Here is a 72,089-nt window from a genome sequence, read left to right as displayed (position 1 = left end):
ATCAAGAGGGCCCGAACCTGGGTAAAACATCATGTTCCCTGCCTCCTGTTACCATCCGGCCTAGACGCACAGTTCGGGACCCACTACCCGAGATCCGCCGGTTTTGACACTGACATTGGTGCTTTCATTGAGAGTTCCTCTGTGTCGTTGCCTTTAGGCCCGATGGCTCCTTTGATCATCAACAACGATACAGTCCAGGGTGAGACTTTGCTCCCCGGACAGATCTTCGTCTTCGGCGGCTTTGCTGTGCGGGCCAATTCGCTCGGCCACCTGGAGCAGATCGAAAGCTATGCCCCTGGCCATCAAGTCAGGTTTGGAAGCTTAAACTACACAGCTGACATCCGCGGAGACTTGATCTTCAACAGACTCGAGCCACGGCCAAGCGCGCCGCACTATCTCGAGAGGCATGATCTAGCTCTGCCCCCGGACAGTGTCCTGGAGTCCGCACACACATCGGTTCCGACCCCTAACTCGGAGCCTATTGCGCCAATCGAGGATGAGCAGTTGGACGTCACCTCGGGGGCTGCGATCCCAAAAGCGATCGAGCCGAACGCTAGCCCCGCACTCTGCACGACCCGTGACTCCGAGGATCCAGACTCCTCCCCGGACTCCGAACCCCCCGCGCCCCTGCCAATCGAATCTGATTGGGCGCCGATAATGGAGTTCACCGCCGCAGACATCTTTCAGCACTCGCCTTTTGGCGACATCCTGAATTCTCTTAAGTCTCTCTCTTTATCAGGAGAGCCCTGGCCGGACTACGGTCGGCGAAGGTGGGATACGGACAATGAGGAAATTCAAAGCCCACCCACCACCCACTTTGTAGCCACTGTCGACGATCTAACCGACATGCTTGACTTCAGCTCCGAAGATATCGACGGCATGGACGACGATGTAGGAGACGAACAGGAACCAGCACCTGTAGGGCGCTGCAAGGCCACCTCGTCATATGACATATATATGGTGGATACTCCAAAAGATGGAGATGGCGATGGAACTGTGGGGGATGACGCCCCCAAGAAACAGCCAAAGAGCTGGCGTCAGCGGCTCCGCTCTAAATCCCGCCAAAGCAAAAATGGTGATTCCGGCACGGGAGATAATACTACCCCGGATAGCACCGAAGAACACCCACCTCAGCAAGATTTGGCACAGGAAGATGGAGAAGCCAGCCCTCATGAGAGAGCGGCAGACCAAGAGGTCGAGGATGATAACTATACGCCTCCCTCCGAAGACGAGGCAAGCCTCGATGACGACGAATTCGTCATACCATCAGACCCCGCCGAACAAGAGCGTTTTAAACGCAGGCTTTTAACCACGGCAAGCAGCCTCAAGAAAAAGCAGCAACAACTTAGAGCTGCCCAAGATTTGCTAGCTGACAGATGGACTGAAGTCCTTGCGGCCGAAGAGTATGAACTTGAACGCCCCTCCAAGAGTTACCCGAAGCGCAGGCCGCTACCCCGATCAGAGGAGGAAGTACCTACATCACCAACGCATGACATGGCAGACCGGCCACCTCGCGGCCGTGACAGAGAGGCCTCTCGGCCCTCCACCCAAGCCATGCCCCGACGCCGCTCAACTAAGGCACGGGAAAATGCGCCCGACCTGCGAGACATGCTGGAGGATAAGGCAAGACAAACAAGATCGATCTACGGATCGCGTAGGCGCCCTACGGCATGTGACAATGATCTTCACTCCGGATACAACAAATCTGGCCGGGCCGAACACAACAGACATAGCTCTTCCGAGCTGCGTCGTGATATAGCCCAGTACAGAGGCGCCGCACACCTGCTATGCTTCACGAATGAAGTGATGGATCATAAAATCCTAGAGGGTTTCAAACCCGTAAACATCGTATCATACGATGGCACAACAGATCCGGCGTTATGGATCGAGGATTATCTCCTTCACATCCACATGGCACGCGGCGATGATCTACACGCCATCAAATACCTCCCGCTCAAACTTAAAGAACCGGCCCGGCATTGGCTTAACAGCTTGCCAGCAGACTCAATCGGTTCTTGGGAGGACCTGGAAGCCGCATTCCTCGACAACTTCCAGGGCACTTACGTGCGACCGCCAGATGCCGACGACTTAAGCCACATAATTCAGCAGCCAGAGGAATCGGCCAGACAATTCTGGACACGGTTCCTAACAAAGAAAAACCAGATAGTCGACTGTCCGGACGCAGAGGCCCTAGCAGCCTTCAAGCATAACATCCGCGACGAGTGGCTTGCCCGGCACCTAGGACAGGAAAAGCCGAAATCCATGGCAGCCCTCACGACACTCATGACCCGCTTTTGCGCGGGAGAAGACAGCTGGCTAGCTCGTAGTAACAACTTATCAAAGAACCCTGGTAATTCGGATACCAAGGACAAAGGTGGCAGGACATGTCGGAATAAGCAAAAACGCCGCGTTAACAGCGACAGCAATGAAGACACGGCAGTCAATGCCGGATTCAAAGGCTATAAATCCGGTCAGCGGAAAAAGCCATTCAAAAAGAATACTCAGGGCCCGTCCAGTTTGGACCGAATACTCGATCGCTTGTGCCAGATACATGGCACCCCCGAAAGGCTAGCCAATAACACTAACAGGGATTGTTGGGTGTTCAAGCAGTTAGGCAAGTTAAGGGCCGAAAACAGAGACAAGGGGCTGCACAGCGACGACGAGGAGCCCAAGCCGCCGAACAACAATAGATAGAAGGGCTTTCCCCCACAAGTGCGGACAGTGAACATGATATACGCAACCCACATTCCCAAGCGGGAGCGGAAGCGTGCACTACGGGACGTATACGCGATGGAGCCAGTCGCCCCAAAGTTCAACCCATGGTCCTCCTGCCCGATCACTTTTGATCGAAGGGACCATCCCACTAGCATCCGTCATGGCGGCTTCGCCGCATTGGTTCTCGACCCAATCATCGACGGATTTCATCTCACAAGAGTCCTCATGGACGGCGGCAGTAGCCTGAACCTGCTTTATCAGGATACAATGCGGAAAATGGGCATAGATCCCTCAAGGATTAAGCCCACAAGAACGACCTTTAAAGGCGCTATACCAGGTGTAGAAGCCAACTCGGACGAACCGAATTCACAAAGTTCAATGTGGTGCCGCACTACGCATATCTCAAGCTCAAGATGCCAGGCCCTCGAGGAGTAATTACGGTCAACGGAAACACCGAACACTCCCTCCGTACGGAGGAACATACGGCGGCTCTCGCAGCGGAGGTACAAAGTAGCCTTCTCAGACAATTCTCCAGTCTGGCCATTCAAAAGCCAGACACTGCCAAGCGCGCCCGGAGTAACCCCCAGCAGAACCGCCTGGCAAACTCTGAGCATGCGTAGCAATGCGGCCCCAACCCCAGCTTTCGCGACATAGTGAAACCAGTACCTCGCGTAAATAACAACGCCCTTGAAATACCATGGGCACAGGGGAAGGGGCACAATAACGGCATGCCCGAAATACGGCTTAAAACGTACTAGGGGCTGCAGGATTCTTTTTTAATTTTTTCTTACTTTCAGGACTCCATACTTCGGACGACTTGTTCGGCAATTCGACTGCCGCACAAACGATGCAAGATCCAGGGAGGCAGACAAGCCATGCTGCATTATGGAACTCCTAGGTGGTCTCTATTACGAGCGGTATACCTGTTTTAAATACAATTCCGCGGCCTGCCCCTGGTCAGGACATACTGAATAGTCCAATACCTTTTGCTTACCGCACTATTTGTATCGTTCGGCTTTGATAAATAGCCTCTCTATAAACAATGCTTAGCTTTTTGTCTATTTTTTGCATTATCCTCTTTTCACATATATGTTTATTAAATGACATGATTGCACCCGTACACCATGGTACGGCAAACACGCCAGGGGCTTCAGTACCCCTCATAATGGTGTGAGAAGTCCGTACACTTTCACAAGTGCGGCACCCCGAACTTATAGCACTATATGCATCGGCTCTGAATCATGATTTGGGTCAATAGTTGGGTTTGCTCGGCTGTTTTGGTGCCTTACGTTCCGCTCTATCGGCTAAGGTAGCACTAGGAGAACTGTAGGATCTAGAAGTAGATGTGTCTAGAGGGGGGTGATTAGACACTTAGTGTTAAAGTTGCAATTTTTAAGCTTTTTCGGTTTGAGTGGAGTTTTAGACACAATTTCAACACACACAATACATATCAAGCAAGCATGCAAAGAGTATATGAGCAGCGGAATGTAAAGCATGCAACTTGCAAGAATGTAAGGGGAAGGGTTTGGAGAATTCAAACGCAATTGGAGACACAGATGTTTTTCCCGTGGTTCGGATAGGTGGTGCTATCCTACATCCACGTTGATGGAGACTTCAACCCACAAAGGGTAACGGTTGCGCGAGTCCACGGAGGGCTCCACCCACACAGGGTAACGGTTGCGCGAGTCCACAAAGGGCTCCACCCACGAAGGGTCCACGAAGAAGCAACCACCCACAAAGGGTCCACGAAGAAGCAACCTTGTCTATCCCATCATGGCCATCGCCCACACAGGACTTGCCTCACTAGCGGTAGATCTTCACGAAGTAGGTGATCTCCTTTCCCTTACAAACTCGTTGGTTCAACTCCACAATCTTGTCGGAGGCTCCCAAGTGACACCTAGCCAATCTAGGAGACACCACTCTCCAAGAAGTAACAAATGGTGTGTAGGTAATGAACTCCTTGCTCTTGTGCTTCAAATGATAGTCTCCCCAACACTCAACTCTCTCTCATAGGATTTGGATTTGATGGAAAGAGGGTTTGAGTGGAAAGCAACTTGGGGAAGGCTAGAGATCAAGATTCATATGGTAGGAATGGAATATCTTGGCCTCAACACATGAGTAGGTAGTTCTCTCTCAGAAATAGGATGCTGGAAGTGTAGGCTTAGTCTGATGGCTCTCTCTCCGAATGAAGAGGTGGTGGAGGGGTATATATAGCCTCCACACAAAATCCAACCGTTACACATAGTTTTCCAATCTCGGTGGGACCGAATCAACAAACTCGGTCGGACCAAAATGTAAACCTAGTGACCGTTAGAGATTTTCGGTGGGACCGACTGGATCAACTTGGTGGGACCGATGTGCTAGGTTAGGGTAAATCCAAAACTCGGTTTGACCGATTACTCAAACTCGGTGTGACCGATTTGGGTAATAAGTGAAACTGAGATTTGGTCAAGCAAACTCGGTGGGACCGATTGCATATCTTGGTGGGACCGAGAATATTGCAATGGGTAACAGAGAGTTTGCAAGCCCATCTCGGTGAGACCGAGATCCCATCGGTGAGACCGAACTGATTAGGGTTTGGCAGTGGCTTATTACAAGTGAAACTCGGTGGCGCCGGATAGGAAGAATCGGTAGGACCGAGTTTGGCTTAGGGTTTAGGCCATATGTGGAAGTGGGAAAGTAGCTGAGGATTTTGGAGCATATCATTAAGCACATGAAGCAAGAGGCTCATTAAGCAACACCTCATCCCTCCTTGATAGTATTGGCTTTTCCTATGGACTCAATGTGATCTTGGATCACTAAAATGTAAAATGAGGAGTCTTGAGCTTTAAGCTTTAGCCAATCCTTTGTCCTTAGCATCTTGAAGGAGTTCCCACAACCTTTAGTACATGCCACTCCATTGTTGAACTTATCTGAAACATGCTAGATAGAAATGTTAGTCCAACAAGGGATATGTTGTCATCAATTATCAAAACCACCTAGGGAGCACTTGTGCTTTCAATCTCCCCCTTTTTGGTAATTGATGGCAACATACATCAAAGCTTTAGATAAAGATATAAAGAACAGCAAGTAAAGCTTTGGAAGGACATGTAACAAGCATAGACTCCCCCTACATGTATGCACTCATGTAAATATGAAATATAGAGGCATGTGAGAGCATAACCATGACAGAGTAGGCAATGTGTTACATGTATCTTGGCCATATGCATCAGAGCAAAAGATTATCAAGGAAAATACCTTCATGCTCATGAGTCCTTCTTGCAAACAGTATGTACATAAGCAAGAACTCCTCATACTCATGATTTTGATGCATATACTTACCTTGTGGTCTTGAGTTGGCTTAGGATGGAATGAACCTGCACAAACAAAGTTAGATAACACAGGTACATCCACTAGCCAGAGCAAACAAAAGAAACCACAAGAATACCAAGACGAGGATGACATGTAGAGAGTGAGTACAAGGTACCACATTGGATTCAACATGTCCCCAAGAATAAAGATATGCAATGAATTTGACTGATTTGTTTCCCTTAGATGTCTTGCTCCCCCTGAATCTTACATGGTATATTGGGAGAAGATAAGGAACAGCAAATCAAAGCTGAAAGATACAAATGAACATGTCTTTCCCCCTAAAAAGACATGTGACATCTCTCCTCTTGAACATCAAGCATCAATCATCTGGGATCCTTGAGTATTCTCTCCCCCTGGAAGTCTTTCTCTCCCCCTTAACTTGTAGGTTTGGTCCTTGAGACTTTTTCTCTCCCTTGATGTGATCTCTCTCTCCTACAAGCTTTGATGTGATCTCTCTCCCCCCTTTGACATCAATTTCCAAGAAGGGCTTTCTAGAATCCGTCGTATAGGTTTGGTCCTTGAGAGTCAGCACAAAGCAATGGATAAAACTGTGATGCTTGTAGAGGACAAGATTCATTGAGTAGAGCTGGATCAGGAGAAATATAGAACAAGTGGCAAACAGTTTTTCTGATTGCAAAGTCGGTGGCACCGAGTGGCATATTTCGGTGGTACCGAAAAGATTCGGTTGGACCGAAAATTGCAAGTAGGTGAAACCGAGTTTACACAGAGAAAAACACTTGTCACCTCAGCTCACTAGACATGTAGGATCTCACAAAGATTTGCAATGAATTACCTGAAGGATTTGCAAGGAATTAAATGCAGAGAATGCAGAACAAACACAAAGAGAAAAGAGAAGAAACTGAAAGATCTAGATGAAGTTTTTTTTGTTTTGTTTTTTTTAAAGGAGAGAGAAAATAAACATGCATGAGACAAATGCAATAACACAAAGAAAGAACACCAGAGAGCTTCATCTAGAGTTGGGCGGTGACATAGTCACCTATGTTAGAGTATATTGACTTAGGAGTCAAGTGAGAACACTTGATCATAGGTCATACTCATCGTTTAAGCCCAAAATGGGGTTACCATTTTTCGTATAAACATCTTGATGTATTCACATCTTGTTGAGTTGCTTTGACTCATGTCTTGGAGTAAAGCTTCTCTAAGATGGAATAACATACCTTGGGTGGTGGTGTGGTTCTTGCTCATGTAGTTGAACTTGTGTGGGTGCTCAAGGTTGATGTAGCTCATCAAGAGTTGGGAGCACCACTTGGAGTTTGAGTTCATCTACCTACATGGGTTAGTTCTTGCAAGGAAGAGCACTTGTGTATCCAAAAATGACAATCATGAAGCTTAACATAGAATTTGTCAAAGGATATGTTTGAATGGTTTTGTGCTTCCTTGTCTTCAACCACCATTGTGTAGAGTCTTGGTGATGTAGAGATTGCTCAAGATGTGAGTGAGTCGCAATCTCATGGAATTAGATTCAACCAAGCACCTACATGGGTTAGACAACATGCAAGGTGCAAATATATCCGAGACATAAGATAGTTGTCATAAGAGATATATCATGGATTAGTCATAAGCTCTTGTCTTGCATGTATCCAATGGAGTTTCTACTCCAAGTTCCAAGCATCAATGATGTTAAATTCTCCTCTCAACCTGCAAAACACTTTCTCATCAAGAGGTTTAGTAAATATATCCGCTAATTGCTTATCGGTGCGAACGTGCTTAAGATTAATGTCACCCTTAGCAACATGATCTCGAATGAAATGATGACGAACTTCAATATGCTTAGTTCGAGAATGTTGTACAGGGTTATGACCAATTTTGATAGCACTTTCATTGTCACAAAGCAGTGGAACATGTTTCACATAAATCCCATAATCTTTAAGAGTTTGGGTCATCCAAAGTAATTGAGCACAACATGAACCAGCGGCAATGTATTCCGCTTCGGCGGTGGATAAGGATACCGAGTTTTGTTTCTTGGAAGATCAAGACACAAGGGATATACAAAGAAATTGACAAGTACCCGAAGTGGACTTTCTATCAACCTTGTCTCCGGCATAATCCTAGGGGGACTGTGCGTCGTCTTGTCGATCGTCAGGGTGTGGCCGAGTCGAGTCACATACAGTGCTCTCCGTTAGATTGCCACTTGCTGTCGTCAGCGGTGAGGGCGGGGACACTGTAGCCACGTCGGCCCTGGTCAGCGGGTAGGTGAGGGGCACTGTTTCCACGTTCCTGCTGACCAGAGGCATGGGCGGGCCACTGTTGCCTCGGTCATCGTTGATTGAAGTCTCGTCCCCATCATACGGCCTAGATGGGATGGGAGTTGACCCACGCCTGGATTGCGTAGCACGCCACGGGTGGCGCTGGCTTGTTGAGGAGGCTTTGATCGTGCCGGGTTCGGCTAGTCTGGCCGGCTTGTGGGGCTTGGCCGGGTCGAGCGACCCGGCCAAGCGCGTGCCGGTATTGAGGGGCAGTGCCAACCCCATTGTTTTTTGAAGAGGATCCGGGTTCCGTTGCCTGCCCAGGGTCCATCCCCCCGACAACCGCCAAACTAAGCAAAAATAAGATGTACAAAAGATAAACATCACATACATGATATGGCCATCATCATCTTGTGCTTTTGATCTCCATCCGCAAAGTACTGTCATGATCTCCATTGTTACTAGCATGACACCATGATATCCATCATATTGATCTTTTATCAACGTGTCGTCACATGGTTGTCTCACCAGCTATTGTTTTTGCAACTATTGCTATCGCATAGCGATAAAGTAAAGCAATTACATAGCACTTGCATCTTATGCAATAAAGAGACAACCATAAGGCTTCTTGTCGGTGTCAAAACCGGTGGATCTCGGGTAGTGGGTCCCGAACTGTGCGTCTAGGCCGGATGGTAACAGGAGGCAGGGAACACGATGTTTTACCCAGGTTCGGGCCCTCTTGATGGAGGTAAAACCCTATGTCCTGCTTGATTAATATTGATGATATGGGTAGTACAAGAGTAGATCTACCACGAGATCAAGGAGGCTAAACCCTAGAAGCTAGCCTATGGTATGATTGTTGTATATGGAGTTGATTGCCTACGGACTACAACCCTCCGGTTTATATAGACACCGGATAGGGTTAGGGTTACACAGAGTCGGTTACAATGGTAGGAGATCTTGAATATCCGCATCGCCAAGCTTGCCTTCCACGCCAAGGAAAGTCCCATCCGGACATGGGACGAAGTCTTCAATCTTGTATCTTCATAGTCCAGGAGTCCGGCTGAAGGTATAGTCCGGCTACCCGAACACCCCCTAATCCAGGACTCCCTCAGTAGCCCCTGAACCAGGTTCAATGACGACGAGTCCGGCGCACAAATTGTCTTCGGCATTGCAAGGCGGGTTCCTCCTCCAAGTCCTTCATAGAAGATTGTAAACACCAAGAGTAATGTCCGGCTCTTCAAAATAAGCTTCCACATATTGCCATAGAGAGAATAATATTAACACAAATCAAAACTACTGACGTATTCCGCAGTGTGTCATCACACTACGGCCAAGTCCTTTACTCAAATCATTTTTACTTTTCCACCTCAGCATGTTTTGTGAGGCGGTTTCCTTGGCACGTCTTGTCAAAGCAGAGATCGTGTACCCCCTTTACGGGATTCTCATCAATATGGACGTGGGTAACCCAACCGCGCCATTTATCACGGCGCTTGGGAGGCAAGCGAGTTTTACTAGGCTGGTGGGGACGCACAACCGCATCTGCCCATATAAGGGGATAAGGACCCACCTTTTTACCTATGCCTTCTTCCTCCTTTGCCTATCCATCTCCTGCGCACTCGAGCTCCAGCGCCCAAGCCCGCACTTCCCACCTCAACCTTCTCCAGCAATGTCCGGAGCAGGAGGCAAGTGGATGGTCTCCTCCGCTACGGAGGGCCAAGTCAAGAAGCTAAGGAAGGCCGTATACCTGTCCAAGGACATCGCGCACCGGCTTCCCGAAAAGGGGCAGCTTCTCCCCACCCCAAGGCCCCATGAGAGGGTAGTATTTCTCCCCCACTTCCTCCACGGACTGGGTTTTCCACTCCACCCATTTGTCCGGGGGCTCATGTTCTATTACGGCCTGGATTTCCATGATCTGGCCCCAAACTTCATCCTCAACATCTTGGCATTTATCGTCGTGTGCGAGGCTTTCCTCCGCGTCCGCCCTCATTTCGGCCTCTGGCTCAAGACCTTCAACGTCAAGCCCAAGGTGGTGCGCGGCAGCCAGGCAGAGTGCGGAGGCGCCATGACGGGCAAGATGGCCAACGTCCTATGGTTCGAGGGCTCTTTTGTGGAGACCCTAAAGGGTGGCAATCCGGGTGGTTTTACATCACCGAGCCACGCTATCTGAAATGGACCGCAGCCCCCGAGTTCCGATCCGGACCCCCCACGCGGCTTATGTCCTGGAAAGAGACGGGCCTGTCGTGGGGTGACGAAAAAGAGGTGACCGGATTGCAAACATGCATCCAGTCCCTGGTGAACAAGCCAATCTGGCTTGTAAATGTAATCCAGGTTATGCTCGTCCGCCGGATCCTCCCATGCCAACAACGGGATTTTAATTTGTGGGAGTTCGACCCGGCGCAGCACCAAACCCTTAGCAGGCTCTTCGACACGATGTTCAAAGATGCCTGGAAGGTGCTATTCAAGGGCGCCGAGGATCTCGCATCCGCTTCCGAGGACCGCGGATACAGCTCACACCGTCACGCTAGCGAGGTAAGCTATCTTCACCTTTTACAGGATGTTAAGCTTTCTTCATAGTTTGACTCTATGCAGGATCTAAACTCCCTTACATTTGACAGGCTTGGCGGGCGATATCCGGACCGATTAACTGTCCGGCTCCGCTGCCCGAAGACCCAGCCCCAGCTCTACTAGTGAAGCTGCTAGTTCCGGCGCCTTATGTGGTGCCGGAGAAGAAGGCCAAGAAGAAGAAGACCACGGGGACTCGAAAGAGTGCCCGTAACATGGTGGTGTTGGACTCATCATCCGGCGAGTCCGAGACGCCCTCTTCCCGTGAAAACGAGGAGGAGGAAGAAGAAAACTCCCCCCCCCCAGCGGAGGGAGGAGAGAAGAGGAAGGCCGCCCCAACGGGGGAGGCCGAGAGGTCTAGGAAAAGGAAGACCCCTCCGCCGGACTACTCCCCCGACGCCGAAGAGGGCGGAGAGGAGTGGCCAAACAGGGCCAAGCGTCCGGCAAAATCGTAAGTTCAGATATCAGAATAACTCATGATGTTCCTTTGTTGCACAACTTTCCCTGATGTCGAATGTAATTATGCGGTCCGCCCCGGGCCGAATTCGACGAATCGTCGGGCGGCTCCCTGGACTCATCGGACGTGAACTCAGTTCCACCTGCTGTCTCCCCCTGCACTGCAGATGACACCGAAGTGGCATCGCGACAAGCTCTGGGGCAGGAGGAGGTGGTCCCGGAGGAGCCGCAAGGCAACCTCCCGGACTCCAGGAGTGAAGGGGATAAGGCCCCCCAGGGCTCCATGTCCGGCTTTGTGCCGGACAGCGCGCCGGAATCTTCCACAGTTCCGGACCGTGGTAGGCGAACTCCTTCCAAGAGGAGCAAGCCTTCTGAGCCGGCGGCCTCCGTCCAACCGGAGGTGCCGGACAATCTGCTGGAGGTGCTTGACGGCGCCTCCATCGACGAGGGGCACTGTACTATTATGAGTACGGTGATCCAGAAGGTTCAGTCCGCCAAGAGCGGACTGACTGAAGCTTGCGCTAGCCTTCTAACAGGCTTCGAGGTAAGTAAAAATATGTAAAAATATTACCGCATAGACAGTAGCCCCTGATGCTCTGTTTGGCATTCGGAAAGAAAAGCCGAATAGAGGATCTATTAAATTTCGCAGGAGTCTAACAAAAAGAGTCAATATGCGTATGCAGGCTTCGCAGCTATCCACCGCCGCACTGACTGCGAAGGTGGGTGTCCTGAAGCAGGACCTCGAGCGGACCGAGCAACAGCTCGGCCTTGCCAAGCGGCAGCTCGAGGAGAAAGAAGGTAAGAAATATCTTACAGAAAAAGTGCCTATAAAAAGGCGTGATTGCAAAAAAAATAACAGGATTGTACTGCTTATTGTAGGGGCCACGACTGAGGTGGCGACCCTTAAGCAGGCGTTGTCTGAGGCCGAAAAGAAAACGGCCGTGGAGCGCACCGAGCGAGACAGACTTGGGGCTCAGGTCGGCAAGGTGCAGCAAGAGCTTCAGGCTCTCATGAAAAAACATGAGAGTTTGGAGCTTGAGTCAAAGGCACAAGCATCCGAGCTCACGACGGCCCTTGAGACTGCCAAGTCTGCCAAGGCCAAACCCCAAAAGGCCCTCCAAGAGTTGGAGGAGATGAGGAAGATAGCAGCGAGTAAGGCATTCTTCATGCAAAGCAGAAATATAAAAGTAAACTACTTGTTACTTACCCGAATCCGGAGCTCTCCAGGGGCATTCGCAGATCTTCCCCGCAGCGTATCCGATGCTGCCGCATTCTACCGAGCTGAAGAGGGCAGCTCGACGGAGAAGGTGTTCTGGTCTCAGTATTCTGAGGCCGGACACCCTGTGCCTTTGAGCGACCAGCTGAAACAGCTGGTCGAGCTCCACAAGGCGGCCGAACAGGCCATGAAGGGCTTCATAGTTCGGCTATGGCCCGGAGAGGCCCTGCCTGGGAGCTATTTCGGGCTGGTGCGGCAGCTGGTGGAGGCCTGTCGGAGGCTCGAGGTCATCAAGCGCTCTGTCTGCATCGAAGGTGCCCGTCGGGCCCTTGCCCGTGCAAAGGTGCACTGGGGTAAGCTGGACGGTGAGAAGCTTGTGAAGGATGGGCCGCCGCCGGGGAAGGAGCATCGCAAGCCCGAGAACTACTACAAGGATGTTCTTGCAGGTGCCCGCCATGTGGCGGATGAATGTACCAAGGATGTGGTTTTTGAATGAACTCGCTCGTGTTTATCCTGTGCGCTGAAAACTTGTTCATATGCGCTAAGCAATGCTTATTGAATTTAAAATATTACTTTTTATGCGGCCATTTATCAAAAAATTGAGAGATGGCTAGTCGTTGGCTTCTGCCCCCATGCCACTAGTGCTGGGGTGTTCGGGATAAACCTGATCGCTCTTTTTCCCATAGTTGGGTCCTTCGAGGGAGGCGCTCAGCACAACGAACCAGGCAATCGGACTATAATGCTTGAACACTCTCACTTAGCCATAGAACTCTATAATTTTAAATTTCAGCGAAGACCCTAGTTCGGAAGACCGAGTTCAGGGCGCTATCCATGCCTTGGCCGGACAAAGCCAGCTCCTCGCTCGAAGCGGCATAAGTCTTTAGGGACTCGAAAAACCTCTCGAACAGCGACCGGTCTCTCACCTCATCATGATAGTCAGTTTTAGCTTTCTCCACTGAGGTGCTTAACCCAGCTGAACCAGGGCACAATCGCAGTGGTTCTCCTAGTGCTACCTTAGCCGATAGAGCGGAACGTAAGGCACCAAAACATAGGAGCCGGGCAAACCCAACTATTGACCCAAATCATGATTCGGAGCCGATGCATATAGTGCTATAAGTTTGGGGTGCCGCACTTGTGAAAGTGTACGGACTTCTCACACCATTATGAGGGGTACTGAAGCCCCTGGCGTGTTTGCCGTACCATGGTGTACGGGTGCAATCATGTCATTTAATAAACACATATGTGAAAAGAGGATAATGCAAAAAATAGACAAAAAGCTAAGCATTGTTTATAGAGAGGCTATTTATCAAAGCCAAACGATACAAATAGTGCAGTAAGCAAAAGGTATTGGACTATTCAGTATGTCCTGACCAGGGGCAGGCCGCGGAATTGTATTTAAAACAGGTATACCGCTCGTAATAAAGACCACCTGGGAGTTCCATAATGCGGCATGGCTTGTCTACCTCCCTGGATCTTGCATCGTTTGTGCGGTAGTCGAATTGCCGAACAGGTCGTCCGAAGTATGGAGTCCTGAAAGTAAGAAAAAATTAAAAAAGAATCCGGTAGCCCCTAGTACGTTTTAAGCCGTATTTTGGGCATGCCGTTATTGTGCCCCTTCCCCTGTGCCCATGGTATTTCAAGGGCGTAGTTATATACGCGAGGTACTGGTTTCGCTATGTCACGAAAGTTGGGGTTGGGGCCGCATTGCTACGCTTGCTCAGAGTGTGCCAGGCGGTCCTGCTGTGGGTTACTCCGGGCGCGCTTGTCAGTGTCTGGCTTTTTAATGGCCGGACTGGAGAATTGCCTGAGAAGGCTACTTTGTACCTCCGCTGCGAGAGCCGCCGTATGTTCCTCCGTACGGAGGGAGCGTTTGGTGTTTTCGTTGACCGTAATTACTCCTCGAGGGCCTGGCATCTTGAGCTTGAGATATGCGTAGTGCGGCATCGCATTGAACTTTGCGAATGTGGTTCGTCCGAGCAGGGCGTGATAGCCACTGCGAAACGGGACTATATCGAAGATTAACTCTTCGCTTCAGAAATTGTCCGGGGATCCGAAGACCACATCAAGTGTTATTGAGCCTGTACAGTTGGCTTCTACACCTGGTATAGCGCCTTTAAAGGTCGTTCTTGTGGGCTTAATCATTGAGGGATCTATGCCCATTTTCCGCAATGTATCCTGATAAAGCAGGTTCAGGCTACTGCCGCCGTCCATGAGGACTCTTGTGAGATGAAATATGTCGATGATTGGGTCAAGAACCAATGCGACGAAGCCGCCATGACGGATTCTAGTGGGATGGTCCCTTCGATCAAAAGTGATCGGGCAGGAGGACCATGGGTTGAACTTTGGGGTGACTGGCTCCATCGCGTATACGTCCCATAGCGCACGCTTCCGCTCCCGCTTGGGAATGTGGGTTGCGTATATCATGTTCACCATCCGCACTTGTGGGGGAAAGCCCTTCTGTCCATTGTTGTTCAGCGGCTTGGGCTCCTAGTCGTCGCTGTGCAGCCCCTTGTCTCTGTTTTCGGCCCTTAACTTGCCTGCCTGCTTGAACACCCAACAATCCCTGTTAGTGTGATTGGCTGGCCTTTCGGGGGTGCCATGTATCTGGCACAAGCGATCGAGTATTCGGTCCAAACTGGACGGGCCCTGAGTATTCTTTTTGAATGGCTTTTTCCGCTGACTGGATTTATAGCCTTTGAATCCGGCATTGACTGCCGTGTCTTCATTGCTGTCGCTGTTAACGCGGCGTTTTTGCTTATTCCGACGTGTCCTGCCACCTTTGTCCTTGGTATCCGAATTACCAGGGTTCTTTGATAAGTTGTTACTGCGAGCTAGCTAGCTGTCTTCTCCCGCGCAAAAGTGGGTCATGAGTGTAGTGAGGGCTGCCATGGATTTCGGCTTTTCCTGTCCCAGGTGCCAGGCAAGCCACTCGTCGTGGATGTTATGCTTGAAGGCTGCTAGGGCCTCTGCATCCGGACAGTCGACTATCTGGTTTTTCTTTGTTAGGAACCATGTCCAGAATTGTCTGGCCGATTCCTCTGGCTGCTGAATTATGTGGCTTAAGTCGTCGGCATCCGGCGGTCGCACGTAAGTGCCCTGGAAGTTGTCGAGGAATGCGGCTTCCAGGTCCTCCCAAGAACCGATTTAGTCTGCTGGCAAGCTGTTAAGCCAATGCCGGGCTGGTCCTTTAAGTTTGAGCGGGAGGTATTTGATGGCGTGTAGATCATCGCCGCGTGCCATGTGGATGTGAAGGAGATAATCCTCGATCCATACCGCCGGATCTGTTGTGCCATCGTATGATTCGATGTTTACGGGTTTGAAACCCTCTGGGATTTTATGATCCATCACTTCATTCGTGAAGCATAGCTGGTGTGCGGCGCCTCTGTACTGGGCTATATCACGACGCAGCTCGGAAGAGCTATGTCTGTTGTGTTCGGCCCGGCCGGATTTGTTGTATCCGGAGTGAAGATCATTGTCACATGCCGTAGGGCGCCTGCATGATCTATAGATCGATCTTGTTTGTCTTGCCTTATCCTCCAGTATGTCTCGCAGGTCGGGCGCATTTTCCCGTGCCTTAGTTGAGCAGCGTCAAGGCATGGCTTGGGTGGAGGGCCGAGAGGCCTCTCTGTCACGGCCGCGAGGTGGCCGGTCTGCCATGTCATGCGCTGGTGATGTAGGTGCTTCCTCCTCTGATCGGGGTAGCGGCCTGCGCTTCAGGTAACTCTTGGAGGGGCGTTCGAGTTCATACTCTTCGGCCGCAAGGACTTCAGTCCATCTGTCAGCTAGCAAATCTTGGGCAGCTCTAAGTTGTTGCTGCTTTTTCTTGAGGCTGCTTGCCGTGGCTAAAAGCCTGCGTTTAAAACGCTCTTGTTCGGCGGGGTCTAATGGTATGACGAATTCGTCGTCATCGAGGCTTGCCTCGTCTTCGGAGGGAGGCGTATAGTTATCCTCCTCGACCTCTCGGTCTGCCGCTCTCTCATGAGGGCTGGCTTCTCCATCTTCCTGTGCCGAATATTGCTGAGGTGGGTGTTCTTCGGTGCTATCCGGGGTAGTATTATCTCCCGTGCCGGAATCACCGTTTTTGCTTTGGCGGGATTTAGAGCGGCGCCGCTGACGCCGGCGCTTTGGCTGTTTCTTGGGGGCGTCATCCCCCACTGTTCCATCACCATCTCCATATTTTGGAGTATCCACCATATATATGTCATATGACGAGGTGGCCTTCCAGCGCCCTACAGGTGTTGGTTCCTGTTCGTCTCCTACATCATCGTCCATGCCGTCGATGTCTTCGGAGCTGAAGTCAAGCATGTCGGTTAGATCATCGACAGTGGCTACAAAGTGGGTGGTGGGTGGGCTTTGGATTTCCTCATCGTTCGTATCCCACCTTCGCTGACCGTAGTCCGGCCAGGGCTCTCCTGATAAAGAGAGAGACTTAAGAGAATTCAGGATGTCACCAAAAGGCGAGTGCTGAAAGATGTCTGCGGCGGTGAACTCCATTATCGGTGCCCAATCGGATTCGATTGGCAGGGGCGTGGGGGGTTCGGAGTCCGGGGAGGAGTCTGGATCCTCGGAGTCACGGGCCGTGCAGAGTGCGGGGCTAGCGTTCGGCTTGATCGCTTTTGGGATTGCAGCCCCCGAGGTGACGTCCAACCGCTCATCCTCGATTGGCGCAATAGGCTCTGAGTTAGGGGTCGGAACCGATGCGTGTGCAGCCTCCAGGACACTGCCCAGGGGCAGAGCTAGATCATGCCTCTCGAGATAGTGCGGCGCGCTTGGCCGTGGCTCGAGTCCATCGAAGATCAAGTCTCCGCGGATGTCAGCCGTGTAGTTTAAGCTTCCAAACCTGACTTGATGGCCAGGGGCGTAGCTTTCGATCTGCTCCAGGTGGCTGAGCGAATTGGCCCGCGGAGCGAAGCCGCCGAAGACGAAGATCTGTCCGGGGAGAAAAGTCTCACCCTGGACCGTATCGTTGTTGATGATCAAAGGAGCCATCGAGCCTAAAGGCGACGACACAGAGGAACTCTCAATGAAAGCACCAATGTTGGTGTCAAAACCGGCGGATCTCGGGTAGTGGGTCCCGAACTGTGCGTCTAGGCCGGATGGTAACAGGAGGCAGGGAACATGATGTTTTACCCAGGTTCGGGCCCTCTTGATGGAGGTAAAACCCTACGTCCTGCTTGATTAATATGGATGATATGGGTAGTACAAGAGTAGATCTACCACGAGATCAAGGAGGCTAAACCCTAGAAGCTAGCCTATGGTATGATTGTTGTATATGGAGTTGATTGCCTACGGACTACAACCCTCCGGTTTATATAGACACCGGATAGGGTTAGGGTTACACAGAGTCGGTTACAATGGTAGGAGATCTTGAATATCCGCATCGCCAAGCTTGCCTTCCACGCCAAGGAAAGTCCCATCCGAACACGGGACGAAGTCTTCAATCTTGTATCTTCATAGTCCAAGAGTCCGGCTAAAGGTATAGTCCGGCTAGCCGAACACCCCCTAATCCAGGACTCCCTCACTTCTGCCAGTTGCCGATAACTTCAACAAAACATGATCATCTCATACCACAACTTATATCACGTTTTGACCATATCACATCACAACAAGCCCTGCAAAAACAAGTTAGACATCCTCTACTTTGTTGTTGCAAGTTTTACATGGCTGCTATGGGCTGAGCAAGAACTGTTTTTACCTGCGCATCAAAACCACAACGATAATTCGTCAAGTTAGTGTTGTTTTAACCTTCTCAAGGACCGGGCGTAGCCACACTCGGTTCAACTAAAGTTGGATAAACTAACACCCGCCAGCCACCTGTGTGCAAAGCATGTCGGTATAACCAGTCTCGCATAAGTGTACGCGTAATGTCGGTCCGGGCCGCTTCATCCAACAATACCGCCGAACCAAAGTATGACATGCTGGTAAGCAGTATGACTTGTATCGCCCACAACTCACTTGTGTTCTACTCGTGCATATAACATCTACGCATAAACCTGGCTCGGATGCCACTGTTGGGGAACGTAGTAATTTCAAAAAAAATCCTATGCACACGCAAGATCATGGTGATGCATAGCAACGAGAGGGGAGAGTGTCGTCTACGTACCCTCATAGACCGAAAGCGTAAGCGTTAGCACAACGCGGTTGATGTAGTCGAACGTCTTCATGATCCGACCGATCCAAGTACCGAATGCACGACACCTCCGAGTTCAGCACACGTTCATCTCGATGACGTCCTATGAACTCCGATCCAGCAGAGCTTCACGGGAGAGTTCCGTCAGCACGACGGCGTGATGACGGTGATGATGTTTCTACCGACGCAGGGCTTCACCTAAGCACCGCTACGATATGATCGAGGTGGATTATTGTGGAGGGGGCACCGCACACGACTAAGGGATCAATGATCAACTTGTGTGTTCTAGGGTGCCCCCTGCCCCCGTATATAAAGGAGCAAGGGGGGAGGCCGACCAGCCCTCCTAGGGCGCACCAGGAGGAGGAGTCCTCCTAGTAGGAGTAGGACTCCCCTTTCCTACTCCTACTAGGAGGAGGAAAGGAAGGGGGAAGGGGAGAAGGAAGGAGAGGGAGGAAAGGATGAAAGGGGGGCCAGCCCCCTAGTCCAATTCGGTTTGGGCTAGGGGGGAGCGCGCCCTGCCTCCTCTCTTCCACCACTTGGCCCATGAGGCCCAATACTTCTTCCACGTATTCCCGTAACTCCCCGGTATTCCGAAAAATACCCGAATCACTCGAAACCCTTCCAATGTCCGAATATAGTCGTCCAATATATCAATATTTACGTCTCGACCATTTCGAGACTCCTCGTCATGTCCCCGATCTCATCTGGGACTCTGAACTACCTTCGGTACATCAAATCACATAAACTCATAATACCTATCGTCACCGAACGTTAAGCATGCGGACCCTACGGGTTCGAGAACTATGTAGACATGACCGAGACACGTCTCTGGTCAATAACCAATAGCGGAACCTGGATGTTCATATTGGCTCCTACATATTCTATGAAGGTCTTTATCGGTCAAACTGCATAACAACATACGTTGTTCCCTTTATCATCGGTATGTTACTTGCCCGAGATTCGATCGTCGATATCTCAATACCTAGTTCAATCTCGTTACCAGAAAGTCTCTTTACTCGTTTCGTAATGCATCATCCCGCAACTAACTCATTAGTTGCATTGCTTGCAAGGCTTATAGTGACGTGCATTACCGAGAGGGCCCAGAGATACCTCTCCGACAATCGGAGTGACAAATCCTAATCTCGATCTATGCCAACTGAACAAGTACCATCGGAGACACCTGTAGAGCACCTTTATAATCACCCAGTTACGTTGTGACGTTTGGTAGCACATAAAGTGTTCCACCGGTATTTGGGAGTTGCATAATCTCATAGTCAAAGGAACATGTATAAATCATGAAGAAAGCAGTAGCAACAAACTAAACGATCATCATGCTAAGCTAACGGAATGGGTCAAGTCAATCACATCATTCTCTAATGATGTGATCCCGTTAATCAAATGACAATTCATGTCTATGGCTAGGAAACTTAACCATCTTTGATTCAACGAGCTAGTCAAGTAGAGGCATACTAATGACACATTGTTTATCTATGTATTCACACATGTACTAAGTTTCAGGTTAATATAATTCTAGCATGAATAATAAACATTTATCATGGTATAAGGAAATAAATAATAACTTTATTATTGCCTATAGGGCATATTTCCTTCACCAAATCCATGATGTTCCTGTTTTGTATGCCCATCTAGTGCCACAGCTTGCAGCGAAGGTAGGTGAGGTTTTGTTCATGGAAACAATGTCCCATGACTTCACTGGAAACTTTTACCGTGTATAGGTTCATCTCAATGTGTTCAAACCATTGAAGAATGCAGTGTTTATGGTTAGAGGGGGAAAGTAGATATATAAAGTGAAGTATGAGAGGTTGCCAGATTGGTGCGATGTATGTGGTATGCTTGGCCACTTATTCAAGGAGCACAGGAACGGTGTTCACCCTCCGTCTACCTTGGTTTTTAAGAATCTCAGGGCCGAGTGGTTCATGCGCTCTGGACGTGGTCGAGGAGAGGGAAGTGGCCATCGAGGAGGAAGAAGGGGTGGCCGGTTTGGAAATCGCTCAGGTGGACGCACCAACAGAGGCCGTGCAGAGGGTCGTTCCGGAGAGAATAGCGAAGATGGAATCCAAGGTTTGGAAAAGAAGGGAAAAGCACATGACACGGAGTTGTCGGCTGACGGAAAGGATGTTCATATGGAAGATCTGAGTAGGAAGAGATTGGATAGGCAGGAGAGGGACAAGTCTCAGCTACCTCCCAATACAGAGATGATCAAGGATATCAATGATCTCAAGCTGGCCATTGTGCCATTAGGTATCACGGTTACTAGCCCCCCTCCATAGAGGGACCCAAAGAGAACTAGGGTAAATGGTGATGGGGAAGAGGGAACAAACAATACTGTGAAGAACTTGGCAGGCTCCTTCGAGGAGCGCCGCCGGCCCCAATGATTACTCTATGCTGGAACTGCCATGGCGTGCGCAAACCCGCGGCAGTTTGAGAACTTCGCGATTTCGCGAGGAAGTTTGCCCCTACCGTGCTATGTATAGTTGAAACACAAATAAAGGGAGCACGTCTAGAAGCTCTAGCGAGTACTTTGGGGTATGATAATGCTTATGCGATAGATAGCCAAGGCAGGAGTGGTGGTATTGGTATGTTCTGGAACAATACAATGAAGGTTGAGATCTTGGGAGACTCGGTATACCATATAGATGCAAAGATTATGGAGAATGATGGGGACCCGTGGAGGTTCACTTGTTTTTACGGTGAGGCCCAAACCAACTCGGGACACCAGACATGGGATCTAATGAAAGGATTGAAGGAAATATGCCCTAGAGGCAATAATGAAGTTGTTATTTATATTTACTTATATCATGATGAATGTTTATTATTCATGCTAGAATTGTATTAACTGGAAACTTAGTACATGTGTGAATACATAGACAAACAGAGTGTCACTAGTATGCCTCTACTTGACTAGCTCATTGAATCAATGATGGTTACGTTTCCTAACAATAGACATGAGTTGTCATTTAATTAACGGGATCACATCATTAGAGAATGATGTGATTGACTCGACCCATCCGTTAGCTTAGCACGATGATCGTCTAGTTTGTTGCTATTGCTTTCTCCATAACTATACATATTCCTATGACTATGAGATCATGCAACTCCCGAATACCAAAGGAACACTTTGTGTGCTACCAAACATCACAACGTAACTGGGTGATTATAAAGGTGCTCTACATGTGTCTCCGATGGTGTTTGTTGAGTTGGCATAGATCGAGATTAGGATTTGTCACTCCGATTGTCGGAGAGGTATCTCTGGGCCCTCTCGATAATGTACATCACTATAAGCCTTGCAAGCAATGTAGCTAATGAGTTAGTTACGGGATGTAGCATTACGGAACGACTAAATATACTTTCTGGTAATGAGATTGAACTAGGTATTGAGATACCGATGATCGAATCTCGGGCAAGTAACATACCGATGACAAAGGGAACAACGTATATCGTTATGCGGTTTGACAGATAAAGATCTTCGTAGAATATGTAGGAACCAATATGAGCATCCAGGTTCCGCTATTAGTTATTGACCGGAGACATGTCTCGGTCATGTCTACATAGTTCTCGAACCCGTAGGGTCCGCACGCTTAACGTTCGGTGACGATCGGTATTACGAGTTTATGTGTTTTGGTGTATCGAAGGTAGTTCGGAGTCCCGGATTTAATCACGGACATAACAAGGAGTCTCGAAATGGTTGAGATGTAAAGATCGATATATTGGAAGCATATCTTTGGACATCGGAATGGTTCCGGGTGAAAACGGGAGTATACCGGAGCACCGGGAGGTTACCGGAACCCCCCGGGAGGTATATGGGCCTTATTGGGCCTTAGTGGGAGAGAGGGAAAGGAGAAAAGGAGGGGGCACCCCCCCAAGCCCAATCCGAATTGGGAGGGGAGCCGGGCCCCCATTTTCTTCCTCCTCCCTCCTCCTTCCTTCTCTCTGAAATCCAACAAGGCAAGGGGGGGTCCTACTCCCGATGGGAGTAGGACTCCCCTTGGGGCGCGCCTAGGAAGCCGGCCCCCTCCCCCTCCTCCACTCCTTTATATACGGGGGAGGGGGCACCCCATAGACACACAAGTTGATCATTGATCTTTAGCCGTGTGCGGTGCCCCCCTCCACCATAATCCACCTCGGTAATATCGTGGCGGTGCTTAGGCGAAGCCCTGTTCCGGTAGCAACATCATCACCGTCATCACGCCATCATGCTGACGAAGATCTCCCTCGAAGCTCTACTGGATTGTGAGTTCGCGGGACGTCATCGAGCCGAACGTGTGCAAATCGCGGAGGTGTCGTACCTTCGGTGCTAGATCGGTCGATCGTGAAGACGTACGACTACATCAACCGCATTGTCATAAGCTTCCGTTTACGGTCTACTAGGGTACGTAGACGATACTCTCCCCTCTCGTTGCTATGCATCACCATGATCTTGTGTGTGCGTAGGAATTTTTTTGAAATTAGTGTGTTCCCCTACAGTGGCATCCGAGCCAGGTCTATGCGTAGATGTTATATGCACGAGTAGAACACAAAGGAGTTGTTGGCATGGGATATACTATTGCTCATCATCACTAGTTGATTCTTGATTCAGCGGCATTGTTGGATGAAGCGGCCCAGACCGACATTACGCGTACGCTTACGCGAGACCGGTTCTACCTACATGCTTCGCACACACGTGGCTAGTGGGTGTCTGTTTCTCCAGCTTTAGTTGAATCGGATTCAATGAACATGGTTCTTTCTGAAGATCAAAAAGCAATCACTATACCGCGTTGTGGTTTTTGATGCGTAGGTAAGAACAGTTCTTGCTCATCCCATAGCAGCCACATAAAACTTGCAACAACAAGTTAGAGGACGTCTAGCTTATTTTTGCAGGGCATGTTGTGATGTGATATGGTCAAGACATGATGCTAAATTTTATTGTATGAGATGATCATGTTTTGTAACACAGTTAACGGCAACTGGCAAGAGCCATATGGTTATCGCTTTATTGTATTAAATGCAATCGCCATGTAATTGCTTTACTTTATCACTAAGCGGTAGCGATAGTCGTAGAAGCAATAGTTGGCGAGACGACAACGATGCTATGATGGAGATCAAGGTGTCAAACCGGTGACGATGGTGATCATGACGGTGCTTCGGAGATGGAGATCAAAGGCACAAGATGATGATGGCCATATCATATCACTTATATTGATTGCATGTGATGTTTATCCTCTATGCATCTTATTCTGCTTTGTTTGACGGTAGCATTATAAGATGATCTCTCACTAAATTTCAAGATAGAAGTGTTCTCCCTGAGTATGCACCATTGCTACAGTTCATCGTGCCGAGACACCACGTGATGATCGGGTGTGATAAGCTCTACGTTCACATACAACGGGTGCAAGCTAGTTTTGCACACGTGGAATACTCGGGTTAAACTTGACGAGCCTAGCATATGCAGATATGGCCTCGAAACACTGGAGATCGAAAGGTCGAGCGTGAATCATATAGTAGATATGATCAACATAGTGATGTTCACCATTGAAAACTACTCCATCTCACATGATGATCGGACATGGTTTAGTTGATATGGATCATGTGATCACTTAGATGATTAGGGAGATGTCTATCTAAGTGTGAGTTCTTAAGTAATTTGATTAATTGAACTTTAATTTATCATGAAGTTAGTACCTGATAGTATTTTGCATGTCTATGTTGTTGTAGATAGATGGCCCATGTTGTTGTTTCGTTGAATTTTAATGTATTCCTAGAGAAAGCTAAGTTGAAAGATGATGGTAGCAACTACACGGACTGGATCCGTAACTTGAGGATTATCCTCATTGCTGCATAGAAGAATTATGTCCTGGAAGCACCGCTAGGTGACAAACCTGCTGCAGGAGCAACGCCAGATGTTATGAACACCTGGCAGAGCAAAGCTGATGACTACTCGATAGTTAAGTGTGCCATGCTTTACGGCTTAGAACCGGGACTTCAACGATGTTTTGAACGTCATTGAGCATATGAGATGTTTCAGGAGTTGAAGTTAATATTTCAAGCAAATGCCTAGATTGAGAGATATGAAGTCTCCAATAAGTTCTACAACTGCAAGATGGAGGATAGTTCTGGCAGTGAACATGTACTCAAAATGTCTAGGTACCACAACCACTTGACTCAACTGGGAGTTAATCTTCCTGATGATAGTATCATTGACAGAGTTCTTCAATCGCTGCCACCAAGCTACAAGAGCTTCGTGATGAACTATAATATGCAAGGGATGGATAAGACAATTCCTGAGCTCTTCGCAATGCTAAAGGCTGCGGAGGTAAAAATCAAGAAGGAGCATCAAGTGTTGATGGTCAACAAGACCACCAGTTTCAAGAAAAAGGGTAAAGGGAAGAAGGGGAACTTCAAGAAGAACAACAAGCTAGTTGCTGCTCAAGTGCAGAAACCCAAGTCTGGACCTAAGCCTGAAACTGAGTGCTTCTACTGCAAAGGAACTGGTCACTAGAAGCGGGACTTCCCCAAGTATTTGGCGGAGAAGAAGGATGGCAAAGTGAAAGTTATATATTATATACATGTTATTGAAGTGTACCTTACTAATGCTCGCAGTAGTGCCTGGGTATTTGATACTGGTTCAGTTGCTAACATTTGCAACTCGAAACAGGGGCTACGGATTAAGTGAAGATTGGCTAAGGACGAGGTGACGATGCGCGTGGGAAATGGTTCCAAAGTCGATGTGATCGTCGTCGGCACACTACCTCTGCATCTACCTTCTGGATTAGTATTAGACCTAAAAAATTGTTATTTGGTGCCACCGTTGAGCAAGAACATTATATCTGGATCTTGTTTAATGCGAGACGGTTATTCATTTAAATCAGAGAATGATTGTTGTTCTATTTATATGAGTAATATCTTTTATGGCCATGCACCCCTGATGAGTGGTCTATTTTTACTAAATCTTGATAGTAGTGATACACATGTTCATAGTATTGAAGCCAAAAGATGCAGAGTTGATAATGATAGTGCAACTTATTTGTGGCATTGCCGTTTAGGTCATATTGGTGTAAAGCGCATGAAGAAACTCCATTCTGATGGACTTCTGGAATCACTTGATTATGAATCACTTGGTACTTGCGAACCATGCCTCATGGGCAAGATGACTAAAACTTCATTCTCCGGAACAATGGAGTGAGCAACAGAGTTATTGGAAATCATACATACTGATGTATGTGGTCCAATGAACATTAAAGCTCGTGGCGGATATCGTTATTTTCTCACCTTCACAGATGATTTGAGCATATATGGGTATATCTACTTAATGAAACATTTGAAAAGTTCAAAGAATTTCAGAGTGAAGTGGAAAATCATCGTAACAAGAAAATCAAGTTTCTACAATCTGATCGTGGAGGCGAATATTTGAGTTATGAGTTTGGACTTCATTTGAAACAATGCGGAATAGTTTCACAACTCACGCCACCTGGAACACCACAGTGTAATGGTTTGTTCGAACGTCGTAATCGTACTTTACTAGATATGGTGCGATCTATGATGTCTCTCATTGATTTACCGCTATTATTTTGGGGTTATGCTTTAGAGACATCTGCATTCACATTAAATAGGGCACCATCTAAATCCGTCGAGACAACACCTTATGAACGGTGGTTTGGCAAGAAACCCATGTTGTCGTTTCTTAAAGTTTGGGGCTGCGATGCTTATGTGAAAAATCTTCAACCTCATAAGCTCGAACCCAAATTGGAGAAATGTGTCTTCATAGGATACCCAAAGGAGACTGTTGGGTACACCTTCTATCACAGATCTGAAGGCAAGATATTCATTGCTAAGAATGGATCCTTTCTAGAGAAGGAGTTTCTCTCGAAAGAAGTGAGTGGGAGGAAAGTAGAACTTGACGAGGTATAGTACCTTCTCCCTTATTGGAAAGTAGTTCATCATTGAAATCAGTTCCAGTGATTCCTACACTGGTAAGTGAGGAAGCTAATGATGATGATCATGAAACTTCTGATCAAGTTACTACCCAACATCGTAGGTCAACCAAAGTAAGATCTGCACCAGAGTGGTACGGTAATCCTATTCTGGAAGTCATGTTACTTGACCATGATGAACCTATGAACTATGAGGAAGCGATGATGAGCCCAAATTCTGCAAAATGGCTTGAAGCCATGAAATCTGAGATGGGATCCATGTATGAGAACAAAGTGTGGACATTGGTTGACTTGCCCGATGATCAGTGAGCCATTGAGAATAAATGGATCTTCAAGAGGAAGACAGACGCTGATAGTAGTGTTACTATCTACAAAGCTCGAATTTTCACAAAATCTTTTCGACAAGATCAAGGTGTTGACTATGATGGGATTTTCTCACTCGTATCGATGCTTAAAAGTCTATCCGAATCATGTTAGCAGTTGCCACATTTTATGAAACCTGGCAAATGGATGTCAAAACTGCATTCCTTAATGGATTTGTTAAAGAAGAGTTGTATATGATGCAGCCAAAAGGTTTTGTCAATCCTAAAGGTGCTAACAAAGTGAGCAAGCTCCAGCGATCCATCTATGGACTGGTGCAAGCATCTCGGAGATGGAATGCATGCTTTGATAAAGTGATCAAAGCATATGGTTTTATATAGACTTGCGGTGAAGCCTGTATTTACAACAAAGTGAGTGGGAGCACTACAACATTTCTGATAAGTATATGTGGATGACATATTGTTGATCAGAAATAATGTAGAATTTTTTGGAAATCATCAAGGAATGTTTGAAAAGAGTTTTTCAAAGAAAGACCTCGATGAAGCTACTTACACATTGAGCATCAAGATCTATAGAGATAGATCAAGACGCTTGATATATTTTCAATGAGTACATACCTTGACAAGATTTTGAAGTAGTTCAAAATGGAAAAGTCAAAGAAGGAGTTCTTGTTTGTGTTGTAAGGTGTGAAGTTGAGTAAAGACTCAAAACCCGACCATGTAGAAAATAGAAAGAGAATGAAAAGTCATTCCCTATGCCTCAGTCATAGGTTCTATAAAGTATGCTATGCTGTGTACCAGACCTATTGTGTACCTCACCATAAGTTTGGCAAGAGGGTACAATAGTGATCCAGGAGTGGATCACTGGACAACGGTCAAAAATATCCTTAGTGGAATAAGGAAGTGTTTCTCGGTTATGGAGGTGACAAAGAGTTCATCGTAAAGAGTTACCCGATCCAAGCTTTGACACTGATCTGGATGACTCTAAGTCTTGATCTAGATACATATTGAAAGTGGGAGCAATTAGCTAGACTAGCTCCGTGCAAAGTATTGTAGACATAGAAAATTTGCAAAATACATACGGCTGTGAATGTGGCAGACCCGTTGACTAAATTTCTCTCACAAGAAAAACATGATCACTTTTTGGGTGTTAATCACATAGCGATGTGAACTAGATTATCGACTCTAGTAAACCCTTTGGGTGTTAGTCACATGGAGATGTGAACTAATCACATAAAGATGTGAACTATTAGTGTTGAATCACATGATGATGTGAACTAGATTATTGACTCTAGTGCAAGTGGGAGACTGAAGGAAATATGCCCTAGAGGCAATAATAAAGTTGTTCTTTATATTTCCTTATAGCATGATAAATGTTTATTATTCATGTTAGAATTGTATTAACTGGAAACTTAGTACATGTGTGAATACATAGAGAAATAGAGTGTCACTAGTATGCCTCTACTTGACTAGCTCGTTGAATCAATGATGGTTATGTTTCCTGACCATATACATGAGTTGTCATTTGATTAACGGGACCACATCATTAGAGAATGATGTGATTGACTTGACCCATATGTTAGCTTAGCATGATGATCGTTTAGTTTGTTGCTATTGCTTTCTCCACTACATGTTCATATGACTATGAGATCATGCAACTCCCGAATACCGAAGGAACACTTTGTGTGCTACCAAACGTCACAACGTAACTGGGTGATTATAAAGGTGCTCTACAGGTGTCTCCAATGGTGTTTGTTGAGTTGGCATAGATCGAGATTAGGATTTGTCACTCCGATTATCAGAGAGGTATCTCTGGGTCCTCTCGGTAATGTACATCACTATAAGCCTTGCAAGCAATGTAGCTAATGAGTTAGTTGTGGGATGATGCATTACAGAAATGAGTAAAGAGACTTTCCGGTAACGAGATTGAACTAGGTATTGAGAAACCGACGATTGAATCTCGGGCAAGTAACATACCGATGACAAAGGGAACAACGTATATCGTTATGCGGTTTGACCGATAAAGATCTTTGTAGAATATGTAGGAACCAATATGAGCATCGAGGTTCCGCTATTGGTTATTGACCGGAGACATGTCTCGGTCATGTCTACATAGTTCTCGAACTCGTAGGGTCCGCACGCTTAATGTTCAGTGACAATCGGTATTACGAGTTTATGTGTTTTGATATGCCGAAGGTAGTTCGGAGTCCCGGATTTGATCACAGACATAACGAGGAGTCTCGAAATGGTCGAGACGTAAAGATCGATATATTGGAAGCCTATGTTTGGACATCGGAATGGTTCTGGGTGAAATCGGGAGTATACCGGAGCACCGGGAGGTATATGGGCCTTATTGGGCCTTAGTGGGAGAGAGGGGAAAGGAGCAAAGGAGGGGGCGCCCCCCCCAAGCCCAATCCGAATTGGGAGGGGATCTGGGCCCCCATTTTCTTCCTCCTCCATCCTCCTTCCTTCTCTTTGAAATCCAACAAGGCAAGGGGGGGAATCCTACTCCCGGTGGGAGTAGGACTCCCCTTGGGGCGCGCCTAGGAGACCGCCCCCCTCTTCCTCCTCCACTCCTTTATTTACTGGGGAGGGGTACCCCATAGACACATAAGTTGATCATTGATCTTTAGCCGTGTGCGGTGCCCCCCTCCACCATAGTCCACCTCAGTAATATCATAGCGGTGCTTAGGCGAAGCTCTGTTCCGGTAGCAACATCATCACCGTCATCACCCCGTCGTGCTAACGAAGCTCTCCCTCGAAGCTCTACTGTATCGTGAGTTCGCGGGACACCACCGAGCCGAACGTGTGCAGATCGCGGAGGTGCCGTACCTTCGGTGCTAGATCGGTCGATTGTGAAGACGTACGACTACATCAACCGCGTTGCCATAACGCTTCCGCTTACGGTCTACGAGGGTACGTAGACGATACTCTCCCCTCTCGTTGTTATGCATCACCATGATCTTGCATGTGCGTAGGAATTTTTTTGAAATTACTGCGTTCCCCTACAAGGGTTGGCCGCCTACAACCCCCTCCCTTGGCTTTGCATCGGGGATTTCAACGAAGTATTACGTCCCGACGAGCATGTGGGAGTTGCGAACCGCAGCAATGCACAGATACATGGTTGCAGAGATGCAGTTGATGTTTGCTTGCTGATGGACTTAGGCTATCAAGGCAGGTTTTGGACGTTTGAAATTAAGGTAACGGGAGGTTCATACACCCGGGTGCGTCTGGACCGTGCTTTGGCAACGGCGGAGTGGGTAACCCGATTCCCTTTGGCAACGGTGTCACATTTAACTACTGCTTCTTCTCATCACGAGCCGATATTGCTAAAGTATGATGAGCAGGTGCCCCGGCCAAAGCCCAACTTTCGGTATGAGGTTATGTGGGAAAAACATGAATCTTGGCGGGAAACTGCTACCTCTTGAGCACTGCGTTAGTTTTCCCTTGAAGAGGAAAGGGTGATGAAGCAAAGTAGCGTAAGTATTTCCCTCAGTTTTTGAGAACCAAGGTATCAATCCAGTAAGAGGCCACGCACGAGTCCCTTGCACCTACACAAACAAATAAAATCCTCACAACCAACGCAATAAAGGGGTTGTCAATCCCTTCACGGTCACTTAGGAAAGTGAGATTTGATAGATATGATAAGATAATATTTTTGGTATTTTTATGATAAATATGCAAAGTAAATAAAGCAAAATAAAAACGATGCAAGAAATAAATTGTTGATGGAAGATTAATATGATAGAAAATAGACCCGGGGGCCATAGGTTTCACTAGTGGCTTCTCTCGAGAGCATAAGTGTTATGGTGGGTAAACAAATTACTGTTGAGCAATTGACAGAATTGAGCATAGTTATGAGAATATCTCGGTATGATCATGTATATAGGCATCACGTCCGAGACAAGTAGACCGACTCGTGCCTGCATCTACTACTATTACTCCACACATAGACCGCTATCCAGCATGCACCTAGAGTATTAAGTTCAAAAGAACAGAGTAGCGCTTTAAACAAGATGACATGTTGTAGAGGGATAAACTCATGCAATATGATATAAACCCCATCTTATTATCCTCGATGGCAACAATACAATACGTGCCTTGCTGCCCCTGCTGTCACTGGGAAAGGACACCGCAAGATTGAACCCAAAGCTAAGCACTTCTCCCATTGCAAGAAAGATCAATCTAGTAGGCCAAACCAAACTGATAATTCGAAGATACTTGCAAAGATAACCAATCATACATAAAAGAATTCAGAGAAGATTCAAATATTATTTATAGATAAATTTGATCATAAACCCACAATTCATCGGTCTCAACAAACACACCGCAAAAGAAGATTACATCAAATAGATCTCCACAAGAGAGGGGGAGAACATTGTATTGAGATCCAAAAAGAGAGAAGAAGCCAACTAGCTAATAACTATGGACACGAAGGTCTGAGGTAAACTACTCACACATCATCGGAGAGGTTATGGTGTTGATGTAGAAGCCCTCCGTGATCGATGCCCCCTCCGGTGGAGCTCTAGAAAAGGCCCCAAGATGGGATCTCACGGGTACAGAAGGTTGCGGCGGTGGAATTAGGGTTTTGGCTCCGTATCTGGTAGTTTGGGGGTACGTAGGTATATATAGGAGGAAGAAGTACGTCGGTGGAGCAACATGGGCCCCACGAGGGTGGAGGGCGCGCCTGGGGGGTAGGCGCGCCCCCCTACCTCGTGCCTTCCTGGTTGCTTTCTTGAAGTAGGTCCAAGTCCTCTGGATCATGTTCGTTCCAAAAATCACGTTCCCGAAGGTTTCATTCCGTTTGGACTCCGTTTGATATTTTTTTCTGCGAAACTCTGAAATAGGCAAAAAAGCGGCAATTATGGGCTGGGCCTCCGGTTAATAGGTTAGTACCAAAAATAATATAAAAGTGTATAATAAAGCCTAATAATGTCCAAAACAGAATATAATATAGCATGGAACAATCAAAAATTATAGATACGTTGGAGACGTATCAAGCATCCCCAAGCTTAATTCCTGCTCGTCCTCGAGTAGGTAAATGATAAAAACAAAATTTTTGATGTGGAACGCTACTTGGCATAATTTCAGTGTAATTCTCTTAATTGTGGTATGAATATTCGGATCCGAAAGATTCAAGACAAAAGTTCAATATTGACATAGAAATAATAATACTTCAAGCATACTAACTAAGCAATTATGTCTTCTCAAAATAACATGGCCAAAGAAACTTATCCCTACAAAATCATATAGTCTGGCTATGCTCCATCTTCACCACACAAAGTATTTAAATCATGCACAACCCCAATGACAAGCCAAGCAATTGTTTCATACTTTTGGTATTCTCAAACTTTTTCAATCTTCACGCAATACATGAGCGTGAGCCATGGACATAGCACTATATGTGGAATAGAATGGTGGTTGTGGAGAAGACAAAAAGGGAGAAGATAGTCTCACATCAACTAGGCGTATCAACGGGCTATGGAGATGCCTATTAATAGATATCAATGTGAGTAAGTAGGGATTGCCATGCAACGGATGCACTAGAGCTATAAGTATATGAAAGCTCAACAAAAAGAACTAAGTGGGTGTGCATCCAACTCGCTTGCTCATGAAGTCCTGGGGCATTTTGAGGAAGCCCATCATTGGAATATACAAGCCAATTTCTATAATGAAAAATTCTCACTAGTATATGAAAGTGATATCATAGGAGACTCTCTATCATGAAGATCATGGTGCTATGTTGAAGCACAAGTGTGGAAAAAGGATAGTAGTATTGTCCCTTTTTATTTTCTTTTTTTGGGGGGCCTTCCTTTTTTGGCCTTTCTCTTTTTTGGGACAATACTCTATGAATGATGATCATCACACTTCTATTTATTTACAACTCAATGATTACAACTCGATACTAGAACAAAGTATGACTCTATATGAATGCCTCCGGCGGTATACCAATGTAGAAATGATGCATGAGTGACATGTATGAAATAATTATGAATGGTGGCTTTGCCACAAATACAATGTCAACTACATGATCATGCAAAGAAATATGACAATGATGGAGCATGTCATAGTAAACGTAACGGTGGAAAGTTGCATGGCAATATATCTTAGAATGGCTATGGAAATGCCATGATAGATAGGTATGGTGGCTGTTTTGAGGAAGGTATATGGTGGGTGTATGATACCGGCGAAAGGTGCGCGGTATTAGAGAGGCTAGCAATGGTGGAAGGATGAGAGTGTGTATAATCCATGGACTCAACATTAGTCATAAAGAACTCACATACTTATTGCAAAAATCTACTAGTTATCGAAAAAAAGTATTACGTGCATGCTCCTAGGGGGATAGATTGGTAGGAAAAGACCGTCGCTCGTCCCCGACCACCACTCATAAGGAAGACAATCAATAAATAAATCATGCTCCGACTTCGTCACATAACGGTTCACCATACGTGCATGCTACGGGAATCACAAACTTCAACACATCTCCATATCTCAAAACAATTATCAAGTATCAAACTTCTATTAGTATTCAGCACACTCATAAGAATTTTTTTACTAATCTTCAATGCCTAGCATATTAGGATTAATTTCCCAATTTAAGTAAATTACCATGCTGTTTAAGACTCTCAAAATAATATAAGTGAAGCATGAGAGAATAACGGTTTCTATAAAACAAATCCACCACCGTGCTCTAAAAGATATAAGTGAAGTACTAGAGCAAAACTATATAACTCAAAAGATATAAGTGAAGCACATAGAGTATTCTAATAATGTTCAAATCATGTGTGTTTCTCTCAAAAGGTGTGTGCAGAAAAGATGATTGTGGCAAACTAACAAATAAAGACTCAAATAATACAAGACGCTCCAAGAAAAAACACACATCATGTGGTGAATAAAAATATAGCTCCAAGTAAAGTTACCGATGGAAGTAGACAAAAGAGGGGATGCCTTCCGGGGCATCCCCAAGATTTGGCTTTTATGTGTCCTTAGATTATCTTGGGGTTACATGGGAATCCCTAAGCTTAGGCTCTTGCCACTCCTTGTTCCATAATCCATCAAATCTTTTACCCAAAACTTGAAAACTTCACAACACAAAACTTAAAGTAGAAAATCTCGTGAGCTCTGTTAGCGAAAGAAAAGAAAACACCACTTCAAGGTACTATAATAAACTCATTATTTATTTATATTGGTGTTAAACCTACTGTATTCCAACTTCTCTATGGTTTATAAACTATTTTACTAGCCATAGATTCATCAAAATAAGCAAACAACACACGAAAAACAGAATCTGTTAAAAACAGAACAGTCTGTGGTAATATGTAGCTAACGCAAGTTCTGGAACCCCAACAATTCTAAAATAAATTGCTGGACGTGAGTAATTTATCTATTAATCATCTGCAAAAATAATTAACTAAATAGTACTTCCCAAATAAAAATGGCAGCAATTCTCGTGAGCGCTAAAGTTTCTGTTTTTTACAGCAAGATCAAAAAGACTTTCCCAAGTCTTCCCAACGGTTCTACTTGGCACAAACACTAATTAAACACAAAAACACAACCAAAAAAGAGTCTAGATAAATTATTTATTACTGAACAGGAGCAAAAATCAAGGAATAAAAATAAAATTGGGTTGCCTCCCAACAAGCGCTATCGATTAACGCCCCTAGCTAGGCATAAAAGCGAAGATAGATCTAGGTATTGCCATGTTTTAATTTTTTAGCGGAGTCATGCTTGAATCCAGGAGGTTCTTTACATTTCCCTTCATATTCGGAAATTTTTAAATCTAAAGAGTCCAACCGCTTATTACAAAGAGTGATCAACATATTCATGCGGTGAAGATTCCCGCTAACAATCTTAAGAGGTTCAAGAGATTTTTGTAATATTTTTGTTACTTCGCAAATTTTCTCAAAAACTTGGGTTTCTTCCTGGGTATGATGAGGCCCCTTTTGTTGAGGTAGTGTTCCCACTATCCCCTCTATAATTTCATGCGCAATACTAGGATCGATTTCGATAAAATTTCCTTTGGCAACGCAGTCCAGGAGTTGTCTATGAGACATATTTAGTCCAACATAAAAATTGCAAAGCAAAATTCCAAAATTCACCTCTAGGGTGCAATTACGATAAGATTCCATCATCCTAAACCAAGCATCTTTTAAGTTTTCTCCTTGTCTTTGTTTGAAGTGAAGAACCTCAAACTCGGGAGACAAAGGAGTGGATAAAGGACTAGCCATAACGACAAGAAAGCAATCCAACACACGAGCAAACAAGAAACAGGCAAAAAGAGGCAAATAGGGAAAGAGAAGGAGGACGGAGAGAGAGGGCAAATAAAACGGCAAGGGTGAAGTGGGGGAGAGAAAACGAGAGGCAAATGGCAAATAATGTAATGTCAGAGATAAGGGTTTGTGATGGGTACTTGGTATGTTGACTTTTGCGCAGACTCCCCGACAACGGCGCCAGAAATCCTTCTTGCTACCTCTTGAGCACTACGTTGGTTTTCCCTTGAAGAGGAAAGGGTGATGCAGCAAAGTAGCGTAAGTATTTCCCTCAGTTTTGAGAACCAGGGTATCAATCCAGTAGGAGGCCACGCACGAGTCCCTCGCACCTACACAAACAAATAAAATCCTCGCAACCAACGCGATAAAGGGGTTGTCAATCCCTTCACGGTCACTTACGAAAGTGAGATCTGATAGATATGATAAGATAATGTTTTTGGTATTTTTATGATAAAGACGTAAAGTAAATAAAGCAAAATAAAAACGATGCAAGAAATAGCTTGTTGATGGAAGACTAATATGATAGAAAATAGACCCGGGGGGGCATAGGTTTCACTAGTAGCTTCTCTCGAGAGCATAAGTATTACAGTGAGTAAACAAATTACTGTTGAGCAATTGACAGAATTGAGCATAGTTATGAGAATATCTAGGTATGATCATGTATATAGGCATCACGTCAGAGACAAGTAGACCGACTCCTGCCTGCATCTACTACTATTACTCCACACATCAACCGCTATCCAGCATGCATCTAGAGTATTAAGTTCAAAAGAACAGAGTAACGCTATAAGCAAGATGACATGATGTAGAGGGATAAACTCATGCAATATGATATAAATCCCATCTTGTTATCCTCGATGGCAACAATACAATATGTGCCTTGCTGCCCCTACTGTCACTGGGAATGGACGCCGCAAGATTGAACCCAAAGCTAAGCACTTCTCCCATTGCAAGAAAGATCAATCTAGTAGGCCAAACCAAATTGATATTTCAAAGAGACTTGCAAAGATAACCAATCGTACATAAAAGAATTTAGAGAAGATTCAAATATTGTTCATAGATAAACTTGACCATAAACCCACAATTCATCGGTCTCAAAAAACACACCGCAAAAGAAGATTACATCGAATAGATCTCCACAAGAGAGGGGGAGAACATTGTATTGAGATCCAAAAAGAGAGAAGAAGCCAACTAGCTAATAACTATGGACCCGAAGGTCTGAGGTAAACTACTCACACATCATCGGAGAGGTTATGGTGTTGATGTAGAAGCCCTCCATGATTGATGCCCCCTCCGGCGGAGCTCCGAAAAAGGCCCCAAGATGGGATCTCACGGGTACAGAAGGTTGTGGCAGTGGAATTAGGGTTTTGGCTTCGTATCTGGTAGTTTGGGGGTACGTAGGTATATATAGGAGGAAGAAGTACGTCGATGGAGCAACGTGGGCCCCGCGAGGGAGGAGGGCGCGCTTGGGGGGTAGGCGCACCCCCCTACCTCGTGCCTTCCTGGTTGCTTTCTTGACGTAGGGTCCAAGTCCTCTGGATCATGTTCATTCCAAAAATCACGTTCCCGAAGGTTTCATTCCATTTGGACTCCGTTTGATATTCTTTTTCTGCGAAACTCTGAAATAGGCAAAAAAAACAACAATTCTGGGCTGGGCCTCCGGTTAATTGGTTAGTCCCAAAAATAATATAAAAGTGTATAATAAAGCCCAATAATGTCCAAAACAGAATATAATATAGCATGGAACAATCAAAAATTATAGATACGTTGGAGACGTATCAGAAACCATTACTTATGGATGGAACATGACCTAGGCAGAGAGTGGCGTGGAGCCGCTTCGCAATAAGCTTGAGGTTTTAGCCAAGAACCTGGCTGGGTGGAATAATGACACCTTTGGGAGTGTTAGAAAGGAAATAAAGAAAGCCAACGTTGAACTGGAGAAGCTACGTAATGAACCCACTTGGACCTCTCCGAACCATATTGAGATGAAATTGAATGAATGACTTGTTGAACTATACCACAGGGAGGAGGTTATGTGGAGGCAAAGATCAAGGATTTCTTGGTTGGCAGCGGGGGACAGAAACACAAGATTTTTCCATATGAGGGAAAATATGAGGCGGAAAAAGAACACGATTAAGGCGCTATATAATGCTATGGGGGTTCGACAGGATGAGCCGGGGGAATTGAAGCAAATGTTAACAGATGTCTATCGTGACTTGTATTCATCAGAAGGAGTGTAAGGGATAGATGATGTCCTCCAGCATGTGCCACAGAAAGTTACAGCTCAGATGAACACTGCCGTTTGTGCCCCTTACACTGCTGACGAGGTTAAACATGCGTTGTTTCAAATGTTTCCAACGAAGGTGCCGGGTCTAGACGGATTCCCAGCTCACTTCTACCAGCGCCATTGGGATATTTGCAGAGAGTAAGTTACCAAAGCAGTCCTCCAAATTGTAAAAGGTGAAGAAAGTGCAGAGTGTATAAATGATACGATCTTGGTTCTAATACCTAAGGTATAGAACCCTTCTCTCCTTAGCCAGTCCAGGCCGATAAGTCTTTGCAATGTACTCTATAAGATTGCTTCCAAGGTGATAGCCAACAGACTAAGGTTGATTCTCCTGGAGATCATATCGGATGAACAGTCGGCCTTTGTCCCGGGGAGACTAATCACAGATAACATTATATGTGCTTATAAGTGTTCACACTTCATGAAAAGGAATAAGTCAAAATCTAATAGCTTTTGTGCGCTCAAGATGGACATGATGAAGGCCAATGACAGATTAGAGTGGTCGTATCTCAAGGCCATCATGGTGAAACTTGGTTTTGCATCCCAATGGATTGAAATGGTAATGAGCATGATCACTTATGTGTCTTTTTCAGTTTTGTTCAATGGTGATAAGTTGGAGAATTTCAAGCCAACAAGAGGTATCCGGTAGGGAGATCCTATTTCCCCTTAGCTTTTCTTGATTGCAGCAGAGGGCCTTTCGTGCCTCTTAAAACACAATCCTCAGTCATCAGCGCTTAATGGCATTAAGGTGGCTCCCACTGCTCCAGGAATAAACCACATTTTGTTTGCGGATGATAGCCTGTTGCTTTTCAAGACTAGTGCCTAGGGAGCAAATGAGGTTTCAAACCTACTGGAAACTTACTGTTCACCTTCGGGTCAGCGAGTAAACCATAAAAAATCATCCATCTTCTTCAGCAAGGGGTGTCCTGACAACCTTAGAACGGAGGTGAAAAACATTCTCCGGGTACAAAATGAATCTCTTAGCGACAAGTATTTGGGAATGCCAATAGAGGTGGGCAATCAAAGAATGGTAAGTTCAAGTATTTACGTGACAGAGTGTGGGAGAAGGTAAAGGGCTGGATGGAGAAGCTATTGTCAGCTGCAAGGAAGGAAGTTCTTATCAAATATGTGGCCCAAGCTATTCCAGTTTTTTCGATGGCATGTTTCAGATTACCCAGAGGCTTATGTGAAAGTGTGGCTTCAAAGATATGTCAGTTTTGGTGGGGAAGCAAAATGGGGAGGCGCAAACCCTGCTGGGTAGCATGGGATCTGATGACAAGACCAAAGAACATGGGGGGGCTCAGACTCAGGGATATTGAGATCTTTAACCTTGCCCTACTGTCACGTCAAGTCTGAAGAATTATGAATGATCCATCATCTCTGAGTGCTCGAATCATGAAAGTGATATACTTCCCCAACTGCTCCATCTTGGATGCAGAATTGGGGCCGCACCCCTCTCAGGTCTGGCGTGCCATCTTGGCTAGGAAGGATATTGTCAATCTAGGTGTTGTTCGAAGGATTGGAGATGGAGCCACCATGAGAATTTGGTTCCACAATTGGATCCCGAGGAACGGAGTGATGAAACCTCTGACATCCTTAGTCACTAATCCCCCACAACTTGTCTCTGAGCTTATTGATTATTCCACGGCTACATGGTGGGAGGAACTAATCCAATAGGTTTTTGTCCCTATTGATGTAGAGGCAATTTTGCAGATCCCCCTTTGCTCACGATAGGTCGATGATTTCTAGGCATGGCACGAGGATGTTAAGGGTATATTCTCTGTCCGATCAGCATACAGGATGATACTCAAAACAAAGATCAGTCGTGAGGCATGGCTTGAAGAGAGGGAGGACCCATCAAATTCTGAAGCTGAGTCAAGGGGATGGCAATCGCTCCGGAAGAATATGGTGCCACCTAAACTGCGCTTATTTGCATGGCGTGTAGCCCAACATTCATTGCCTACAGGTGACGTACTTCTACATCGCAACATGTCAACGACGTGCTTGTGCCCTCTATGCAGAGCACCTAACAATTGGCGCCATGCATTGATGGAGTGTAGTGCTTCCCGGAGTGTTTGGGCGCTCAAATGAGGAATTGGTCGAGCATATGATAATGACCATGCAGACGGGCGCAAAGCTTTGGTTGTTTGCTATGAGCGACTCTCTTCCATCGGAGCAATTCATCCTGATGACAGTGACCCTCTGGGCCATTTGGAGTGCACGTCGGAAGGCTATACATGAGGATGTTTACCAAACTCCTTTTGGAATGGACAGGTTCATAAAGTCCTACCTACAGGAGCTAGAGATGATGAGGACAAAGGAAGACATCCAACCAAGGCAATCCACAACAAGGCCACGAGCACGGATCAGTCCACCAGAGGAGCACATGGAAATCAACATGGGCGCAGCGGTCTCTACGGACAGGCGTTTTGGAGCTGCTGGAGCGTTATGTAGAGATGAAGCAGGTGGATTTCTTGGTGCATCGGTTCTAGTGGTAAACAATATCTATGACCCTCAGATTTTGGAGACGATAGCGATCAGAGAGCGGCACGGGCCCTGGCAGAGGATCTTTATATAAACAAAATGTCTATTGCATCTGACTACAAGGTGGCCATTGATGCAATCAGGGAGGGGAGCTCTGCTGTTTTCAGAGCAATAGTCAAGGAAATTTTAGTTAGAGCAAATAAATTTTCTTCTTGCATTTTTAGTCATGAGTATAGGACCTCAAATGTTGAGGCCCATAATCTCAAAAAGTATGCTTTATCCCTATGTTTTGGCCGCCATGTTTGGTTAGGCCAGACCGGGGAGCTTTTGTTCGTCCCTACCAACATTGTGACGCAGTAATAAAGCTTAGTGAGATTCTACAAAAAGATTCCACTCTCTTGCGCCGCCGCTCTTATGTCCCTCTCGTTGGCCCCCTCTCCCGCGAACCCCCTCCCCCTCCCATTCCCCAGGAGCGCAGATAGAACCGTAGGTCTGGCTGACGGCGGTCCGGTGCGCATCGTGCTCTCGGAGGTAAGGGTCCTCGCCCTCTCCCCCCTCTTCGCGGGTCTGCTCATGGTTGCGATTTGCCTTCGTTCTACAAGGCAGCAGTGCTATTTTGCTGCATCATTCATCTATTGTACCACTTATTTTTTTTGAATTTATTTAGAAAAAATATCATGATTTTGGAAAAAAGTTCTTCATTTTGGAAGAAAAGTTCACAAACCTGAAAAAGTTAATTGATTTTCAAAAAATAATAATTCATTGATTTTGCAAAAAAGTTCATAAAATTTGAAAAAATGTCCATAGATTTTGAAAATAAAAACAATCAGATTTGAAAAACGTTCACCGAATTTACGAAAGGTTCATCAATTTTGATAAAAGTTCATCGAATTTGGAAAAAAAGTTAATGGAATTGAAAAAAATCATAAAATTTAAAAAACATCAAATTTGAAAAAAAAACATTGGATCTGAAAAAGTTTATTAAACTTGAAAAGAAGTTTCATCGATTTGAAGAAAAAGAGTCCAGGAATCTGAAACAAAATCATCGAACCAGGAAAAAAGAAGAAGAAAAAAGAATAGACAGAAACAAAAAACTAAAAAAGGGAAAAAATAAAAAAGAAGGAAATAGGAAATAAGAAAAAGAAAGTAAAGAGATGTAAATTGACATAACACGGAAGGTCGAGTGGTGGTCACTTTTTTTGAACATAGTACATACGCAGGCGCTCATATACACGCGCATACACTCACCCCTATGAACGCACACACGTGATAACCCACAAGTATAGGGGATCGCAACAATTTTCGAGGGTAGAGTATTCAACCCAAATTTATTGATTCGACACAAGTGGAGCCAAAGAATATTCTCAAGTACTAGCAGCTGAGTTGTCAATTCAACCACACCTGGAAGCTTAATAACTGCAGCAAAGTATTTAGTAGCAAAGTAATATGATAGTAGTGGTAACGGTGGCAAAAGTGATGGTAACAGTTTTTGTTTTATAGTGATGTAACAGTAGCAACGGAAAAGTAAATAAGCGAAGAACAATATGTGAAAAGCTCGTAGGCAATGGATCAGTGATGGATAATTATGTCGAATGTGATTCCTCATTCAATAGTTATAACATACGGTGACACAGAACTAGCTCCAGTTCATCAATGTAATGTAGGCATGTATTCCGAATATAGTCATATGTGCTTATGGAAAAGAACTTGCATGACATATTTTGTCCTACCCTCCCGTGGCAGCGGGGTCCTATTGGAAACTAAGGGATATTAAGGCCTCCTTTTAATAGAGTATCGTACCAAAGCAATTACACATAGTGAATAGATGAACTCCTCAAACTACGGTCATCACCGGTAAGTATCCCGATTATTGTCACTTCGGGGTTAACGGATCATAACACATAATAGGTGAGTATAGACTTGCAAGATAGGATCAAGAACTCAAATATATTCATGAAAACATAATAGGTTTAGATCTGAAATCATGGCACTCGGGCCCTAGTGACAAGCGTTAAGCATAGCAAAGTCATAGCAACATCAATCTCAGAACATAGTGGATACTAGGGATCAAACCCTAACAAAACTAACTCAGTTACATGATAAATCTCATCCAACCCATCACCGTCTAGCAAGCCTACGATGGAATTACTCACGCATGGCGGTGAGCATCATGAAATTGGTGATGGAGGAAGGTTGATGATGACGATGGCGACGGATTCCCCTCTCTGGAGCCCCGAACGGACTCCAGATCAGCCCTCCCGAGAGAGATTAGGGCTTGGCGGCGGCTCTGTATCGTAAAATGCAATGAATCCCTCTCTCCTATTTTTTTCTCCCCGAACATGAATATATGGAGTTGGAGTTGAGGTCGGTGGAGCATGAGGGGGCCCACGAGGCAAGGGGCACGCCCCCACCCTCGTGGACAGGGTGTGGGCCCCCTGGCCTTGATTCTTTCGCCAGTATTTTTTATATATTTCAAAAATATTCTCCGTTGATATTCAGGTCATTCCAAGAACTTTTATTTCTGCACAAAAATAACACCTGTTCGGGAACGTAGTAATTTCAAAAAAAAATCCTACGCACACATAGGATCATGGTGATGCATAGCAACGAGAGGGGAGAGTGTGTCCACATACCCTCGTAGACCGAATGTGCAAGCGTTAGCACAACGCGGTTGATGTAGTCGTACGTCTTCACGATCCGATCGATGCAAGTACCGAACGCACGGCACCTCCGAGTTCTGCACACGTTCAACTCGATGACGTCCCGCGAGCTCTGATCCAACAAAGCTTCACAGGAGAGTTTCGTCAGCACGACGGCGTGGTGGCGGTGATGATGATGCTACCGACGCAGGGCTTCGCCTAAGCACCGCTACGATATGATCGAGGTGGATTATGGTGGAGTGGGGCACCGCACACGGCTAAGAGATCAATGATCAATTGTTCTGTCTCCAAGGGGTGCCCCTCTCCCCGTATATAAAGGAGTGGAGGATGGAGAGGGGCGGCCCTATCTATGGCGCGCCCTAGGGGAGTGCTACTCCCACCGGGAGTAGGATTCCCCCTTTTCTAGTAGAACTAGGAGCCCTTCCAAGTAGTAGGAGTAGGAGAGAAGGAAAGGGAAAAGATAAGAGAAGGAAGGAGGGGGCGCCGCCCCTTCCCCTAGTCCAATTCGGACTAGGCCTTGGGGGCGCGCAGCCTCTCCTCTCTCTTTCCCGTAAAGCCCAATAAGGCCCATCTACTCCCCGGTGAATTCCCGTAACTCTCCGGTACTCTGAAAAATACCTGAATCACTCGGAACCTTTCCGATGTCCGAATATAGTCGTCCAATATATCGATCTTTACGTCTTGATCATTTCGAGACTCCTCGTCATGTCCCCGATCTCATCCGGGACTCCTAATACCTTCGGTACATAAATACACAAAAACTCATAATACCGATCGTCACTGAACTTTAAGCATGCGGACCCTACGGGTTCGAGAACTATGCAGACAAGACCGAGACACGTCTCCGGTCAATAACCAATAGCGGAACCTGGATGCTCATATTGGATCCCACATATTCTATGAAGATCTTTATCGGTCAAACCGCATAACAACATGCGGTGTTCCCTTTGTCATCGGTATGTTACTTGCTCGAGATTCGATCGTCGGTATCTCAATACCTAGTTCAATCTCGTTACCGGCAAGTCTCTTTACTCGTTCCGTAATACATCATCCCATAACTAACTCATTAGTTACAATGCTTGCAAGGCTTATAGTGATGTGCATTACCGAGTGGGCCCAGAGATACCTCTCCGATAATTGGAGTGACAAATCCTAATCTCGAAATACGCCAACTCAACAAGTACCTTCGGAGACACCTGCAGAGCACCTTTATAATCACCCAGTTACATTGTGACGTTTGGTAGCACACAAAGTGTTCCTCTGGTAAACGGGAGTTGCATAATCTGATAGTCATAGGAACATGTATAACTCATGAAGAAAGCAATAGCAACATACTAAACAATCAAGTGCTAAGCTAACGGAATGGGTCAAGTCAATCACATCATTCTCCTAATGATGTGATCCCGTTAATCAAATGACAACTCATGTCTATGGCTAGGAAACATAACCATCTTTGATCAACGAGCTAGTCAAGTAGAGGCATACTAGTGACACTTTGTTTGTCTATGTATTCACACATGTACTAAGTTTCCGGTTAATACAATTCTAGCATGAATAATAACATTTATCATGATATAAGGAAATATAAATAACAACTTTATTATTGCCTCTAGGGCATATTTCCTTCAGTCTCCCACTTGCACTAGAGTCAATAATCTAGTTCACATCGTCATGTGATTTAACATCAATAGTTCACATCTTTATGTGATTAGTTCACATCTCCATGTGACTAACACCTAATGGGTTTACTAGAGTAAATAATCTAGTTCACATCACTATGTGATTTACACCCAAAGAGTGATCATGTTTTGCTTGTGAGAAATTTAGTCAATGGGTCTGCCACATTCAGAGCCATATGTATTTTGCAAATTTTCTATGTCTACAATGATTTGCACATAGCTACTCTAGCTAATTGCTCCCACTTTCAATATGTATCTAGATCGAGACTTAGAGTCATCTAGATCGGTGTCAAAAGCTTGTATCGACGTAACTCTTTACGACGAACTCTTTTATCACCTCCATAACCGAGAAATATTTCCTTAGTCCTCTAAGGATAATTTTGACCGATATCCAGTGATCTACTCCTAGATCACTATTGTACTCCCTTGGCAGAAAGATGTTAAGGTATACAATAGGACTGGTAAACAGCATAGCATACTTTATAGAACCTATGACTGAGGCATAGGGAATGACTTTTTCATTCTCTTTCTATTTTCTACCGTGGTCGGGTTTTGAGTCTTTACTCAACTTCACACATTGCAACACAGGCCAGAACTCCTTCTTTGACTGTTCCATTTTGAACTACTTCAAAATCCTGTCAATGTATGTACTCATTGAAAATATATCAAGCGTCTTGATCTATCTCTATAGATCTTGATGCTCAATATGTAAGTAGCTTCACCGAGGTCTTTCTTTGAAAAACTCCTTTCAAACACTCCTTTATGCTTTCCAGAAAATTCCACATTATCTCCGATCAACAATATGTCATTCACATATACTTATCAGAAATGTTGTAGTGCTCCCACTCACTTTCTTGTAAATACAGGCTTCACCGCAAGTCTATATAAAACAATATGCTTTGATCACTTTATCAAGGCATATATTCCAACTCCGAGATGCTTGCACCAGTCCACAGATGGATTGATGGAGCTTGCTCACTTTGTTAACACCTTTAGGATCGAAAAAAACCTTCTGGTTGTATCATATACAACTCTTCTTTGAGAAATCCTTTAAGGAATGCAGTTTTGACATCCATTTGCTAGATTTCATAAAATGCAGCAACTGCTAACATGATTTGGACAGACTTTTAAGCATCGATATGAGTGAGAAAATCTCACTGTAGTCAACACCTTGAACTTGTCAAAAACATTTTGCGACAATTCAAGCTTTGTAGATAGTAACACTACTATCAGAGTCTGTCTTCCTCTCGAAGATCCATTTATTCTTAATGACTCACCGATCATCGGGCAAGTCAATCAAAGTCCATACTTTGTTCTCATACATGGATCCCATCTCGGATTTGGCCTCAAGCCATTTTGCGGAATCTGGGCTCGTCATTGTTTCCTCATAGTTCATAGCTTTGTCATGGTCTAGTAACATGATTTCCAGAAAGGATCACCGTACCACACTGGTGCGGACCTTACTCTGGTTGACCTATGAGGTTTGGTAGTAACTTGATCTAAAGTTTCATGATCATCATCATTAGCTTCCTCACTAATTGGTGTAGGAATCACTGGAACTGATTTATGTGATGAACTACTTTCCAATTCAGGAGAAGGTACAATTACCTTATCAAGTTCTACTTTCCTCCCACTCACTTGTTTCGAGAGAAACTCCTTCTCTAGAAAGGATCCATTCTTAGCAACAAATTTCTTGCCTTCGGATCTGTGATAGAAGGTGTACCCAACAGTTTCTTTTGGGTATCCTATAAAGACGCACTTTTCTGATTTAGGTTTGTGCTTATCTGGCTGAAACTTTTTCACATAAGCATCACAACCCCAAACTTTAAGAAACGATAGCTTAGGTTTGTAGCCAAACCATAATTCATACGGTGTCATCTGGATTTAGATGGTGCCCTATTTAACGTGAATGCAGTTGTCTCTAATGCATAACCCCAAAACGATAGCGGTAAATCAGTAAGAGACATCATAGATCGCACCATATCTAGTAAAGTGCGATTACGACGTTCGGACACACCATTATGTTGTAGTGTTCCAGGTGGTGTGAATTGCGAAACTATTCCGCATTGTTTCAAATGAAGACCAAACTCGTAACTCAAATATTCTCCTCCACGATCAGATCGTATAAACTTTATTTTCTTGTTACGATGATTTTCCACTTCACTCTAAAATTCTTTGAACTTTTCAAATGTTTCAGACTTATGTTTCATCAAGTAGATATACCCATATCTTACTCAAATCATCTGTGAAGGTAAGAAAATAACGATACCCGTCGCGAGTCTCAACACTCAACAGACCGCATACATCAGTATGTATTATTTCCAATAAGTTAGTTGCTCGCTCCATTGTTCCGGAAAACGGAGTCTTAGTCATCTTGCCTATGAGGCATGGTTCGCAAGCATCAACTGATTCATAATCAAGTGATTCCAAAAGCCCATCAGCATGGATTTTCTTCATGCGCTTTACACCAATATGACCTAAACGGAAGTGCCACAAATAAGTTGCACTATCATTATTAACTTTGCATCTTTTGGTTTCAATATTATGAATATGTGTATCACTATGATCGAGATTCAATAATCCATTCTCCTTGGGTGTATGACCATTGAAGGTTTTATTCATGCAGACAGAACAACAATTATTCTGTGACTTTAAATGAATAACTGTATTGCAATAAACATGATCAAATCATATTCATGCTTAACGCAAACACCAAATAACATTTATTTAGGTTCAACACTAATCCCGAAAGTATAGGGAGTGTGCGATGATGATCATATCAATTTTGGAACCACTTCCAACACACATCGTGACTTCACCCTTAACTAGTCTCTGTTCATTCTGCAACTCCCGTTTCGAGTTACTAATCTTAGCAACTGAAGTAGTATCAAATACTGAGGGGTTGCTATAAACACTAGTAAAGTACACATCAATAACATGTATATCAAATATACCTTTGTTCACTTTGCCATCCTTCTTATCCGCCAAATACTTGGGGCATTTCTGCTTCCAGGGACCAGTCCCTTTGCAGTAGAAGCACTTAGTCTCAGGCTCAGGTCTAGACTTGGGCTTCTTCACTTGAGCAGCAACTTGCTTGTCGTTCTTCTTGAAGTTCCCCTTCTTTCCTTTGCCCTTTTCTTAAAACTAGTGGTCTTGTCAACCATCAACACTTGATGCTTTTCTTGATTTCTATCTTCGTAGATTTCTGCATCACGAAGAGCTTGGGAACTGTTTCCGTTATCCATTGCATATTATAGTTCATCACTAAGTTCTAGTAACTTGGTGATAGTGACTAGAGAACTTTGTCAATTACTATCTTATCTGGAAGATTAACTCCCACTTGGTTCAAGCAATTGCAGTACCCAGACAATCTGAGCACATGCTCACTGGTTGAGCTATTCTCCTGCATCTTTGTAGGCAAAGTACTGTCAGAGGTCTCCTACCTCTCGACACGGGCATGAGAATGAAATACTAATTTCAACTCTTGGAACATCTTATATGCTCTGTGGCGTTCAGAACATTTTTGAAGTCCCGGTTCTAAGCCATAAAGCATGGTGCACTAAAGTATCAAGTAGTCATCATACCGAGCTTTGCCAAATGTTCATAACGTCTACATATGCTCTTGCAATAGGTCTGTCACCTAGCGGTGCATCAAGGACATAATTCTTCTGTGCAACAATGAGGGTAATCCTCAGATCACGGATCCAATGCGCATCATTGCTACTAACATCTTTCAATTTATTTTTCTCTAGGAACATATCAAAAATAAACGGGGAAGCTATGTGCGAGCTATTGATATACAACATAGATATGCAAATACTACCGGGACTAAGTTCATGATAAATTTAAAGTTCAATTAATCATATTACTTAAGAACTCACACTTAGATAGACGTCTCTCTAATCATCTAAGTGATCACGTGTCCATATCAACTAAACCATGTCTGATCATCATGTGAGATGGAGTAGTTTTCAATGGTGAACATCACTATGTTGATCATATCTACTATATGATTCACGCTCAACCTTTCGGTCTCAGTGTTCCGAGGCCATATCTGCATATGCTAGGCTCGTCAAGTTTAACCCGAGTATTCTGCATGTGCAAAACTATCTTACACCCATTGTAGATGAACGTTGAGCTTATCACACCCGATCATCACGTGGTGTCTCGGCACGACGAACTTTGGCAACGGTGAATACTCAGGGAGAACACTTTTACCTTGAAATTTAGTGAGAGATCATCTTATAAAGCTACCGTCGAACTAAGCAAAATAAGATGAATAAAAGATAAACATCACATGCAATCAAAATATGTGACATGATATGGCCATGATCATCTTGCGCCTTTGATCTCCATCTCCAAAGTTCCATCATGATCTCTATCATCACTGGCATGACACCATGATCTCCATCCTCTTGATCTCTATCAACATGTCATCACATGGTCGTCTCTCCAACTATTGCTCTTGCAACTATTGCTATCGCATAGCAATAAAGTAAAGCAATTATTTGGCGCTTGCATCTTATGCAATAAAGAGACAACCATAAGGCTTCTACCAGTTGTCGATAACTTCAACAAAACATGATCATCTCATACAACAACTTATATCTCATCACATCTTGACCATATCACATCACAACAAGCCCTGCAAAAACAAGTTAGACATCCTCTACTTTTTTGTTGCAAGTTTTACGTGGCTGCTACGGGCTGAGCAAGAACCGTTCTTACCTACGCATCAAAACCACGAAGATATTTCATCAGGTTAGTGTTGTTTTAACCTTCTCAAGGATCGGGCGTAGTCACACTCGGTTCAACTAAAGTTGAAGAAACTGACACCCGCTAGCCACCTGTGTGCAAAGCACGTCGGTAGAACCAGTCTCGTGTAAGCGTACGCGTAATGTCGGTCCGGGGCGCTTCATCCCACAATACCGCCAAACCAAAGTATGACATGCTAGTAAGCAGTATGACTTGTATCGCCCACAACTCACTTGTGTTCTACTCGTGCATATAACATCTGCGCATAAACCTAGCTCAGATGCCACTGTTGGGGAACGTGGTAATTTCAAAAAAAAATCCTACGCACACACAGGATCATGGTGATGCATAGCAACGAGAGGGGAGTGTGTGTCCACGTACCCTCGTAGACCGAATGTGGAAGTGTTAGCACAACGCGGTTGATGTAGTCGTATGTCTTTATGATCCGACCGATCCAAGTACGGAACGCACGGCACCTCCGAGTTATGCACACGTTCAACTCGAAGACGTCCCGCGAGCTCCGGTCCAGCAAAGCTTCACAGGAGAGTTTTGTCAGCACGACGGCGTGGTGACGGTGATGATGATGCTACCGACACAGGGCTTCGCCTAAGCACCGCTACGATATGATCAAGGTGGATTATGGTGGAGGGGGGCACCGCACACGGCTAAGAGATCAATGATCAATTGTTCGGTCTCCAAGGGATGCCCCTCTCCCCGTATATAAAGGAGTGTAGGAGGGAGAGGGCCGGCCCTCTCTATGGCGCGCCCTAGGGGAGTCCTACTCCCACGGGGAGTAGGATTCCCCCTTTCCTAGTAGAACTAGGAGCCCTTCCAAGTAGTAGGAGTAGGAGAGAAGGAAAGGGAAAAGAGAAGAGAAGGAAGGAGGGGCGCTGCCCCTCCCCCTAGTCCAATTCGGACTAGGCCTAGGGGGGCGCAGCCTCTCCTCTCTCTTTCCCCTAAAGCCCAATAAGGCCCATCTACTCCCCGGTGAATTCCTGTAACTCTCTGGTACTCCGAAAAATACCCGAATCACTCGGAACCTTTCTGATGTTCGAATATAGTTGTCCAATATATCGATCTTTACTCGGTCATTTCGAGACTCCTTGTCATGTCCCCGATCTCATCCGGGACTCCTAACTACCTTCGGTACATCAAAACACGAAAACTCATAATATCGATCGTCACCGAACTTTAAGCGTGCGGACCCTATGGGTTCGAGAACTATGCAGACATGACCGAGACACATCTCCGGTCAATAACCAATAGCAGAACCTGGATGCTCATATTGGCTCCCACATATTCTATGAAGATCTTTATCGGTCAAACCGCATAACAACATATGTTGTTCCCTTTGTCATCGGTATGTTACTTGCCCGAGATTCGATCGTCGGTATCTCAATACCTAGTTCAATCTCGTTACCGGCAAGTCTCTTTACTCGTTCTGTAATACATCATCCTGCAACTAACTCATTAGTTACAATGGTTGCAAGGCTTATAGTGATGTGCATTAGCGAGTGGGCCCAGAGATACCTCTCCAACAATCGGAGTGACAAATCCTAATCTCGAAATACGCCAACTCAACAAGTACCTTCGGAGACACCTGTAGAGCACCTTTATAATCACCCAGTTACGTTGTGACGTTTGGTAGCACACAAAGTGTTCCTCCGGTAAATGGGAGTTGCATAATCTCATAGTCATAGGAACGTGTATAAGTCATGAAGAAAGCAATATCAACATACTAAACGATCAAGTGCTAAGCTAACGGAATGGGTCAAGTCAATCACATCATTCTCCTAATGATGTGATCCCATTAATCAAATGACAACTCATGTCTATGGCTACGAAACATAACCATCTTTGATCAACGAGCTAGTCAAGTAGAGGCATACTAGTGACACTTTATTTGTCTATGTATTCACACATGTACTAAGTTTCCGGTTAATACAATTCCAGCATGAATAATAACATTTATCATGATATAAGGAAATATAAATAACAACTTTATTATTGCATCTAGGGCATATTTCCTTCAACGCCATGGCAATTCTGTTGAAAACAGCGTCAATCCGGGTTAGTTCCATTCAAATCATGCAAGTTAGAGTCCAAAACAAGGGCAAAAGTGTTTGGAAAAGTAGATACATTGGAGACGTATCAACTCCCCAAAGCTTAAACCTTTGCTTGTCCTCAAGCAATTCAGTTGACAAACTGAAAGTGATAAAGAAAAACTTTTATAAACTCTGTTTGCTCTTGTTGTTGTAAATATGTAAATCCAGCATTCAAGTTTTCAGCAAAGATTATGAACTACCCGTATTCACAATAAATTTAGGACTTATGTTTACTCATATCAATGGCATAATCAACTAGCGAGCAATAATAATAAATCTCGGATAACAACACTTTCTTAAAACAATCATAATATGATATAATAAGATGGTATCTCGCTAGCCCTTTCTGAGACCAAAAACATAAATGCAGAGCACCCCTGAAGATCAAGGGCTGACTGGAAATTGTAATTCATGGTAAAAGAGATCCAGTCAAGTCATACTCAATGTAAACTAATAATAATACATGCAAATGACAGCGGTGATCTCCAACTTGTGCTTTTCAATTAGAGGGTGATGACTCAAAATAAAAGTAAATGGATAGGCCCTTCGTAGAGGGAAGCAGGGATTTGTAGAGGTGCCAGAGCTCAATTTTGAAATAGAGATGAATAATATTCTGAGCGGTATACTTTCATTGCCAACATAACAACCGAGAGATCTCGATATCTTCCATGCTACACACATTATAGGCGGTTCTCAAACAGAATGGTAAAGTTTATACTCCCCCACCACCAACAAGCATCAATTCATGGCTTGCCCGAAACAACGGGTGCCTCCAACTAACAACAATCCTGGGGGAGTTTTGTTTGCAATTATTTTGATTTGATTTGAGCATGGGACTGGGCATCCCGGTGACCAGCCATTTTCTCGTGAGTGAGGAGCGGAGTCCACTCCTCTTGAGAATAACCCGCCTAGCATGGAAGATACAGACAACCCTAGTTGATACATGAGCTATTCGAGCATACAAAACAGAATTTTTATTTGAAGGTTTAGAGTTTGGCACATACAAATTTAGTTGGAACAGCAGGTAGATACCGTATATAGGAAGGTATGGTGGACTCATATGGAACAACTTTGGGGTTTATGGAATTGGATGCACAAGCAGTATTCCTGCTTAGTACAGGTGAAGGCTAGAAAGAGACTGGGAAGCGACCAGCTAGAGAGCGATAACAGTCATGAACATGCATTAAAATTAATCAACACTGAATGCAAGCATGAGTAGGATATAATTCACCATGAACATAAATATCATAGAGGCTATGTTGATTTTGTTTCAACTACATGCGTGAACATGTGCCAAGTCAAGCCACCTGAATCGTTCAAAGGAGGATACCACCCTATCATACCACATCACAACCATTTTAATAGCATGTTGGCACGCAAGGTAAACCATTATAAACTCCTAGAAAATTAAGCATGGCATGAGCAACTATAATCTCTAATTGTCATTGCAAACATGTTTCATTCATAATAGGCTGAATCAGGAATGATGAACTAATCATATTTACAAAAACAAGAGAGGTCGAGTTCATACCAGCTTCTCTCATCTCAATTAGTCCATCATATATCGTCATTTTTGCCTTTCACTTGCACAAACGAATATTGTGGATAATAATAATAGTGCACGTGCATTGGACTAAGCTGGAATCTGCAAGCATTTAATACATGGGAGAAGACAAGTTAATATGGGCTCTTTGTTAGATCAACAATAATGCATAAGAGAGCCACTCAACATTTTCATCATGGTCTTCTCCTCTCGACCCCCAAAGAAAAAGAAAAGAAACAAAACTAATTACACGGGAAAGCTCCCAACAAGCAAAAGAAGAACGAGAAATCTTTTTGGGTTTTCTTTTAATTACTAATACTACTACAGGCATGGAAAATAAACTTGCTAAAAGCTACAACTGATTTTTTGGTTTTGTTAAGTTTTTTCAAACACACAAAAAGAAAGCTTAAACAGAAAATAAACTAGCATGGATGATACAATGAAAATGTATGAGCACCGACAATTGGCATGAGTGTGTGAACATGAATGTAATGTCAGAGAGAAATACATACTCCCCCAAGCTTAGGCTTTTGGCCTAAGTTGGTCTATGCCCATGAATCAAAATTGTAGCTAGGGTCGTACAGAGATGCAGCGGCAATTGCCTCATGAGCTGCAGCTTGGAGGCGAGCTATCTCCGTCCTCCTCTCATACTCGTTCGCCTCCTCCCTGGTTATAACATATCTCCCTTTTGTCTGAAAATCAAAGAAAGCAGGAGTAGGAAGAGCAACGTGGAAGGTGCGACGTCTGTCAAAGATTAGTCGGTACTGGAGGAACTGATCGTTCCTCTCAACAAACTGATGACGAACCATAGCATTATAATCTAGATAAGCAGGAGGCAACTCAATATCATCCCCACGTATGGGTATACTAAGAAAATTAGCAATACGAATTGCATTAATCCCACCAAATAAATCTCCAGTTAAACCATTAAGATGCAACCTACGTGCAACAATAGCCCCTAAGTTGTATTGTTTATCTCCTAACACAGCACTCTTGAGAACACTAAGATCGGGAACACACACGTGACATGCCTCATCCTTACCATTAATGCATCTACCCACGAAGAGAGCAAAATAATGTATGGCAGGAAAATGAATGATCCCTATGGTAGCTTGTGTTATTTCTCTAGATTCCCGCACAGTGATACTAGCAAGAAATTCTTTAAATTCAGATTTGCGAGGTTCACTAGCGCTACCCCACTGTGGGAGTTTACAAGCAGTATTAAAATCTTCTAAGTCCATGGTATAAGATTTATCATAAAGATCAAATAGGACATTGTGAGTATTGCCCGAGGAAGTAAATTTAAACCTTCTCACAAATGAATCAGTTAAATAGAGGTATTGTCGACACTTATCTGCCTCGAAGCTCTCAAGATCAGTGTTATGCACATATGCGTCAAATTCTTCCTTGATGCCTGCCCGAACCATGAAATCCTCTGACAACCATTGACAAGGCCGCACTTGAGCCTCCCTTGGTAGTTCATTGTCCGGCTCGCGTATTGTGGGCCTTGGGCCTTGCTTCCTTGAGGAGCCACCTTGGTACATTATCCTAAACATATTTCTTCCTCTGAAAAATTTCTGAAATTTTTAGTGACTCAAAATAAAAGTAAACCAAACTCAACAAAATTGATAGCAACTACTCCTACAAGTGTCTAGAGGCTATATCATGCATTAAAACTACTTTTGACCACATAAATTTGACATGCAAGCTTAAGAACAGGGTCACCTAAGCAGCCAAAATTTGCAATAAATAAAGCACTAGACCAAAAACTAATTGGACCATTGGAGGGGTCACATATCAGAGAACAATCCCCCAAAGCAGTTTTGTGAATGGAGCTTTGAGCAAGGAGATCGAAAATGGCAGCAAGATGAGCAAGAACTTGGGTTTGAGCTGGTGGATGATTTTTTTGGAGAAAGACGAAGTGTGTGGGTGCAAGGATAAGTGGAGGGGACCCACGTGGGGTCCACGAGGCAGGGGGCGTGCCCAGGGGGTGTGCTCTCAGTGCCAATAATTCTTAAATATTCTGGAAAAATCATATTTCATTTTCAGGGCATTTGGAGAACTTTTACCTTTGGGGTATTTTTTATTGCAAGTATAATTCAGAAAACAGACAGAAAATGCTAATTTTTGATTTATTTAAACTAAATAACAGAAAGAAAAAAGAGGTTACATAAGTTTGTGCTTTCTAACTTCATCCATCTCATGCTCATCAAAAGGAATCCACTAACAAGGTTGATCAAGTCTTATTAACAAACTCATTTCGAATAACATGAAACTAGAGAAATTTCCAATAACACTAGGTTACCTCAACGGGTATATGCACATCCCCAACAATAAGAATATCATATTTCTTCTTGGCTGTAGGAAGAGGAAATTCAAAACCTCCAATAGTAATTGTTCAAAATTTTCCAATAGAATTGATACTATGGACTTGAGGTTGTTTCCTCGGAAAGTGTACCGTATGCTCATTACCATTAACATGAAAAGTGACATTGCCTTTGTTGCAATCAATAACAGCCCCTGCAATATTCAAAAAGGGTTTACCAAGGATAATTGACATACTATCATCCTCATGAATATCAAGAATAACAAAGTCCGTTAAAATAGTAACGTTTGCAACCACAACAGGCACATCCTCGCAAATACCGACAGGTATAGCAGTTGATTTATCAGCCATTTGCAAAGATATTTCAGTAGGTGTCAACTTATCCAAATCAAGTCTACGATATAAAGAGAGAGGCATAACACTAACACCAGCTCCAAGATCACATAAAGTAGTTTTAACATAGTTTCTTTTAATGGAGCATGGTATAGTTGGTACTCTTGGATCTCCAAGTTTCTTTGGTATTCCACCTTTAAAAGTGTAATTACCAAGCATGATGGAAATTTCAGCTTCCGGTATCTTTCTTTTATTTGTAACAATATCTTTCATGTATTTAGCATAAGGGTTCATTTTAAGCATATCAGTCAAATGCATACGCAAAAAGATAGGTCTAATCATTTCAGCAAAGCGCTCAAAATCCTCATCATCCTTTTTCTTGGATGGTTTAGGAGTAAAAGGCATGGGTGCATGGGAGCCGGAAGATTGCTTTGGAATGTGAAGAAGGTGATGCGGCTTATGCTGAGTCGGTTTGTGCCACAGAAGAGCTGAAATTTTATAAGGATAATGTTGATCCGGCAGATATGACTTCTCTGAAAAAGCCAACTACCGAGCATGACCCGGCGCTGAAATTTAAATCGGCTGAGGAAATTAAGCTAGTTGACTTTGTTCCTGGCGATTCATCCAAGCAGTTTAGTATCAGCGCTAACCTGGATCTGAAATAGGAAAGCACGCTCATCGAGTTTGAGAACTGGGACATCTTTGCATGGAAGCCTTCTGACATGCCAGGTGTACCGAGGGAACTCGCTGAGCACACCCTTAATATAGATCCTAAGTTTAAACTGGTCAGGCAGTTTCTTCGCCGCTTCAATGAATAAAGGCGTAAAGCTATTGGTGAGGAGGTAGCCCGGCTTTTGGCAGTAGGGTTTATTGTGGAGGTCCTTCACCCTGAGTGGCTCGCTAATCCGGTGCTGGTACTTAATAAAAATGGCACTTGGCGTATGTGTGTGGATTACACAGACTTAAACAAAGCCTGTCCAGCTGACCCCTTTGCTCTCCCTCGTATCGATCATATTATTGATGCTACAGCAGGTTGTGTGTCACATCCCTGGTCCTGTTATGCACTAGGCTAGACCACATGTGAGCATCATGTTTTAATTCAAATGAAATTTGAATTGAGGAATTTTCAAAGCCTCAGAAACCTTCTAAAAATGATCAACATTAAAATCTCCTCAAAGAAGTCCAAGGAAATGTTCCTCTTAGTCTCTGAAAATATTGCAAAGAGGTAAAACTCAAAACAATATTTTTGGTATCTCAGAGTTAATTATTTTGGGCCTTTGAATTAAATAAATAGCTATTTGCATTGGATATATATTTGATATATAAATAATATATGTCCAATAATTACTGGAACATTTTATGTGGTTTGGTATATTTTAGTTCTAGCCACATAACTATTTTCAGGATTTTATAAAATGGTTTAGTATATTACTAAACTAAAACAACACAGAACAAAATAGATAAACAAAAACAAAAATAGAAAGAGCAGAGGACTACCTGGCGCTCACCTCAGCCCACCTGGCCCAGCTCCTCCAGCCGGCCCAGCCCACCGCCGCCTCCCTTCCCTGCCGCCTTCCTCCTCGCGCCAGTAGGCAGAGGAGGGACACGGCGCGCGCGCCCGAGCTCGCCACGCCACCACCCTGCTCGTCTGCATCGCCTGGCCACCGCGACGCCGCACGTCATCTCCTCGGCGCCGCCCCGACCCCCCTGGACCCCCTCACTCTCTCCCGAGCTCTCCCCCCCCCCTCTGTTCCTCTCTCCCTCTCGTGCCGAGCGCAGCCGTCGCCACCGACGCCGTTCGCCGCGGCCACCGGCCACCCCTCGCATCGCCGATGCCTCCAGAAGAACCGCTGCGCCTTCTTCTTCGTCTCCACCAACCCATGTGACGCCGGAAGCCTCGGAGCGCCGTCCCCGACGCCTTCTTCCTCCTCGGGCCACCGAGATCGCCGGCGACCTCCCGTCGTCACCAGCCCCTCCCCGAGCCCACTGACCACCCCTGCGGACTTGCTGTGAGCTCCTACGCCTCCCCTCCCTCTTCCCCCCCTTCGATTGTGCCCTGTAGCCCCGATCCCACCGGAGCCGCGAGCTCGGCTCCGCCGGCGATGTCGCCGCCGTCACTGCAGACAGCAAGGCTCGAAACCGAGCACGGCACCGTGCTCCTAGCATCCTCAGGAGCTCGGCGAGCCCCTTAACCATCCCTCCCGTCCTCTGTGGCCTCGCCCCGCTCGAACCCGAAGCTCCGGCCGCCGCCTCGCTCGCCGCCGGCACCGATTCCGGCCGCCCCGAGCGCAACTGACTCCACCAAGAGCTTCGGCCCGTCCCCAGCTCCTCCTAGATGCCCTCCGCGGCCCATTTGGTCGCCGGAGTGGCCAAAACCACTCTCGCCGCCGCGTCGGGCTCGCCGGCGGCTAAACGCCGGCAGCCGACTTTGACTTTGACCACGGGTGGGCCCCGGTTGACTCTCCTGAGTCAATGACAGGTGGGGCCCAGCCCTGTTAACTATTAGGATTAGTTTAATTAATTTTAATTAAGCTAATCACACTGACATGCGGGTCCCAGTGTCAGGTTTGACCTGGACCCGGTCTGTTGACCTGCTGAGGTCAGCATGACGCAATGATGACGCAGATAATCATTTTTTAAAATAAACCAGAAAATTCCAGAAAATTGTATAAACTTCTAAAATTCATAGAAAATTAACCGTAACTCCAAATTAAATAATTTATATATGAAAATTATCAGAAAAATTCAAGGAATCCATCTGTACCATTTTCATGCATGTTAGAACAACTTATCACTACTGTTTAGGACAAATGAATTAAATGGCATTTGAATAATCACATATGGAGTTTAAATTTGAATCTTGTATTCAAACCAACCCCATTTAATCTGTTGCTAGTTGCATTAGCCCAAAACACATTCATTTTGCCATGTCATGGTCATGCATCATATTGTGCATTGCATTGATTGTGTTCCCTTCTGTGTTGCCGGTATTTGTCCCCTCTCGATAGACGTGATACCGAGGATGTGATCGTTGACACTGATGAAGACTCAATGTTATCTTCAGAAGTGCCAGGCAAGCAAAACCCCCTTGTTCATTCCGATAAAATCCCACTCTCTTGCTCCTGCTCTCTTTTACTGCATTAGGACAACATCGATTCATCTGTTACTTGCTGCGGTAGCTGAACCCCTTTATCCTTTGCATGACCTGTCATTCCACAGTAAATAGATGAAACCCACTAGCATGAGTAGGAGTTGTTTGAGCCTGTTGTGCCTACTCATTCATGTTTGTTCGTCATGCCTGCTACTGCTTAGAGTTGAGTCAGGTCTGATTCACCGGGGATGAATCAGAGGCATGTGAACATGTCCTACTGTGTGTGAGCTAAGTGTATGAACACGATTTGGTAAAGGTAGCGGTGAGAGGCCATGTAGGAGTACATGGTGGGTTGTCTCATTGCAGCCGTCCTCAGGAACTGAGTTCTGTGTTTGTGATCCATGATTCAGCTACTACCACGCATTGGGCCCGAAACCAATGGACCCTCTCGGCTTCTTAATCACCCTTGTCCTCTGTCCAGGAGTTGCAAGTAGTTTTTGGTGTTTGTAGTATGCTGGAGGCCGTGCGCAGCGCTGACCGTAGGGGTGGGCTGTGATGCGGTAGGCACGTGGCACGGTGTACCGGGCGCCCGTTTGGTGTCTCGGGAACCCTGTTCACATCGTTTGGGGCTATGAGCGGCCGGATCTCCTCATGGATGGAACCCGAATAGGCGATAAACCTGGACTAGAGACTTGAGTGTTTAGGCAGGCCGTGGCCGACACCCACGTTGGGCTTCCGCTTGAAGGTTGCCGAGTACATGTCGTGTAAACGGCGGTAAGTGGTGAGAGCGTGTGTGAAGAAGTACACCCCTGCAGGGTTAACCTAATCTATTCGAATAGCCGTGTCCGCGGAAAAGGACTTCTGGATTGCTTATATCAGTTCATAGACAAGTGAAAGTGGATACTCTAAAATACGCAAGATAAGCGTGAGTGCTATGGATGGCGTTCTCGTAGGGAGACGGGAGCGGATCCATAGTGGTGTATTGATATGGTGAATATGTGGACTCGTGTGCGCCACCTCAAAAGAGTTACTTGCAGTCGTAGTTCAGGATAGCCACCGAGTCAAAGCTGGCTTGCTGTAGTTAAACCCCACCATCCCCTTTGTTGATAATGATGCATATGTAGATAGTTCTGATGTAAGTCTTGCTGGGTACATTTGTACTCACGTTTGCCTATTTATGTTTTTGCAGAGAGACTTCGGTCTCGCTAGTAGTTCCGCGTGGACTTCGACGTTTAGCTTGTTACCTCAGCTACGATCTTGTGCCTCGGCAGGATCTGGTAGATAGTCAGGCTTCTCAGCCTTTTTCATTTATAGATGTCTGTACTCAGACATGATAGCTTCCGCTTGTGCTTTTATTTGTATGCTCTGAATGTTGGGTCATGAGACTCATGTTTGTAATATCTCGCTCCTCGGAGCCTATTGGATAAATACTTGAGTCGTAGAGTCATGTTGTGATGCCATGTTGTGTTTGCACATATCGAGCATATTGTGTGTATGTTATTGAAATGCTTGGTATGTGTGGGATCTGACTATCTAGTTGTTTATCTTTAGTAGCCTCTCTTACCGGGAAATGTTTCCTAGTGTTTCCACCGAGCCATGGTAGCTTGCTACTGCTCCGGAACACTTAGGCTGGCCGGCATGTGTCCTTCTTCGTTCCTGTGTCTGTCCCTTCGGGGAAATGTCACGCGATGAATACCGGAGTCCTGCTAGCCCAGTGCTACAGCCTGGATTCACTCGCTGATGACCGACACGTTCGATGCTGGGTCATGGATGCCTGTCCCTGTAAGTCTGTGCCACTTTGGGTTTACAACTAGCCATGTCAGCCCGGGCTCCTTATCATATGGATGCTAGCGACACTATCATATACGTGTGCCAAAAGGCGCAAACGGTCCCGGGCAAAGGTAAGGCGACACCCGTGGGAATACCGTGCGTGAGGCCGCAAAGTGATATGAGGTGTTACATGCTAGATCGATGTGGCATTGAGTCGGGGTCCTGACAGCGTTGGTATCAGAGCTTGACTGCCTGTAGGATTACCAAGCCAAACTGGTCGATGTTGAGTCTAGAAATTCTTTAGTTATATGTAGGGGAATTGATTGTGGGATGGAACGTAAGGCTCTTTTTACTCCTTATACCTCATGGCCTTCTGATCTGAGTCATCATCTTCTCTTCTATGGGGATTAAGAACTAGGCTATCTCTTCTTTCTATTAGGATCACGTGTTACTAATCAGTGGACTTATAAGATTGTTGGATTTAAGTCTCAGTTCAGTTCCTACTACTTCCGTATGTTAATTGTTGATCTCGAAACCTTGATATTGTGCTTCTGAGTGGTTATGCCACCATTTTTGTGAATGTCTCAAATCTTTTCTGAGCATTTACAGCCGTTATGCTGTCCGAGTCATCCCAGGTTTCTAAGTAGTCTGATGCATTTGCAAATCCTTCTTCCCGTTTCAATGTTCCCATGGGCCAGATTAACCACACTAATCAGTGAGTTGAGGTACTCCGTTACCTTGACATATATGTTGGAGATATTATTATGACCCTAGGTGTCTTAGGGGATCATCTAGTAATTTAGCCATGATTTGTGTTCCCAGTGTGATGATTCTGGCCATCATTCTCGAAAGCATCCCGTGATGCTACTTAGTAATAGGTATTCTGTTCCTGGGTTCTTGAACCCGAGATTCACTCTACCTACTTCATGTTGATAGTAATTGCTAGTGCCTTTAGGATATTAGTAACCTTTGCGATAGTCCTTGAAGTCCGTGGTATCTTCTTCTTCCAAATACCATGAACTACTTATGGCAGAAGTTCCTCGTTGAACTGAAATATCACAACAGGATTATTCTTGATGAGTTCTCCATTATATATTGTGGCTCTGCCAGTTCTACCTTTCTGCATGGGTTATCCGGAAGAAATATGTTGAACTTCGTTCGACATGCTAATCCATGCATCCACAACTCAGAAAATCATATGTTCTTTTGAGTTGTCTCATCTTAGTTGTTTCCGACCCTCGCCTATCAATTGATAGTCAAGAGTATGCGTGCATTCGTTCGTCGATGCCTATTACCCTTGTGGTCCGCCAAGCCATTCTATTTCAGAATGAATAGGAGAAACAAACTCCAGAATCTCATCCATATCTAGGATTGGGTCAAAGCAATTGTATTCCGCAGATCAAAATGCCAATCCAGCTTCTGGTCTGTTCTACCTTGAAGTATTACCATCTTTATATCAGGATATCATGGGAATTGCACACCATCTTATGAATTCTTGACGCAGTAATACTTCTGATCATCATTGATAATTTCTTGGTTTCCGTGTTATTGTAACCGGAATGCTGACAAATGAATCATGGCGTGTGAAATCAATACGCCTAGCAGCCTCGTTGCTGGGTAGTTAAAGGACAATAAATTCATTCTTAGTGTGTTGGTTAGTGAATCATCATTCTAAGATTGATCGTGCTACCTAGTCCTTATTTCTAGTGCACTCTCCGATCAGTGAGTTAGGATAGTGCCAATCCTTGCTTATTTGATCATATCGTCTTGCCCTGAAAAGTAAGATTGTTCTCGAGCTTAGTAACATACCGGTGGTTCATGATAGTCCAAATTTCTTCTCGGAAGTATCACCAGGTTGTCGCCTGACCGCTATGTTGATCTCGTGATCAAGTTGGGTTCTTGTGAACCACCTTCTCTCCAAAAATCGGTGTTAGATATCCCTGAGCTAGATGGTTAAGCTAGACAACAACTTGGAGAGTTGGAAGATAAAAGCTTGCCTGACTTAGTTCGTTCCAAAGGGATATTCTTGTGTAGGGTGTGCTAAAGAAAGATGATATCTTCATCAATTGGTCCTTGTGATCAGTTGCTGGACCTATTGTCTTATCAATCCTTTGATTTGAGTGTGGGCTATCGTCAAATCAAATTAGTACCAACGATGCTCGTAATGTTGTCTTATTCGTGGTTGATCCCTCGAGCATACACCATTACATCTTTGGTCTGACCAATGCTATCACCGTGTTCACTTAACTATGGAATTCCTTTTAAAAGGAAACCTAGATGAATTGTTGTTGAGCCCATTGACAACATCCTTAACTTCTCCATGATGTTGTTGAACATTAAGTTAGTGTTGGAAACTTTTGAAAGCATTTTCTTCATGCTAGCTCATGAAGTATATATTTGGATGAAAGGAGTGACTTCCTTTGATTCACGTACATTTGGTGTAAGTTGCCGCCGTGAATTTGAGAAAGATTGTTTTGTTTCCTTTGGAATCATCCCAAATCAGTCATGCACACGTGCGAAGTATTCTGTAGTCTGGAGACTTGCAACCTTCATTCTATATGTGTCCCTAGCACACTAAGCCACTGATTGACTTGTTCAAGGAAAAGAAGTCTATGCTTGGGATCTAATCCATGGACTTGCGTAAAGACTTCGATATCCTCGATGATGGTTCTCCACCTGAACTCGGTAGTGTTTAATTATAAGACTGCTACGTGGCCATGCTTGTCTGGGACAACGTGTTCACATGTTAGTAGCAGAACCAGCTCATGTTTGGAGCTTGCTATCGTAGTTCATTCCCGAGAATCTCGTAACGTTATCTCGTCGATTTGTGTTGCAAACTTTCATTTTTCTTTCTAGACTTGATGAGTCTGGGATATCCTGACACCAACCAGATCTGAATCTCAGGCAGATGTGATGGTTGGAACATTTCCCAAGAATTATAATATTGGTCTCTCAATAACCGGCAAGGTGGATGTCGTGGCCAACACACCCATCCGGTAGACCTATTATTATAGTATCTTGTTTGAGGAAGTTGGCCACCTCCCCATAGGGATTTCGTAGGATTACTCCCTAGTTGCCCCTATGGATTTCTGTGTTCCGAAGTCCGACCTTTTTACTTGATGTTCTAGATATCAAACCATATCTATGGGTGGATTACGCTAGCACATCAAGGAGAACATTAGAAGCGGAGTGCTAAATGTCTCTCGGTCGATCATCCAGATTTTATTTGCTTGGCCTCGCTAAGGTGAAATCTGAGAAAGTGTTATGCTCCTTCGCATCTGCATCGTCCATCGCTATTCATCATGGTAGTATGTTGTGTTGCCAGGATCCTTGACACGGATGTTGGTAAAACCTTGATGAATGTGGAAATGCTCAAGTTCTTGAGAGCACGCTCAAGCGTTAGGTGTTATCATCATCTCTAATTGGGATGCTCTCAGTTCCCTCGGCAATGCTATGACCTTCTCAAATAGTGAATTCACTCTCTATTGTTGGGTTCTTCCCCAGTTACCAGAATCATTCCCAACATTTGCATTTTGTTCCCAGCTTGCACCGCCAATGTGCCATTCTACCATGGGTCTCTTCCATTTCCGGTGATAAGCAAATTCATCCATTACGTTGTCTTCAACAAGGTAATCCACATCATCCAAGTCCGAGTATGCCATTCTACCGACCCCCTCCAAACGATCGCTCGAGAATTGTCCTAGGCTGGTTTAAAGAGTTTCAATGATCTCTGAATCAAAGGTAATTCTTTTGCCACTTAAGGGGATATATCTACGAATCACCCCCCCCCCCTCCAGGATGTCTCGTTGAGGTATCATGGCAACTCAACTCCTCGCTACGTTGACAACCGTTCACCACCTTCTTAGGTGTGGAATCGTTGTCTACCTAGTGAACCTTCGTCATATGTTCCACTCCATTCCTCTAGAGGTGTGCTTCGTCTCTCAGCTCGAGAGATGTTGCTATGTCCCATTCCGTGAGTTAATCCTGAGTTGTTCGTTCTTTGAGAAGATTAATTCTTCTAGAGTTTTCCTTCCCTCTTCTTGTCATGTTAGTTGGAGTTCTTAGAGAAAGACTTCGAGACAATGATGGTGATCGAATCAACGCTCTTATGAAGTGCACCCTGGATCGTGAAGATTATACTAGTTGCGTTTCCCCTTCACCTTACCCTACGCTTGAATCTCGGGACGAGATTTTTGTTTAGTGGGGGTGAGTTGTCACATCCCTGGTCCTGTTATGCACTAGGCTAGACCACATGTGAGCATCATGTTTTAATTCAAATGAAATTTGAATTGAGGAATTTTCAAAGCCTCAGAAACCTTCTAAAAATGATCAACATTAAAATCTCCTCAAAGAAGTCCAAGGAAATGTTCCTCTTAGTCTCTGAAAATATTGCAAAGAGGTAAAACTCAAAACAATATTTTTGGTATCTCAGAGTTAATTATTTTGGGCCTTTGAATTAAATAAATAGCTATTTGCATTGGATATATATTTGATATATAAATAATATATGTCCAATAATTACTGGAACATTTTATGTGGTTTGGTATATTTTAGTTCTAGCCACATAACTATTTTCAGGATTTTATAAAATGGTTTAGTATATTACTAAACTAAAACAACACAGAACAAAATAGATAAACAAAAACAAAAATAGAAAGAGCAGAGGACTACCTGGCGCTCACCTCAGCCCACCTGGCCCAGCTCCTCCAGCCGGCCCAGCCCACCGCCGCCTCCCTTCCCTGCCGCCTTCCTCCTCGCGCCAGTAGGCAGAGGAGGGACACGGCGCGCGCGCCCGAGCTCGCCACGCCACCACCCTGCTCGTCTGCATCGCCTGGCCACCGCGACGCCGCACGTCATCTCCTCGGCGCCGCCCCGACCCCCCTGGACCCCCTCACTCTCTCCCGAGCTCTCCCCCCCCCCTCTGTTCCTCTCTCCCTCTCGTGCCGAGCGCAGCCGTCGCCACCGACGCCGTTCGCCGCGGCCACCGGCCACCCCTCGCATCGCCGATGCCTCCAGAAGAACCGCTGCGCCTTCTTCTTCGTCTCCACCAACCCATGTGACGCCGGAAGCCTCGGAGCGCCGTCCCCGACGCCTTCTTCCTCCTCGGGCCACCGAGATCGCCGGCGACCTCCCGTCGTCACCAGCCCCTCCCCGAGCCCACTGACCACCCCTGCGGACTTGCTGTGAGCTCCTACGCCTCCCCTCCCTCTTCCCCCCCTTCGATTGTGCCCTGTAGCCCCGATCCCACCGGAGCCGCGAGCTCGGCTCCGCCGGCGATGTCGCCGCCGTCACTGCAGACAGCAAGGCTCGAAACCGAGCACGGCACCGTGCTCCTAGCATCCTCAGGAGCTCGGCGAGCCCCTTAACCATCCCTCCCGTCCTCTGTGGCCTCGCCCCGCTCGAACCCGAAGCTCCGGCCGCCGCCTCGCTCGCCGCCGGCACCGATTCCGGCCGCCCCGAGCGCAACTGACTCCACCAAGAGCTTCGGCCCGTCCCCAGCTCCTCCTAGATGCCCTCCGCGGCCCATTTGGTCGCCGGAGTGGCCAAAACCACTCTCGCCGCCGCGTCGGGCTCGCCGGCGGCTAAACGCCGGCAGCCGACTTTGACTTTGACCACGGGTGGGCCCCGGTTGACTCTCCTGAGTCAATGACAGGTGGGGCCCAGCCCTGTTAACTATTAGGATTAGTTTAATTAATTTTAATTAAGCTAATCACACTGACATGTGGGTCCCAGTGTCAGGTTTGACCTGGACCCGGTCTGTTGACCTGCTGAGGTCAGCATGACGCAATGATGACGCAGATAATCATTTTTTAAAATAAACCAGAAAATTCCAGAAAATTGTATAAACTTCTAAAATTCATAGAAAATTAACCGTAACTCCAAATTAAATAATTTATATATGAAAAATTATCAGAAAAATTCAAGGAATCCATCTGTACCATTTTCATGCATGTTAGAACAACTTATCACTACTGTTTAGGACAAATGAATTAAATGGCATTTGAATAATCACATATGGAGTTTAAATTTGAATCTTGTATTCAAACCAACCCCATTTAATCTGTTGCTAGTTGCATTAGCCCAAAACACATTCATTTTGCCATGTCATGGTCATGCATCATATTGTGCATTGCATTGATTGTGTTCCCTTCTGTGTTGCCGGTATTTGTCCCCTCTCGATAGACGTGATACCGAGGATGTGATCGTTGACACTGATGAAGACTCAATGTTATCTTCAGAAGTGCCAGGCAAGCAAAACCCCCTTGTTCATTCCGATAAAATCCCACTCTCTCGCTCCTGCTCTCGTTTACTGCATTAGGACAACATCGATTCATCTGTTACTTGCTGCGGTAGCTGAACCCCTTTATCCTTTGCATGACCTGTCATTCCACAGTAAATAGATGAAACCCACTAGCATGAGTAGGAGTTGTTTGAGCCTGTTGTGCCTACTCATTCATGTTTGTTCGTCATGCCTGCTACTGCTTAGAGTTGAGTCAGGTCTGATTCACCGGGGATGAATCAGAGGCGTGTGAACATGTCCTACTGTGTGTGAGCTAAGTGTATGAACACGATTTGGTAAAGGTAGCGGTGAGAGGCCATGTAGGAGTACATGGTGGGTTGTCTCATTGCAGCCGTCCTCAGGAACTGAGTTCTGTGTTTGTGATCCATGATTCAGCTACTACCACGCATTGGGCCCGAAACCAATGGACCCTCTCGGCTTCTTAATCACCCTTGTCCTCTGTCCAGGAGTTGCAAGTAGTTTCTGGTGTTTGTAGTATGCTGGAGGCCGTGCGCAGCGCTGACCGTAGGGGTGGGCTGTGATGCGGTAGGCACGTGGCACGGTGTACCGGGCGCCCGTTTGGTGTCTCGGGAACCCTGTTCACATCGTTTGGGGCTGTGAGCGGCCGGATCTCCTCATGGATGGAACCCGAATAGGCGATAAACCTGGACTAGAGACTTGAGTGTTTAGGCAGGCCGTGGCCGACACCCACGTTGGGCTTCCGCTTGAAGGTTGCCGAGTACATGTCGTGTAAACGGCGGTAAGTGGTGAGAGCGTGTGTGAAGAAGTACACCCCTGCAGGGTTAACCTAATCTATTCGAATAGCAGTGTCCGCGGAAAAGGACTTCTGGATTGCTTATATCAGTTCATAGACAAGTGAAAGTGGATACTCTAAAATATGCAAGATAAGCGTGAGTGCTATGGATGGCGTTCTCGTAGGGAGACGGGAGCGGATCCATAGTGGTGTATTGATATGGTGAATATGTGGACTCGTGTGCGCCACCTCAAAAGAGTTACTTGCAGTCGTAGTTCAGGATAGCCACCGAGTCAAAGCTGGCTTGCTGCAGTTAAACCCCACCATCCCCTTTGTTGATAATGATGCATATGTAGATAGTTCTGATGTAAGTCTTGCTGGGTACATTTGTACTCACGTTTGCCTATTTTATGTTTTTGCAGAGAGACTTCGGTCTCGCTAGTAGTTCCGCGTGGACTTCGACGTTTAGCTTGATACCTCAGCTACGATCTTGTGCCCTCGGCAGGATCTGGTAGATAGTCAGGCTTCTCAGCCTTTTTCATTTATAGATGTCTGTACTCAGACATGATAGCTTCCGCTTGTGCCTTGACTTGTATGCTCTGATTGTTGGGTCATGAGACCCATGTTTGTAATGTCTCGCTCCTCGGAGCCTATTGAATAAACTACTTGAGTCGTAGAGTCATTTTGTGATGCCATGTTGTATTGCACATATCGAGCATATTGTGTGTATGTTATTAAAATGCTTGGTATGTGTGGGATCTGACTATCTAGTTGTTTATCTTTAGTAGCCTCTCTTACCGGGAAATGTCTCCTAGTGTTACCGCTGAGCCATGGTAGCTTGCTACTGCTCTGGAACACTTAGGCTGGCCGGCATGTGTCCTTCTTCGTTCCGGTGTCTGTCCCTTCGGGGAAATGTCACGCTTTGAGTACCGGAGTCCTGTTAGCCCGCTACAGCCCGGTTTACCGGAGTCCTGCTAGCCCAGTGCTACAGCCCGGACCCACTTGCTGATGACCGACACGTTCGAAGCTGGGTCATGAATGCCTGTCCCTGTAAGTCTGTGCCACTTTGGGTTTACGACTAGTCATGTCAGCCCGGGCTCCTTATCATATGGATGCTAGCGACACTATCATATACGTGAGCCAAAAGGCGCAAACGGTCCCGGGCAAAGGTAAGGCGACACCCGTGGGGATACCGTGCGTGAGGCCGCAAAGTGATATGAGGTGTTACCGGCTAGATCGATGTGACATCGAGTCGGGGTCCTGACATTGTGATCGTTTGTGTTTTCTGGATGCTTATTCTTGTTATCATCAGATCAAAATGGCAGTTAAGGATCAGGAGAAGACAGCTTTCATAACTCCCTCTAGAGCTCTGCTATGTATCTATGCCTTTCAGGCTCAAGAGTGCCCAAGAAACTTATCAGCGCTGCATCCAGAATTGTCTGCATAAACAGATTGGGTGCAATGTCCATGCATATGTGGATGATATTGTGGTGAAGTCCAGAAAGGAGGAGACATCGATAGGTGACTTGAGGAAAACTTTTGATAACCTTCGGGTTTATAAGATGATGCTTAATCCGGTCAAATGTGTCTTTGGTGTACCGGCAGGTAAGCTTTTGGGTTTTCTGGTGTCTAACATGGGCATTGAAGCTAATCCAGAGAAGATCACAGCTATCACATCTCTGGCTAAACTGGTGTGCATCAATGATGTTCAGCGCTTGGCGGGCCGGATTGCAGCCTTAAGCCGGTTTATCAATCGCCTTGGAGACAAGGCTATCCCTTTGTATCAGATACTTGTCGGGGGCGATGCTGATTCCCGCCAACACCTATGGGGACAGGGCCCCTTTTCGGTTCGGTGGGGGGCGGAGAGCGCACAAAGAGCGGATCAAGGCAGTGCACGCGGGGGGATTTTTACCCAGCTTCGGGCCGCACGGATGCGTAAAACCCTACTGCTGCTTGTTTGTGTATATTGGATTCTTGCTCAGGAGCGATGGGCGCTGCCAGACTGAGCGTAAGAGTGTCTCTGGTGTTGAACGAACTGAGCTGGCCGAGTCTCTGAACTCCCCGACCTTCGGAACCCCTTCTACGTTGCGCTTGGGCCTCCTTTTATACTCAAGGGGTCACCGACAGGGGGCAACGTAGACAAGAAGGGTAAAAATGGAAAAGGATGTGGTAGGTGTAGCTACCGCTACTGTGGATACAGTGCACCCTACCTAACTCTGACGGCAGGGGACAAGGGCATTAAATGCCTGTCTGAGTCTCCTAAACAGTGCAAAAGGTGACCGTTAGGAGTGCCACCATTTGCCACGATGGGCTTCTCTTCATCTCCGCTTGCCACCACGTACCCCTAGCTGCACGGCCTCCCGCCACGTGCGCTCTGGGAGAGTCCTAGAGTGACACGTTAGCAGGTGAGCTGGAGCGCGGGCACGTAGTGGGGGTTTCCCGCGGCAAGCTCCTTGCCGCGGCCGTCGTCTTGCCGCGTCCGGAAGCTTGTCGCTTGTCGGATCTTGCCGGGACGCAGGGCGCGTCGCGGCAAGCTTTCTTGGTATGTCTTGAGTGGCCTTCCCGGCAAGCTCCTCTTCCGGGGTCTTGTTTCTTCCCGGCAAGCTCCTCTTGCCGGGGCCTTGGTTGGCCTTCCCGGCAAGCTCCTCTTACCGGGGCCTTGGTTTGCCTTCCCGGCAAGCTCCTCTTACCGGGGCCTTGGTTTGAGCACTTTGTTCTTGAATGGTCTTCAAAGGAACCACGGAGGGTCCTGGCGGTCACCCGGCAAGCCTTGCCGCGGGGCGCTGCAACTGCCCGTGCACGAGTTCGGGGTAATAGGGTACCCCTACTCTAGTACACCGACAGGAGCCCCCGGGCCTGGGCCATACACGGTGCCGAGCGCTATTGGGCCAGGCCCAAAATAGTGCACGGGCACGCGCGGCCTAGGTCACGCCGAATCTAACTCTGCTCCCACCACGCACGCCCAGAACGGCACGCGTCAAACGCAGCGTCGTGGGAGAGATCGTGGGAGTTTGTTCACTTGGAAGGCCGAAACGTCCGCCCCGTCCCTCTTTATAAGCAGGGGAAACAGGGGCATTTCCTCCATCCTCGCCATTCGCTGTTGCAATCTCAGAAGCCTCCGCCGCCCCCCTCCGCTTCCAAAGTCGAAAGAGGGCAGCACTCCGCTCCCGTCGCCGGCGCCACCACCAGCGCCGTCGATCTCCCCCATCGCCTCCGCCATGCCTCCGAAGCCTGGAAAGGGGAAGGCCACGAAGGCCGCGACCGCGAAAGCTGTGAAGTCAACCGAAGCGCAACGGCTTGAGGCGCTGCGGAAGGAGCGGGCTACTTTCCCCCCCGAGCTCTCCGCGGAGGAGCTGAGGGAGTGGTACTATCTCTTTTGGTCGACGGAGACGCGGGCGCATCCGCGCACAAAGGTACTCTCCGCCGTCGCCTCGCGAGCAGCTCCAGCTAACGGGTATCCTTTCTTCGCCGTGTTCTTCTACTGCGGGCTCTGCCCGCCATTCTCTGATTTCTTCTGTGATATTATGAACACCTACGGACTCCACCTCCTTGATTTCACCCCCAACGCTGTTCTGACCATGGCAGTTTTCGCCCATCTATGCGAAAACTTTGTCGGAGTCCACCCCAACGTAGCTCTCTTCCGCCATTTCTTTATGCCTCGTGTCGAGAGAGGGGAACCTCTTGCCGGTAGGACTTCCTGGATCTCGCGGGCCGGCAAGAAGGAGACCTATCTGGAGGGGGAACTCCGCAGCAAGTGGGACGAGTGGAGAGCAGATTGGTGCTGGATTGTAGAAGAAAGCCCGCAGCCGTTCACCGCCCTGCGCCAAGACTCAGCAGTGCGCGGCAATGACTGGAGCGCTCTGTCCGTGGATGACGACAAGCTAACGATCGCCACCACTCGGATCTTGCGTCTCAGGCTTGCCGGGTTGACTGTAGGAGCTGTCGGCGCAGATTTCCTTCGCCGGCGCATCGCCCCTCTGCAGGCGAGGGGGAGACCTGCCTGGGAATTTGGAGGCCCGGCGGATATAATGAGGTTGCGTCCAGGCCTTAACTTCAATTTCACCGTCCTAGAGTTGGACGGGATGCTTAAGGAGATATTCAAGCATGACCCATAGCATCCCGAGTGGTTCAGGTTGCCGGCAGGTGTCGTTCCTCTGTGAAACAACTCCTCGCGCGACCACATCTGCGCAATGATGCCGTTGTGTGACTCGCACGGGATCGCTCCAACTTGGCAAGAGCCCGCCGGCGACGTCGTGCAGCAGTTCTTTGACAGCCTCGTGGAGGTGGCGGTCAATGTTGACGAGAAGAAGCTCCTCACCCGCGACACCACTGAGCAAGAGATGGAGCGCATCGCCACCAGGGCGGAAGAGGCGGCGGCAGCCGCGGCCGCGGGTGAATTCGGGTTCACCGTGGAGGAAGCGGACGCGGCGTTGGCGATGAGCATTGCCGAACGGGAGCAGCCCGAAGAGGAAGAAGAGCTCGCCGCGCCCGACGCCGAGTCGAACGAGCCCGCCGAGGGTACGGGCGGCCCGCCACCTCCGGGGAGCTTGCCGGGAGCAGGACCCGGAACGCAACCCCCAGTGCAGCCAAGAAGGCGCCTCAGTAGGATCGGGGATGCAGCAGGGCAGCAAGCTGGTCAACAGCCGCAGCGCCGCACGACGCGCTCCACCGCGGCAAGTACGGTCGCTGCGGGGGCGCCTCCCATCGCAGTAGCAACTGGGGCGGGGTCGTCTCGGGCTGGCGCCGCGGTCCCCGCCAAGCGGCCAAGGGATCCCACCCCTTCACCTCGCCGCGCCGGGAGTGGGCCGAACTTCGACCTCTCCGTGCTCAGCTCCGATGAGGAAGATGAAGAAGAGTAAGATTC

Source organism: Triticum dicoccoides, chromosome 1A, assembly GCF_002162155.2.
Source record: "Triticum dicoccoides isolate Atlit2015 ecotype Zavitan chromosome 1A, WEW_v2.0, whole genome shotgun sequence".
Taxonomy (NCBI): domain Eukaryota; kingdom Viridiplantae; phylum Streptophyta; class Magnoliopsida; order Poales; family Poaceae; genus Triticum; species Triticum dicoccoides.
This window is presented reverse-complemented; position numbering follows the sequence as displayed.